This window comes from Chenopodium quinoa, unplaced genomic scaffold (genome assembly GCF_001683475.1).
Source record: "Chenopodium quinoa cultivar QQ74 unplaced genomic scaffold, ASM168347v1, whole genome shotgun sequence".
NCBI classification, from domain to species: domain Eukaryota; kingdom Viridiplantae; phylum Streptophyta; class Magnoliopsida; order Caryophyllales; family Amaranthaceae; genus Chenopodium; species Chenopodium quinoa.
This window is the reverse complement of record NW_018744348.1, coordinates 64,340-131,684: the sequence shown is the minus strand read 5'-3', so window position 1 is coordinate 131,684 and position 67,345 is coordinate 64,340. Positions and strand designations below refer to the sequence as shown.

Sequence of the window (67,345 nt, the reverse complement as noted above, 5' to 3'; positions counted from 1 at the left end):
ACAATGTTATGAAGAAGCTACATTCTCGTGCTCCAAAGGGTCCAACATGGAAGACACCGTTGGTAATTTACATGATATTGTGATTATCTTGAAAATCTATGGTAGTAAATATTTGCTCATTTCCTTTGCATGTTTCACTGATGTGATTTGTTTGTCATATGCTAGTGCGCACAACAAGAGAATGGACTTGATTGTGCTTTGTATGTGATGAGATTCATGCTTGACATTGTGACTCATTGTACGGACACTCAACAACTTGATGAGGTAAGTCCTAAAACTTCTTGAAAAGCTATATTGATGTGATTTCACGCCTTAGACACCTAATATTACCCAACAATGGCATGTTATGAGAAACAAAAAAGCTATTTCACAAGAAAGGTAGAAAATGGGCTGAATAGAAGTCATATGGGCCATATTAGGGCCATTTTGTGTTAATATGCTCTTTTGATGTGATTTCTTTCCTTATACACCTATAACTAGATAATATTGACATTTTATGAGATAAATAAAGTTCATTTAATAAGAAATGTAGGAAATAGGCAAAGTAAGGTCATATAGGCCATATTCGGGCCATTTTGAGTAAAAAGCTCATAAACCTTAATAAAATGCTCTCCCTATACAATTTTAGGGCTTACACACATACAACTACCCAACATTGACATGTTATGAGAAAGAAATAGTTCATTTGATAAGTAATGTAGAAAATGGGCTACATATAAGTCATATAAGCCCTATTTGGGCCATGTTGAGTAAAATGAGTTGTTAAACTTCTTGAAATGCTATATTGATGTGATTTCTAGCCTTAGACACCTAATATTATCCAACAATGACATGTTATGAGAAACAAAAAGGCTATTTCACAAGAAAGGTAGAAAATGGGTTGAATAGAAGTCATATGGGCCATTTTGTGTTAATATGCTCTTTTGATGTGATTTCTTTCCTTATACACCTATAACTAGATAATATTGACATGTTATGAGATAAATAAAGTTCATTTAATAAGAAATGTAGGAAATGGGAAAAGTAAGGTCATATAGGCCATATTCGGGCCATTTTGAGTAAAAAGCGTCATAAACCTTAACAAAATGCTCTCCTATACAATTTTAGGTCTTACACACATACAACTATCCAATATTGACATGTTATGAGAAAGAAATAGTTCATTTGATAAGTAATGTAGTAAATGGGCTATATAGAAGTCATATAGGTAATATTTGATAAAATACATATTGTTTGCCTAATTAATTATTTTTAAAATAATGTTTTTGTATTTCAAGTTTTGCAAGGTCCAAAATGATGGTCCATTGACAATCAAGGAGCTTAATGAAGTTCGTGACATGTTGTCGTCTTTTATCACCTTCAACATGTAAATGGCATTGTAATTGTAAATTATTTATGTTAACTTTTGAACTATATAACTTATTATTCATTATATATGTACTTACTATTATTTGTATATGTAAGCAACTTTTTTTTTTTTTTGCATTGCGTTTGGGAATATTTATATCTATATATATAATTGAATTCTTGTTTCTAATATTATTTTTGTATCTAGCTTATTGTAATAATTAATAATATTATTATTATTAGTTATTATAATAATAAAATTATTAATTATTATATTTAATATAATTGCTGGAATTACAGGTTATTATTATTGCAGGTTTTTTTTTAAATATTATTGCACGATGGAAAAAAACGAAAAAAAAATTGGTTAATAGGCACCGGTTATCTACCACCAAAAAAAAATAACGGGAGAGCAGTTTTAGGCACCGGTTAACCGGTGCCTATTTCACCTTATGGCACCGGTTAATCGGTGCCTATTACACCCTATGGCACCGGTTTTGAACCGGTGCCAAAAACCATGTTTTTGGCACCCCTCACATAGGCAGCGGTTCAAACCGGTGTCTTAGACCGGGTTTGAACCGCTGCCAATTGCCTTTTTTCACCTAGTATTTATATATTAAATTAAACTAACATATTTCTAAAAAAACTAAACTACAATAAGATACTTTATATTAAAATAAATTAAACTAAAACACATTATATTAACATAAACTTAACTAAACTACATTATGTTAAACTAAACAAAACCAAACTAACATTATATTGCTTTTTTAAAGAGAAGGGAGCAATTAATTACTTATAAGAGATGACCAATGTCACTAAATTAACCAAACTAAAAGTTATTGAATACATTCTAATTATAATCCAACACACTATCTAACAAACAAAGTAAGATAAACACATACATTATATTAGGGTTTGTAATGTAACTAACCTTTAGATCTGCACTTCTTTTTAACAATTAAACCAACAAAATTGTACAAATCCTACAACAAAATTAAAAAAATAATAATAATAATTAAGGGTTTATAAGTAAACAAAATTAAATTGAAAAAAAAGGGGGAAAGCAAAGGCAACTTACTGAATTTTCAGGGGACGGAGGTGTGGCGTCGCCGGAAACAACCACGGCCAGGTGGTTCAGTCACGGCTAGGGGACGGAGGTGCGGCGCATAGGCTGCGTTGTGGTGGTTAAATGTTAGCCGGTGGTGGTTTTTTTGCAAAATTAAAAAAAAATGACCAATTGCACACACTTACCTAGACGCGGCGACGTCGCCGAAAACCACCAGGGCGGTTGTTTCTTCCTTGACAGCTCTCCCTTCCTCCTTAGCTTTCTCTTTCTCCTCTCTCTTTCTTTCACCCTTTTTCTCTCTTTCGTTCTCCGGTGGCTGGTGTGCGTCGATTACAGGCGTCGCCGGCGTAATTTTCTATGCCGCCGCGACTTTCTTCTCTCTCCTTTTATCTCTCCTTCTCTTTCTCTCTCTCCTCCCGCTGCTTCTCTTTCTCTCTCTGCGTTTCTTTCCCCCTTTTTTTAGGTCAAGGAAACAATTTTAATTTTCAAAAATAACAGTAAATTTTACGACGGAAATAAATTCCGTCGTAATAATAAACTTCCGACGGAATATTCCGTCGCAAATCACTTTACGACGGAATATTCCGTCGGAAGTTTATTATTACGACGGAATTTATTTCCGTCGTAAAATTTACGAGGGAAAATGAATCGTAATTAAATTGCGACGAAATGTTTTCCGTCGAAAATATCCACCTTAACGACGGAAAAACATGTCTGTCATAAGTATTCCGTCGCAATTTAGCCTATTTCTAGTAGTGATTAGTTCTAGTTTAACAAGTATTGTGATTAGAATTTTATATTTATTGCATATTGTATTTCTTCTATGCACTAGTCAATGAGGATCTAGGCTAGGAATTTGAGATTGCTCTTGAGTGTAATTAATTCCATTTTTTCTTTCTTTGCATGATTGATTTTCAATGGATTCTCATTAACTTGTTAATTGTTCAAAGTGATCTTTACTAGTGACTTTATATATTTTTTTTATATGTGTGTTAGTGTAGTTGTAGTGTCCACTATCCATAAACGACTTCGGTGTAGCTTAAGCATTAGATCGAGAACAATCTAACATTACGTTCCTTGTGTTCGACTCCGAACTTACACTAGACTTGTTTAGGGTTAGTTTAGGATTATAATAATTTTGTTTGGCCGTGAGGAGGTTAGTCCACGACCTAATTTTCCCGCGCTCAAAATGGCGCCGTTGCCGGGGAACGGTGTCAATGCTTGATTGTTTTTGATTGCTTGAGTCTATATCTTTGTGTATACTTTTGCTTGATTTGTTTTATTTTATTTTGTTTTGTTTTTGCTAGTTTTTGTAAAATTAAAAAAATGGTGTGTTTTTCATTTCCTCAATATAACAATGAGCCTTTTTGTTAATACTTTAATATACTTGAGGGATTTCTTGATCATAATTGTTGTAGTCTTTGGGAGGCATGTGAGATTTTTTATTTTGGTTTAAATGAGAAAACTAGGGATATTGTTGAATGCATGCATAATGGTGAATTTAGAGCATTATCAATTGATGATGCTTGGGATTTTTATGTTTGGTTTGCTTGGGATGTCTATAATAAGGGTAATCATGATTCTATTATTGATATGCAATGTGTTGATACTTCTTATATTAGCATGAATTCCCATGATTTGTTTCATGATCCCTTAAGTGAACCTAGAACACATGATTTCAACTCTATTTCCTCTTTTGTTTATGATGATGAGGTACATGCTCAAGTTGATGCTAATGGTGTGTTTCAATATTCTTCATTATTTACCATGCCTTCTTGTGATGTACCTTTTTCTCCCAATAATGAATCTTATATGCTTGATTATGCCCCATCTTCCCATGGTGATGATTATACTTATCCTTCTAATAATGTTGACGCTTACAATTTTGGTTGTGATCCTTCTCCCCTTGTTAACCCTAAATTTTCTTCATCTTGTGAGTCTCCTATTGATTATTTAGAATCCCTTATTAGGCGTGTTGAGCTTGATTCTAATTTTGGGCCAAGTAAGGAGTTGTTTTTAAAATCTATGAGAAGTCAATTGGAGATGATGAAAAGGAGTGAGGAGCGCATTGAGGAGGTAATAAGGAGAAAGAAAGATCTAGAAAGTCAATTGTCATCTTATTTTTAGTGATCTTGAATCTTTCAATTCCCATGTGTGTGTCGAGGATGATGATGATGATGATATTTTTGTGCAATCAAAAGAGTGTGGGGAAGACATTAGTGAGCTTTTGAGTGAAGGAAAGAGAGTTGAGAATGAATTGAATGATGATTTTTTATTCATAACCCCCCCTTCTTATTTTGATGAATCTCAAGTGCATGTTTGTGATTCTTCTATCCATGAGAATTTGGACTTATTTGAGGTTATGTCCCATATATTTTGTGAATTTCAAATGAAAAACCATAGTCTTTTGAGTGAGTTCATTGAGAATGCTTCATGGGAAAGAGATGAGTTTGAAATGAATTTGCATCCATTCATGCATGGTTTTGAGAGTTTGGGCTTTGGGATTTCTAAGGGGAATGTTGTTCATTGTTGTGATGGGGAGGATGATATAGTTTCTCTTGGGGATTGGATTTTTGAGGGATATGAAGTTCATGAGTGTCTATCTTTTGAAGATTCAGTGATTGATTTCCATGCTCTTATTGGTGATGTCGGGAATGGTGGTGAAGAAGAGTTCATATGTGAGAACGTTGCTCCTATCCCCTCTTCTCATGTCCCTTTTTCAAGGAAATTTAACCATATTCCCTACTATCCTATGTCTCTCCCTTCTTTTGTCAACAAGCCTATTAGGGATCCTCCTTCTATTTGTGATATTCAAGCTCCCCACTCATTGATTATTGAGGAAAAGGGTGATTTTACCACCCAAAAACATTTTGAGGAGAGTTTGCTTTATTTTTCTTTTTCTTCTTCTTTTTATTTTGTTGAATTTTCTTCTTTTTCTTGGCATCTCTCTCCTCATTTGCGTGCACTATCCTTGTTGCACGTCCTTTTCCACTAATTTGGCTACTTGTTATCTTACGAAATGTGTAGTAGTGCATTTGACAAGCTCTTGCGCTCGTTGCAATATTATTTATTAGAGCGGTCAAGCTTGGACCTTAAGCAAGCCTTTATCGGGAAGTAACCCGTGTTTTATAGCTTTCATTCTCTTTTCTTTTTAGAATAGTTTTTTTTTTTTTTTTTTTTACTCATGGAAATTGTTCGTGTGATTTGTGCTAGGTACATAATTTGATATACTCATATGCATTGGTTTGGATCAATAATGAAGGAAGTTTGACTCCAGTTTTGCTAGCACATGGAAAACAAGATTCAATTTAGAGGTAGTCGACTTCAAGAAGGTTTAATTGGATTATTTGCGGGTATTTACACCTATCTAATATCCGGTAATATCTTTCCTTTCTCTTCCTCTAATGATTTGTGGGTTGTTGGACATATGTTGGTTGGTTGGATGACTTTCTTTCTTTTCTCCTCCCATGGATTCTTTGGTTTTAAGTTTGAGCATGTTGTCTCATTCAATCTTGGGGGAGGGTATTCTATCACATTTGGTAGAATTTTGATTCATATATATTCCATGCACATTTGTATATGCTTTTCCATTTTCTATATCTTGAAAATCACAAAAAGATTTTTGTTTCTATCAAGGCAAATTTGCAATGTGTTTTATTTTATTCTTGCTTTGGACATAATACTTTTGGACTTGTATTCTTGAATGTCTTTCTTCCTAAATTTTAGAGGTGTGCACGGTTTGAGAATGTGTTAGGTTGACTCTAGGATATGGTATGCTAAGGTAGTTGGTTAAGAACTTTGGGACCATGAAGCTCTAGTTCACTTGCTTGTTGTAAGATGGAGTTTCTCTCTATAGTTGATATGAAATCAAGAGTTAGTTATTGCTATCCCTAGTGAGGTATAATTGTTCAAGCCTTCATCATATTTTGTTGAGCGGCATTTTTGGATCCTTGGCTATTGCATTCTCATATCTAGAACTTGACTTTTAGCTCCCAAGATCACGACCGAGCCACTTTAGGGGATGACAAAGGCATTCCTCTTTTTATAGGATAAATTTTCAATCTTTGAATTTGGTTTGCATTTTCCCCTCTTGCTAGCCCCTTTGACCCATATACTTTCTTTTCTCTAGCCACAATACAAGCCTTCAAGCCTTGGTTTCACTTTAATTTCTACCTTTAGTTTTGTGAAGCAATTTTGTTTTGGAGCTTGTTTTATTGTTTATGGTGCAAGTTTAGAATTATGAGTTCATTTGCAAAGCAAGTATGTGTTCTATATAACTTTGTGCATAAAACCAAATGCACTTTGAGAAAAAGCCATCCAAAGTTAAAAGAGGCAAGGACATAAAAAAAAAAGAAAAAAAAAAGCAAAAGCTTGGAAAAAAAAATATCGAAAAAAAAAGTAAAGAAGAATGTAAAGCACAAAAAAGGTTTTGTTATTGTTGTTTCCCCTATTTTTGTTATTTTGTGTTAAATAAGCTTGGGGGAAAGTTATTTAATAAGCATACTTGGTACTTTTGTTTTGGAATAGTTTGGATCTTGTAGAAGAAGTTCTACCCGGGCTTCACATAGGTTTACCACCAATTTCAAAAGTTCTCCACACCTTTACTCTCCTAGCCTATATGTTACAACCTTGAAAGTCCTTTTGATCCTAGAAGGTTAAGTCATTCAATGATGGCGGGAAATAGGAATCAAGCCTATAGAGAGAGTTTGCATAGCCAAGATGTCAGGTAACCTTCTCAATGTTTTTAATTTCTTATTTATTTTCCGGTTCCTTCGAGGAATCATGAGAAGCTAACTTGAAAATGGATTTGAAACTAGTAGAGAGAACGTGATGGTTTGATTGGTTGGAACAAAAGGTGGAATGTGTTTCCTTTAGTTCTCTATGCTTAGCATATGTTATGTTTCAATCAACCTTGGACATCTTAGAACGTGCATATCTTTATTATTTTAGAAAGATTGACATTCATTAGTGTTTGTTCCATCATAAAAGTCCACTCTAGAACGCTTGTAACTTTTCTCTTACTTTGATTTATTTTATTTTATTTATTTATTGCTTTGCCTTGATTTTTGTCAAGAGTTATGGGTTAAACTCTTAGGACACCCTTACGAGAGCTTACTCGTCCTCTAGAGCAATCTAAGGGGTTTAAAGTGCTTGATACATACGCTAAATGTATTCGTGATTCCTACGAAAGTGAGTTAGTGTATATTCTTTCCCTTTTAGTTTTCTTTGTTTGTTAAAATGCATCACATTCCCTTGTGTTTCTTTTGTTTTGGTCGAGGGCGAGCAAAAGTTAAGCTTGGGGGAATTTGATAAGTGTCATTTATGTCGCTATTTTTAAGAGTTTTCTAGTTAGCTTTTCATAGTTTTAATATCTTTTTACTTGGTTTTAATAACGTTTTACTACATTTATCACGATTGCGTGTGAAATGTCGTTATTGCTCAATTTTGGCTTTTCTTGCATATTTTGGTTGCTTATGGCATTAGATTAAACTTTATTGGTTTATTATTATGTTTAGGAACACTTGGATAAGTTCATTGCTCAAGATTGAAGAAATATAAAACATAAAAGAACAAGTAATGAAGAAATGTGCACTTGATTTGCAATGATCAAACTTCAACGCCTATATCTTTTGATCTACAAAACATTTTGGGGCGATTCTAATTGGAGATGAAAGATTATCTCGAGAGCTTTCCAACGACAGGTCATATGCCTAATTCCGTTGTAAAACGTGGGAGATATACTCATTTGAAGCTGAGCGGTTTGCCCAGTCCGATAAGAGCGAGCGCGCATCCTATGAGGAGCGCCCGCTCCAAACTTTCTGGAACGATTCTGCCATATTTTTCTGCAGCTAGGAGCGCCCGTGCACGAAATTGGAGCGCCCGCTCCTCTGCGCGTTGCTCGACTTTTTGCGGAGCTTCCTAGGCAATTTAGTAAGGGGTATAAATAGATTTTTTGCTCATTTTAGAGGGAGGAATTCATTTCTTCAGTAGATTTTAGATTAGTTTTAGGTTTTTAGAGAGAGAAAATCTCAAATTTAAGAGAGAGAAAGTGAGAAACACAATGGTTTTCATGGATTTTGGATAAACAAAGGAGGAATTTGATGATTTGAAGATCTTCAGGCCATCTTATATCAATGAGCATTCTTACTCTCTTTTCTCTTTATGCTTTCTTTAATTGTTTTGTTAATCATGTTTGAGTAGGTTTCCTTCTACTAGGTGTTGAGTGAAGCTTTGTAATGGTTAATTGAGTTATTTGAGATAAATTTGATGATAATTGTGTGATTAAATTGATTGAATTGATGATGGCATGTTGTTTGTTTTAGATTGGATTGATCTCCCATGATAGCAAACTTAATTGCATATTAGTTCTAGTTTAACAAGGGATTGTGAATTAGAATTGTTATATTTGATTGCATATTGGGTAAATTTCTTCTATGCACCTAGTCAATGAGGGATCTAGGCTAGGAATTTGAGAGATTGCTCTTGAGTGTAATTAATGCCCATTTTAATTCTTTCTTTGCATGATTGATTTTCAAATGGATTCTCATTAACTTTTTAATTGTTCAAAGTGGATCTTTACCCCTAGTAGACTTTATAATATTTGTTCTTTATATGTGTGTTAGTGTAGTTGTAGTGTCCACTATCCATAAACCGACTTCGGTGTAGCTTAAGAATTAGATCGAGAACAATCGATCTAACATTATCGTTCCTTGTGGTTCGACTCCGAACTTACCACTAGACTTGTTTAGGGGTTAGTTTAGGATTATAATAAATTTTGTTTGGCCGTGAGGAGGTTAGTCTTGTGTGCGGCCGACCACACCGTGTGACCACTTAAAGTAACCCCTATAACATTGATTAAGTAACCCCTGTAATACCAATTAAGTAATCCCTATAACACTGACCGAGTAACTCTATAACAATGATGAAGTAACCCCTTTAACACTATCAAGTAACCCCCATTACACTAGCAAAGTAACCCCTATAGTGACTGGCCACACGGTGTGACCAGCCACATATAAGACTTTGTGAAAATTAAAACAAAGTGTCCATTATATGTTTTATTATACAAGTACGTACATTTATCTCCAACAATCAAGAAACTTGATGATTGTATTTTTTTTTTTTTTTTTGAAACAAATCTTTTTTTGGTGGAACTTGATGATTATATACGAGTAGATAATAAGAAATTAAGAGTATATGTGTAGGGAATAGTTTCAAGCCTTTAAAATCCCACTAGCTTGAACCCCACTGTGATTATACACTAAATTACGGTGGCGTCCAAAAGGGAAGAAGATAGAGAAAAAAAGTCGCCAACAAGTTTTTAAGGAACTTGTAAACCGTTCATAGGATGAAGGTTACACCCCTTAACGATCCAAGAGATCGTCAACTCCATAAGGCCATGAACCAAATAAGGGTTCGGGGATGATGGTACAAATCCAACCTAAAAGAGATTGAACCTGCCTTAATAATAGGCCTCTACTTTATTCTGATCGTATTCATGTGCGCTTTCTGACTAACATACAATCAATAGGATTAACCTTAAACCTGTTTAAACTATGTTGGTTGAATTTAATGCACAAACAAGTCTATTATTGGCGATCACTTGAATTTATAATCACAATTAACCTAACAAGATTATTAATATCTTATTAAGCGTGGTTGCAAATACCAATTCCCTTTAACCATACATAAAAGGTGATCAAGAAATAAATAATATAAAATAATATGCATATCAAGCAACATAATAAATAATCAATAATCATTCATAATCATAATAATAATAATCATAAATATTAGGAAGAACATAGGAAGCATCATACTTTTAATCATACTTAATATTAAAGATACCCTAGACATGATACTAGGAATCATAAATAACAATCTAAGCATGATATCTACATCATGAAATCAATTAAACCATTAAAATACTTACTTGGATGCCTCGTACCTCTTTCTAATTACAAAATACACGCGTTAGTAACTTCAAGGAAAAATAATAATCAAAACAATTAAATTAAATTAATTGAAAGAGAGATTTGGGACCAAACCATCAGAAATTAAAACCTTTCACGTCTAGGGCGAAGGCAACTTCGAATATGGCTAGGTGTTTCAAGATCTTGTGAATGCGGAATTTTGTGTGAAAAAGTAAAGTATAGAAAAGAATGCTAAAAGATTAATGTTATTGAAAATTGATGATTGAATGATGTAGATGAAGAGAGAGTTAATGAAGAACTTAAGAATAAAGAGAATTGGTGAATCATAAAGTGATTGTTGATGAATGATAATTGGAGATGAATGAAAACGGAGTTCTTGATACGATATTTATAGAGAAAAAAATCCAAAAAAGATAATTTATCAAAACAGAGTCTGAAGATCGAAAAACTAACTTGGCGCCAGGACCAGTGGCTAGCGCCAGGCGCCAATGGCTGGAGTCTGGCGCCAACCTGATTCCATGCGCCAAGGCCTGGGGTTGGACGCCAAATTGGATTTCAACGCGTTTTCGAAAATCTGATAATTTTACTGTACTGGAAGATAAAATAATATAATTTCAGTCGAAAATGCTATTTGATCTAATTAAAACTCTGAAGAATCCTAATTGAATTAAGAATGATAAGACCTTCTAGAAGATTCTAGAAGACTAAAACCATTCCTAATTACATTAGGAATGATAAATCATATCAGGCCCTCCCCTAGATCATTGGGCCGTACTTAAAACTCAAACCGGGCCCAGTTTAGTAAATTGGCCATAACTTCCTCAATATTCATCGGAATTGGGCTTATAATATGTCGTTGGAAAGGTCTTTGCAAGCCCCATCCAACTACACCACTATTGGACCCATATCATGGACCAACCAAACTGGATTGGCTGTTTTCTTAAAATAAAGTTTTCAAAAACAGAGAGAAGAGAAAAGAAAAGAAATAAAACTTTCCGCAACGCTAGACCTTTCCACACTTTCGTTTCATTCGATTATGATTCGACGTGAAAGGCACTCATCACTGGGTTTGGTTTTGGGGAGACACAAATGGGTGTCTACAATATGTTATTTCCGTAACACTTCTTTTAGGAATGCTTGTAATTTGCCTTTGCAAGTTTATCATGTTGTTTTGGCTAATTTCTCGATCTAAGGCTGAATTTAGTTTTTATCTTTGTTAAATAATTGTATGTACATCTATCTTTATTCCTTGTACGTCTATTACTTTTGTTGTATACCTCTATCCGTTATGCACTTGTGCGTCTATTACTTTTGCTATACTAGTTGTGGGAGCGCGCATAACCAAACTTTATGGCAATTGATTACAAAGGGGGAAGCAGCGGGTTTAGGGTTTGTGAAGGGGCTAGGAAGTCATGCCAACCGGAGAAGGAAGGGTGGGGAAGGAGGGGCTGGGGTCACCGGTGGGAAGGGGAGGGGTCAGTAGTCAGGGGAAGGGGGACAGGTCGGTGGTTGTATGGTTAATAATTTAATTTATCTGTTTTTGTAAACAAAAATAATTAATATATTTGATATACACCAACAAATCAACAATATAGTAGTTGGACAATATAAAGTTGTTTTCAAACTACAGTTATATATTTCCTAAAAAAAAAAAATTGCAACCATATATTGTTTATTCTACAAATGTATCACGGGGGAAGCACTGTCCCAATGATATTTCAATTTATACTTTAAACTTGATGCAACTCATTAGGTCTAGGGATTGAATCATAGCAAGCACAAAATGCCCCCAATTGATAATAGTGATGAGCAGTGGCGGATCTTGAAACCTTTTCTTTCAGGGGCCAATAATTTTTAATGTAAGCATATGAAAATTATTTACAAATTCAGTGCGATTTTTTATTATAAATGCTAAGGTGTTAAAAACAACTTGTTAATTGATAAATACTCATATAAATAGAAAAATATATAACGACATATTGAAGGTATGAAAGCAAAAACTTACTTTATACTTTTAACAGAGTAATTTATCGACCTTAATAACGTCTTCTCGCTTAAAATTATTAATTATTTTCTAGTGCTCAAACAAACCAATATAACGTACGAAGTAGAAATTTATTTTAACAATAACGAATTGTCAGTACTTTTGGAAATTGGATTGTAGGTTGCTTATACTCTATAGTTAGTTACCTTTTCTACGCTACTAGGCAAATAGGAAACACAATGGTTTTTTTTAAATGGGCCTTCAAACAAAGTACAGTACTCCGTATAATTTTTTTTTTTTCCATAAGTTATTAGGTGCCAAGCCCTCTTCAACCCTAACAATAATCCGCCCATGGCTATGAGCATTTACAATGGATAACAAAGGAGGAAAATAAACTATTAACTATAATTATTTAAAAATTGCAATTAAAAATGGACAACTGGGGTTCGAAACTCTGAGTCACAGTTTTATGGGATTAATCTTTGACCGATTGAATTAAAGTTTTATTTTTACATCATTGTTGATGCCCTAATGGATCCCACACCTCAAAGTTGAAATGGCCCCGTTCTTTAGAACTGCTCTGATTAAAAATAATACTAATCAATTACATACTACTAAAAGCGAATCTAAAGACACACGTGTCAATGTATTATTAAAAAATTTCCCGCCAAAAATACCTTCTAAAAAAATTATTGTTACTTAAGGAAAATAAAAATTATATCTAAATTATGACATAATTTGTTTTATATAAAATATAAATCTTTTCCTAAAAAATTAAACTATCCATTATAAGTTTATAACTATTACATGTTTTTTTTAAATATTTTCTCTTGCATGCTTTTATTTAAAATTATTTAACAACCCAGGGCCTTAAGTGTTTAGAGAGCCACAAGGGTGGGGGTGAGAATCGATCCCAGGATCTCCTGAAATCGGGAGGGAAACTCTAACCACTTGAGCTATCCATCACTCTCTATCCAATTTTAATTTGAATGTACTAGTGCCTAACATAGTAACATACTACGGAGAACGTACAGGAAATGTGCCCAAGTGGCCGGGTCACGCACTAGTTTCAAAATTAAAAGGTGTCCGCTAAACTTAATTTAAATGTTGTGCCTAACATACGGAGTACAATACTCCGTAACACAACACTCCGAAACACAACACTCCGTATTTACATACGGAGTACTCCGTATTTGGTAGTATCTCAGTTCCGAAATCAAAGAAAACAAGTGATCTACGATTCCCGCGATCTAACCTGCCCTTTTCTACCTTTTTCTTACACTATTTCAAATAAAAATTCCTCATTTCTTACAATTAATTTCCATGGATTCCGACAAACCCACTCCTTTCTCCGGTAATCGGCGGGAACATCAACCCTAATTTTTATCTCCAAATTCGTCTGTATTCATGTAATTCAACTTCAATTCCAGGTAAAAAGCGAATCCTAATTTCTATTTTCCTCTGTAATTTCTTCTAAAATTCCTCGTTTTTTTCAGCTTTACTGTTCTTCATTTTCAATTTTTATTCTATTAATTGTTAATTGTTCAATCTATGCTGTGCTATAATTTGATTGTTCTTCTTGTTTGTTGCGGGTTTGTGATTTTATTTGCTGATATTTTTTGCAAATTATTTTTTATTTTTTATATTTTTTTTTATTTTTTTATTTTTTATTTTTTTATTTTTTTTGTGGATAAGCTGTTTTTCTTTTGAATTATGGGGAGTCTGAAATTCTTAATAACTTATTCAATTTGGTTTTGTCTTTTTCAATTTTTAGTGGTTGCTTACTTGGTGAGGATTTAGTTGCCGCGTTACTAGTTTAAATTACAATTACACTATTGATGTGCCTGTTAGTTTCGAATGGAGGGAGTGGTCAGGAGTAGAAATAAAATAACTGATGCGATTAAGCAGAACCAGCAGTTACTATCGTGGTTCGAGGAATGGGATATCATTGAGAGAAAGAGGTTAAGGGTGATGAATGGTGATATAAGAATTGGAGATCCTAGTGGATGCACAAAATGGGTAATGCTTGGACGAAGCTTTCGAAGGCAAAGTTAAGCTAGGAAAGTTTGTGGTGTTATATTGTTATGGGGAGGTTTAACTAAAAGTTGACTAATCTAGTAGGAAAGTTTGTGGAGCTTCACAAAGGCAGTGTATCTATTATGGGTTTAATGGTTAAGGGTGAAAACTTAGAAGAATGTTAAGCTAATCGCTATTTGCAAAGTGGTGATATTTGTTGGTGAGAGTTAATGTGCAGAAGTTATACTATGTAGTATGTACTAGTTGTAAGATTTTAAATAATCTAATGCATTCAGAGAAGTGGAGCTTGTTGTTCTATGGTTTGATTTATAAAGACTACTGTGAACTGTGAAGGAGTAATAAATTAAGGGGCTCTTTCTTTAGTATGCTAAGAATTTGTTGTTGGTATTCTACGAGAGTGTCTAGTTTGATTAAAAAATCATCATGCGGGTTTCTTGTTATCCTATCAGCTTAAAAATGTGCAGTCAGTGCATTTAATTGTTTAAAGATAAGGAATGATAGATCACAAAACCATATTTTAGGGGTTATTATTTGGTTATAAATTGGCAATATGTTGTAAGACATACATGCTCTCACATTTGTAATCCTGCTCATATATGGAGTTTGTGACTCTTATTAGTATCAACTGATACTTTAAGAGTTTGAGTACTAGTGTAAACTATTCTAGGTACTCTATCTCTGCTGTGAAGAGTATAACTCAATTATTACTGTATTTATTTTTAATTTTACTTTGTCAGAGTAATGATATATTATTAAGGACAATGCTGCTCATCATATGATGATTTAAAATTAAGGAAGAAAGTATATGTATATGCTGCTGCTTAGTAGATATGTGGTTCACTTGGGATTGGAAAGTGGAGCTCATAATCTAAAGTCGATCAAGAAGGTAGCTTTATGTTACTTAGCACTTCAGGCTGTGTTAAGATTTTGCTTTGTTTGGATTTGGATCTTTGGAAAGATAAATTTGACTATGTTGTGAACTGCTTTGGGAAGAAGAATGAGTGTGGGAAGTTGCGGACTTGGGGTTGTTAGGCTATAGTGTGGCTTTTTGTGCTTATTTTATTTTATTTTATTTATTTATTTATTTTTTGTTGTGATGATCATGAAATGAGTTTTGCTGTAGAATTTTGTGAGTGAAATTAATTGGAATAGAAAGTTTGGAGTTTTTTTAACTATCAGGGAACTTAAGTTTTATTGTCAAATAATAATATGATTACTGACTAATCTACAATCCTTTATTATGTCTTATTGAGGCCTTATATGATGTATAAGGAGATTATGGATGAAATGGCATGTGGTATTAGTGCTTAGTGCGTTGGCACTTGGCAGAGAATTGGAGTTTTGCATCTATCTGGAGGTATACATGCAGTCACTGTCTGTTCCAATACTAGTCCAGTAGTCCGCCTTTCTTTTGACATTCTTCGGATAAGCTAAGAGCCTAAGAGTGGACTTTATACCTATTGGTAAGGATTATAAAGGTTAGGAAGGATTGCATGTGGGTTTAGCTAAGTAACCTGCATCCAAATTAGAAAGCAAGGGCAATTCATTGTCTCACAGTAATGGTGATCTTATGGCTACTTTCTTTGGACTCTTCAATAATATACTAATCTTGCTTATCAGATTGTTGGACCTGACATGGCACCAAGAGATGTTTACAATTGGACCTCCTCTCCCCCCTCTCCAAGGAATATTCCGTAGAAGCAATTATTTCCATTCCCTGGATAGCTCAGTAGTATATATGTTGAAATCCTACTAGAGTGTGAAATTGTGAATAGTCTATTGTAGCAACTTGTTCTCACTTGAGGACGGAGCATCGGTTTATTTCAGAGAATTATTATATAGGCGCAGGGGGTCTTTTGGGAAGGGGTTAGCCTTGAGGAGCTTCATTTCATGTTCTTATTATAGATTTCATTTGAACTTATCTGAATGGAGAATGAAATAGTGATTTCATTGATGGAAGGCTTATTGTATAGTATTAGAATTTGAATCAAGGATCACAATTGAAGTAAAGCAAATATGGAATAAATTCCAAATTTGCAATAGTGGCATGTATTGCGCTGTATTTGATTAGCTGTAGAGTGTGGCCTGCAATCAGTGCCTTTTGCTACATGCTGGTCCTTATGTTATCTGTTATTTTCTTATCAGACTAACCAGAGATTTGGAACTTCAATTTGTCAGTCAGTTTGATTGGACATGTTGTTGCATGTGAGTAGAGGACTAGAGGTGATAAAAATATGAGCTTGCTCACAAGTTACATGAGCCAGTCAAACCCTGACTAGTGATGTTGATTTGGACTTGGTTCGACTTGAGATCATAATGGGCTGAGTTGTGGCGTAGAATGTGACATTATAATTTGATGAAATTCACTAAAAGTTTGATTTAGGATGTCCAATTCAATGGTCATTACTCGTTACAAGGGTTTTTACATTTACATTATAGGAGAAATTGCCCTAGTTGTCAGGGTGAATAGTAACCGATACAATTGGTGTTCATCATGTTTAATTGTATTATTCCTTCCAATCCCATAATAGTTTGAACACTCTCCTTTACTCTGTCGAGAAAGACCCCACTATTATTTTGATAGATCTCTCTTTCGGTCTTTCCACTACCAAATAGTTTGGGCCCCACTTTCACATTCAATAATCAACCTCAGTATTTTCTATCGCATCTACTTCTACAATAAAGTAATACCCACTATCTCCAATCACATACACTTTTTTATCAGATATTACTACCTCCGTTCCAAATTAGTTGCCACGTTTTGACTTTTGACGCTATTCATAATCTTCACTTTGAATGACATTTGTGAATTATAGATATGAATACGCTTTTTTTTTTACCAAAGATATGAATACATATAGTCATGTTGGATCTTGTCAGTTAGATCCATTCCAATGTGTACTTAATAAAAATTCACTTTCTAGTATTTTTTTTCCAATAGTATAATTAAATATATTTTTGATTGATTGATGCATTGACAAACGTGATAAAAGAAACATGTCAACTAATTTGATACGGCGGAAGTAATTGATAACATCTCAACAACTTATCTCCTAAAATTATGTGCTAAGATAAGTGTTCGAACTATTATGGGATGGCGAGAGTACTAAAAGTTGCAAATAATAATACATAATTGATTCTAAATAGTAAATATTCAGACATGGTTGATTGGGTATGGACACTTGATACTTCATTGTGGACTAAATATAGGAACTTTAAGTGCCCATAGGTTGTATTTCTTAAATAAGACCTTTAGTTTTTTGTGGAGCACAAGGTAGTGCATGAAGAGGATAGCCTACTTTTGTGGTAGATGGATCTAGTTTGACTTGTCTTTAGTCTTTTTGGGTTGGGTATGAAGTAAGCATCTAAGCAAGCATGAGATATATGAGAACTAGTAATATAACTTAAGAATATGCATTAGCTATCTCTTCTTCCTAATACCACCTCCCAAGTTGTAATGGATGGTAATGGAAAAGCATGAAGAAAACACAAGATTGGGGGATGAGATTGTGCATGGAGATAGTAGGGTTGTTTTCCATACTAAATTACACTTTATATTCATTCCTATTATTGCATGGCTACCAGATGTGTGTAGGTGGTATATTGTATATATCTTAAAGCCAGGAGAGGCAAAACTCAAAACGGTAGCATTAGAGTCAGGCTGTTAGCTCATCTTCTTACTATCCCTAACCATGGAAGATTGACTTCTCATCAGAGTAACCAGGGGTTTCATGAGTGACATGTAACATATGATATCTAAGTTGAAAATATCATCTTGTAAAATATGCATGCTAATGTAGCTAACCAACTAATCTTCTCTTTTTTGACTTGTAGCTGTGTCACGTGCTTTAATTAACTTAATAAAGAACGAGAAGGTGCTGCTTGAGCTTCCTGAAACAGATAGTAGAGACAATGAGGGAAGCAGATGTGGGTCAACTTGCAGAATCAATTTCTGGTTCTCGATGCACCAGATCACATTTACAAGCAGCAGCAGTATGGACTGTACAAGATATGCTTATTCTTGTGAATGAAATTGCTGCTGTTGAAGGGGACTGGCAAAATTCTCTGTCAACTCATCAAAAATGGACCATTATATCAGAAACTTGTACTGCACTGGGAGTAGGAAGGAATGCAAACCAGTGCCGCAGAAAGTGGCAGTCCTTGCTTGCTGATTACAATCTTGTCAAGGAATGGAAATTGAACTCTGGGAGTGATTCTTACTGGTCTCTTGGGTGTGATAGGAGAAAAGAAGCTGGTCTTCCTTTGGAATTTGACAAAGACCTGTATAAAGCTATGGAGGATTTCATGAAGGCATCAGATAGAGCAGATACAGACCCAGAATGTGATCCGGATGCGGGAGAGGTTGATGTTCTTGATGCTGAGGAATCCGGTAATATGTTTTTCTATACAAATCACGAATGTAGTTCCTTTGCATAGTGAAAATATTGACATGTGATGCTTTTGCCATTTTAATCTAAGTCGGTTTCCCTTTTGATTTAAATTTGTTTAGTAGTACTCCCTTCTTCCCAGCACTTGCAATAGTTTGACGTTTTGCATTATTCATATAACCTATTTTGACCATTTTTTCCCTTGATATTTAAAAACAAATTATAGTATGATATTCTGTTTATTTTAATGTATATTCCAACATTTTATGATTTTTACTAATAGATAATTAAAGACATTGATGGGTAAAGTTGTGCAAATGTAAGCATGTCAATTAGTGTTGCAAGTAATACGGGACAAAGGGGGTGCCTTTTTTAGATAAGGATATAGCGATTCTGTCCATCTACTTTCCCCTAGCAGCTGACTAATTCAGGTCCTGAACCAACCCTATCTATTGAGATTTGAACTATTATATGACTAGAAATTGAATTTGACCTTATCTGAGTAAAACAATCTAAAACCAGTTAAAATTTTGTCAAGAAAGGCTGTTAGCCACCAGTAAATACCCCAAAATAATGGTCTTGAACATGAGTACTAATTATTTGGAATAAAACTTAGTAATACAAAAGCTGCTTGATTGAATTAGTGTTCTGCTTCCACTTCCCTGCTGAGGAGTGGTCCACATATCTCTGTTCAACCACTCAGGGGCAATTTAGATAGCTTTGGAGGAGGGGGGGGGGGGGGATGGAGTGAAGGGTTATTTTGGTACAACCATGGTAAAGTAGTCATTGCTTTTGATGAGAAGAATGGGTGAGAGGGGACTGAGTTCTAAACACTCTGAGGAGTATACAGCTGACTATACTTCTCGCCTTACTGTCTCCTTGTGTATTGCACCTTGCATAGTATACATACCCAATTGTGAGTGGGACATTTGTGTTGCATTTTGTTGTAGTATACCTAGACTTTGACTTGTGAGGAGATTCTAAGCAGTTAAGGTTTATGCTCACCCAAAGGGGTACTATTGGTTAGAGTCCATCTCTCCAGCCCTTGATTTTATTTGACCCGATCCAAAAGAGTCATATTGTTTGAAACTCTTCCATCAGTTTTCCATGAAAACCTTAGAAGAGTATGTCCTTTCTAGATAACTGCCATTCATCTCTATGTAAGAGTTATGTCACCTGTCAGGCCTCTCAACTATCATGCTCTATTATATCTTGATTCAAAAATTGAGCTTTCTCCGTTTACTATTGTTTGCTTTAGGTCCAAAACCCAAAAAGCGAAGGCGTCGGTCAATCCCTAAAAAACGGTTATCTGAAGGGAGGAAACAGCCTGTAACAGAGGTAGAGCATGTGATTCCAGAGCCTCCTGTTGCTGAAGACATGGAGCAAATCCTGGCTGCGAAACTCATGGAGAACACAGAGCTGATCCATGCCATACTTGCAGGAAATGTTACTGAAAATGTTGACGAGGACTTGACCAGTGTAAGAAATGAGGAGTCCCTGAAGACTGAAAATGTTAGACGTAAAGCTGACAAGCTTGTTGAGTGCCTCGGAGATCTTGCCAAAAATCTGGAACACCTTTGTGGTGCAGTGGAGAAAGGTTAACAAGGTACCTCTGACCTCTATAGCAGTTTAGCGCTAACTGACTAATTTTATAGGTATAGACTTAAGTGACCATGTCAATTTTTGTTGATGATGGTAAATCAATTTTGTTGCTGAGAGTTACTATAGTTAGTATTCAATGCTGTATGGATTTTTGTCTATTTATGGAAATGCAGGGCTGCCCAATTCATCTCGGAGATGGTCGGTAATTTTTTATTTTTATTTAGGTACATGTATAGACTATATAGAGTACATTGAGGATGAAAAGTTTAAAATATGAGATGTTTTGGGAAGTTTGGGAAAGAAGGGGGTATTTCGAGGAACAACCTCTTAGATTAGGGTTTTTGTCAAGCCATGGAATTTCTTATCACAATGAAAAGAAAGGCATTTATTTTTTGGCTTTGGAAATTCATCAGCCATCCACAACATGGGAATGGCTGATGGCTTGATAGCTGATAGATTTCAACTATCATCAAACTTGGATAACAACATAGAAGTAATAATATGTGTGGATTATCATTTTACCAATGGTTTGTAAGCTATTTGATGGTAAAACCTCACAATTTTTACTATTGGCATGGTAATATCTCGCCTTATGGTGCCATGGCGGGTAATTAGAAAGGGCAATCTAAAAGATTTATGTATCTTGTACAAACGAACAATGTATAACTAATTAAGATTTTTGTCTATTTATGGAAATGCAGGGCTGCCCAATTCATCTCGGAGATGGTCGGTAATTTTTTATTTTTATTTAGGTACATGTATAGACTATATAGAGTACATTGAGGATGAAAAGTTTAAAATATGAGATGTTTTGGGAAGTTTGGGAAAGAAGGGGGTATTTCGAGGAACAGCCTCTTAGATTAGGGTTTTTGTCAAGCCATGGAATTTCTTATCACAATGAAAAGAAAGGCATTTATTTTTTGGCTTTGGAAATTCATCAGCCATCCACAACATGGGAATGGCTGATGGCTTGATAGCTGATAGATTTCAACTATCATCAAACTTGGATAACAACATAGAAGTAATAATATGTGTGGATTATCATTTTACCAATGGTTTGTAAGCTATTTGATGGTAAAACCTCGCAATTTTTACTATTGGCATGGTAATATCTCGCCTTATGGTGCCATGGCGGGTAATTAGAAAGGGCAATCTAAAAGATTTATGTATCTTGTACAAACGAACAATGTATAACTAATTAAGATAGTATACAAATGAACAATGTCAACTATTTTAATTGAATTGGTTTAAAGTTTTGAGAATGAGACTTAATACCTGATTTATTTAAACTAAAAGGGATACATAAATACAATATGTTTTGATTAGTAATCTGCCAAATCAATCAAGGAATGATAAAAATTAAAAATCAAGAAAAGAAATTAAGCAAAAATATAAATAAAGTCGACTCTGCTGGGGATCGAACCCAGAATCTCTGGTTTCGTAGACCAGCGCCTTATCCATTGGGCCACAGAGTCACGTTGTTGGTTGTATATTCATATTAGCTATTTTAAAGTAATTTTTTGTGGCTTTATTGGACCCAATTTGTGATTTAGTCTTTCTTCTTGTTATGGGAACTTGTATTGCCTAAAAAAGGTAGGATGAGGATTGTAAGATGATTAACTCTCAATAAGCATCCACGTAATTGATCGTAATTGAGAAAAAAAAAATGGGTTAATTGATAAATATATTAAGATAATTAAAGTTAATTTCGCTGAATATAAGACGTAGTGGATAGAGTTTTTAGTTAAAACCTATTTGAAAGCCGTAATTGATTGAATGAACCAAACCATGTGCAGTTATTATCAAATAAAAATGCCAAGGATAGAATTTACATGAATAGGATAATTGTTGAAAAATTACATACAATAAGTTTTTGTTGCCTTAACAATATTACATTTCACAAAAACAGAACTCATTTGATATGTATATTATCCACACAAAAAAAAAATATTGCAAACTAGGGTGAAACATGAATTTGTTGTGAACACTCAGGAGATTATCATTCAAGATAGTACAATTGCCTTGCTTAATATCCAGAGAACTAGTGACATTTCAAATGCAAATAAAGTGTGAAGCATTCCACGATCAAGCGCGAATCCGAATAATGTAATCCCACCATTGTTATGCTGCAAGTATGTCACTACACAAAAGAAAATCAACATTAACCCGTATTAGACCCAAAAAAAATCCTACAGTCACATAAGCTTAAAATAACGGAACACATTTATTTTTTAAACGCATAGTGAAACTTCTAAATGCTAATGGCATTAGCGGCTCTATATTTAAACTAGCTACTAAAGCCAATAGTGGTTCTTCTTGCAAAATATTAAGATTTCCTCATTTAATTACCTAAAGCTTGTCTAGTTTGGAAGGCATGTTGATCATTTGAGTCTTTGACAACAGCTTCGTCTAACGAGGACTGATCGAAATCATCCGAGCTTCGACTCGAGGAGTTCTTACCTTTGTTATGGTTTGTACTATCAAAGCAACTAGTCATAAGCATGTGCCATCTTGTAGCAACCGAAACAATGCCTTGAGCTCTATGTGTTATTCTTGCTGCTCCCATCAAACATAAGAAAAATCCACTCAATTGCTTTGCTGAACATACCTACAATTCAAGCACAAAATTTTTTATACACATGAATTAGACACTAGTCCATTTGTACATTTGTAGTTATAAAAATAAATGGACATAACCCTTCGCTTAGATTTCTGCTTATATTTCGATGTTTTGGTAACGAATGTGTATGTAACAACTAGTTATTCTCACGACCTTACTTGAACAGGATCTGTTCTATAGGTTCGTACCTCTGTATCCTTGAGTTCTAAGGTAACAACTAGTTATTCTCTACCATATAAGTATGTTACATTAATTTCAGTCGTGTTCTGTTTTTACCTACATTTTTCTTAGGCATTTTCATGGCTAAATCGATTATTAAACACGCCTACATACACGAGTTTTAAACTTTTTGTAACGAATTAATGTGTTCATTGTAGAGGCTGATGTAAGGAGTACGAGTACTTACCACAAGATCACCCGAATTCAAGAAATTCTTGTCGGACTTGGAGGCTAAAACCAGCAAAAGTGCACCCAATTGACTAACTGTGATGGTAACCATGCACCCAACAATGAAGAACCAAAATCTGTGGCTTGTAACATAGAATTGATCTCTAATTCTACGATGTTCTAAGTATATAGCACATGGCTCGGACCCTGAACCCTCGAACATATGTCTTAGGCCTTCGAGCCTAAGTATTTGGAGCTCACAGATTAGCCGAAACAGGACACATACAAGCAAGAAAACACCGGTCCTATACACCCATGACATGAAACTTGATATAAACATGATTGTGTTGATTGGTAAAACATCAATAACAGGAAATGAAACAACAACAGCTGAGAAGAAGAGAATTTTATGCACAAATTCGACGATAAAAGAAGGGAGTAGGATGAAAGCAAGGCTTTTGAAGGCTTTATCTACTTGATACTTATAACCAAGTTGAACATCTAAGGAATCATCATTTAGACCATCAAGAAATAAGAGTTGCTTAAGGCCATATTCCTTGAAAAATCGATATAATGTTAAGAACCCGATAAAGGCTAGGCCGGATTCAGGGAGTTGTACTAGTTTGTTGAATGAAAGAGGCTTATCAGGAGAGGAAGAAGATGGAATTTTAATGGATATAGTGGTTAAGATTGGAATGATTATCGCGAGGATAACAAAGGTGAGGTATGATATGTTTTTGCCTAGGGAGGAAGAGAGATCAAGTGCACACCATTTCAAGCATCTTCGAAAGTGGCGAAGCTCATCATGCATAGATGAATCGGATCTTTCATTAGACTTTTGCAAGAGTAGGGGAATATGGGGTTGCTCTTCAATGGTTACTCCTTCAAATTCATTGGTCGTAGACTGATCATTTGATCTGTGGTTTTGGAGGGAAACAACGACACTATTAAAACTGCTCGATAATTGACCATAGAAGATATTTTTCATCATTGGATTTATCATAAGTTTGTGAGTTTTGAGAATTCGAAAGTTGTAGTTCCTATAAGAATATGAATCTCTTACGACTACATGTAACACGATCTTGTAAAAGTCAAAAAGAACATAGTCTTATTCAGTTTCATATAGTAATTGTGATTTGTAAACAACTTTCAATAGTACTAGGATAGTAGGGATGCCTTTATAATTTTTACACATTAAAGATGAACTTAAGTGTGACAATAATTATGGGAATCAGATGAAAGTTGAGTCAGTTGACCCAATGGATCGACATGAAAATGAAAGCAACAAGACTATTATATAAAGAAGTTTTTAAAATTAATTATCTACACGAGAAAATTAATTAAGGGTTCACATGTGAGTTTTTATTTTATTTATTTTATTTTTTATTTGTTTATTTTCCTACCACAAAACATGGATTTCATTTCTTGTGACTTGTGGTCACTACATCGGGCCTAGTTGAGAGAAGGTGGAGGGTATTTAAGGGCAAGGGCTACATCAAACTAACTAAATTAAACATTAGCCCATATAGAGTAGGCCAATGTTACAAAATCGGGCTAGGATATCAAATGTGGCTTTTATTTTATTTTATTTTATTTTGATGATAGGTAAGATAAGAATTGTGAAATCCGATCTAATCAGTTTAGATCATATCAGATAGTAGTTTACACTAAGTCATTGTGTCTAGGGTTGTACACCGGTCCAAAACCGGACTGGACCTGACCCGGACCTGAATGGACCGAGACCTGAATTCTTGATTTTAAGGACCGGAGACCGGACCTGAATCAACAGGTCCGGTTCCGGTCAAGACCTGAAAAATCAGGTCCGGTCCGGGTTTGGACCTGAATAGACCTGATTAGGTTTTTTTTTTGAATTTTTTAAATAATATGAAAGTGCTGACTTGTTTAGACCTATTATTAAACATGGGCACGGGTCGTGCCGGCACGCGGGCGGGCCCGGCACGACTCCGGCACGGCACGGCACGGCGGCCCACCTGTGGGCCGTGGGCCGTGCCGTGAACAAATGTGTGGGATTTGGCACGGGCACGGCACGTGGCACGCCGGGCGGCACGGTGGCCGGCACGTGGGCCGGCACGCTGGCACGACCCGGCGGCACGGCACGTGGCACGGCCGGGCACGGCACGGCACGAGCCCGCAAGGCACGACCCGGCACGGCACGGCCCGTGCCATTTACCGTTGGAAAACTAGCCGTTTATGGCCGTTTTCCAACAGCTATAAACGGCTAGTTTTCCACCCCTTTTCCCACCCAAATTCCCTATAAATACCTCATATTTTCCTCCAAAATTTTCACAATTCATCAACTCATCTCTTCTCTCTTATTCTCTAATTTTCTTACTCCCAAATTCTCAATTCTCAAATTCCTACAAATCCTACAATCTTGCTCTCTTTTGTGAAAAAAAAAAAAAAAAAATTCCTACTCTCTTATAAATTTTACATTTTTACTATTATTACCTTTATTAGTCTACTACCAAAAAAAAATTGTTATATTTACATTCGGGAAATTATAAATTCGGGAAATTATAAGTTCGGGAAATTATAAATTTGGGAAAGCATTGAAGCGTCATTGTAAGATCTAACTCAACTTTATTTTAATTTTTTATTGTTAGTTGTTAATCTTGTTATTATTATTATTATTATTATTATTACTATTATTATTATTATTATTATTATTATTATTATTATATTCTTGGAAGTTGGAACTACTTAATTATATAAAAACTACTTTCTATTTTAATTGTGGGTTATTTGGATTGTTGAAATCTGTCTAAGGCGGGACTTGGGCTCTGGACAACGTCGCTCCTAACCTCTCCTACCTGGGATCGCATTGATCCAAGTAATCTACTATTATTATAATTATTTTTAAAAATTTAATTTATATAAAAACTACTTACTAATTCTTATTGTTATTGTTATTATTATTGTTGTGAATTGTTATTATTATTGTTGTGAATTGTTATTATTATTGTTATTGTTACTTTGTTATTGTTATTGTTATTTGTATTATTATTATTATTGTTACTTTTATTGTTATTATTATTGTTATTTGTATTATTATTATTATTGTTATTGTTACTTTTATTGTTATTATTATTAATTAATCATGGCATCAAACCCGAACGCTTCCTCCTCCTCTAGAAAAGCCAAGTCAAAACGTAGGGAATCACCAAATCCAAACACTTCAATGCCTATGCCCCCCCTAACATGCCCTTTCCCTCCCCTAACATGCCCTTTCCAAACACTTTCACCCCTTTCTTTCATCCCCAAAACACGGGAGGGCAAGAAAAAATGGATGATATGGCTCCTTGGACCCAATTTCAACAAAGCCAATTTCAACAACATGAATTTCCTTTTCCTCCTCCTTCCCAAGGTAGCCAAACACAAGCCTCCGGGTCGAGTGAACCATCCACCCAAATGCCCAACACCCAAAATCCTAACATATTAGAGTGGTGTACCGAAGAGGATTTTGCTCAAACCAAAAGAAAGAGTGAAGTTTGGTCACATTATCAATTAAGTAAAAATGGACAAAAGGCCAAGTGTCGGACTTGTGGTAAATTTTTCTCGGCCGATACCAAGGGAGGGACGGGAAACCTTAATAGACATACAAAAAAATGTGGTGGACCATCTAGTGATCCAACCCAACCCAAAATTTCTCAATTCCATCCACAAGGCTTCATTTACGATTACGAGAGAGATAAGGATGAACTTGGGAGAATGATTGTACATGCGGAACAACCTTTTCTTTTCGCCGAAAATGATGCCTTCAACAACTATGTTAACCGAGCACTACAACCAAAACACAAAAAAATCTCCCGAAAAACCGTTCGATCTGCTGCCATGAAGAGTTATCTAGAGTACAAATTGAAATTAGTAAATGAATTAGCTAATCTTCCTATTAGAGTTTCTTTAACCGCCGATGCATGGGATGGTGGTTACGGACTCCACTATTTATGTGTTACTTGTCATTGGTTAGATAATGAGTGGATGTTACAAAAACGCATCATTCATTTCAAAATGCTTGAATACCCTCATACCGGTCTTAACATTTCACATCATTTAATGGAAGCCATTGATGCATATAGTCTTAGGGATAAAATCATGTCAATGACTTTCGATAATGCAACTTCTATGACATATAGTGCGAATTTGGTCAAAAACCAATTGACCGATGTTATATTAGATGGAGATGCACTTCATGTTAGATGCATTTGTCATGTTCTTAACTTGTGTGTGAAGGATGGAACACAAGCAATTGGTCCATTTTATCACAAAATAAGGAATGTTATTATGTCTATTAATAGCTCTAACATGAGATATCAAGAATGGAAAGGTTTTTGCAGGCAACAACGGATAAAAACCATAAAAATAGCACCAGATTGTCCAACTAGGTGGAACTCCACCTATGAAATGTTGAGTCGGGCAATCGAGTACAAGGTTCATTTAACACTTTTTTATAATATGAAATTTCCACAAAATGCTTTGCTAGAAGATGATTGGGTTAATTGTGAAAAATATATGCAGTTTTTACAATTACTATATGGTATGACACATTGTTTTTCTTCTGTATATAATCCTTGTTCTCATTCTTTTCTTAGTAATGCATGTTTACTTGCACAACTTTTTGCGGAACACCGATCTCAACATGTTTATCGTGGATATCTTCCATCCATGGAGGAAAAATGGCGTAAATATTACACCGACATTCCTATGATTTATATTTTTGCTTCTATTTTAGATCCTAGGCAAAAATATGATGGCACCTTTTTATTAATTGATATTTATTATAGTAACATGAATTTTGAAGATGATGTTGAAGCTTTTAAAAGGAAGGTGACAAATGATTTTTTTTCTTTATATAGAGTTTATGAAAGTAAATATGGAACCGTGTCTCGATTTTCCCCTTCTCAAACATCCAAAAATGTAAGTAAACGGGCCAAAGGTTTATTTGCACAAGCTGCTAACATGATGTCCAAGTTTTCAGGTACGGAATCATCATCAAGTAAGAGAACACAAAGCGATGTTTCGGAGTTGCAAATGTACTTAAGTTACGACTTCATGAAAGGCATGGACGATGAAGAGAAGTTTGGCCTCGACATCCTCGATTGGTGGAAATCACAAACCGTGAAACATCCAATTTTGTCGGCAATGGCTCGTGATATTTTTGCAATCCAAGTCTCCTCCATTGCCTCCGAAAGAGCTTTTAGTGCGCCGGGACGAGTTTTAGACAATAGAAGAACAAGAATAAAACCCGAAACACTTGAAATGTGTGTTTGCTTCAAGGATTGGTTGGATGCCGAAACTCGTTCTCAAGATCGTACTTATGCACAAAACGACGACGATGAAGGAACGTCGACTTCTTTTAGTTCTCATACTTCTCAATCAACTCAATTGGCGGATGAACTTGAACCTCTAGAAGACGAAGGCGAAGACGAAGACGACCAATAATAATTACATGATTACATATTTACATTATACACTATTGTATTCTTTTTGTATTATCGAACTTCGTATTCCGTATAATAAATGAAGTTATTCATTATTCATACACTATTGTACGATTTTTAATTATCATTACTTATTTTCTATTATTGAATTATCGTACATTCGTACCGGCTACCGTCATATAATAAAATAAGTTATTCTTCAATTTTTTGTGTTTTCGGATTATCGCACTGGTATTTTTTTTTATTATATGCATTGTTGTTTTTTTGCTAAATTAATAAAATTGTTTTTATTTGTTTAAATAAACTTAAACATAATTATTAATTAGATAAATAATTTATATAACCTAAATTAAAATAAAGTTGTTCAAAAAATGAAAACAAAATATATTAACATTAACATTTAACATAAACATAAATTAATCACATATATTAAGTTGTACTAAAAAAAATATATATTGTTTAATTCGTTTTTTTTTCATTTATTAAAAAAAAATAAAAAAATAAAAGACTGGCACGGTTTGGCCCCCGGCCGGGCACGACACGGCCCGAAAGGCACGTGGGCTGTGCCGTGCCGTGGGCTGGGGTGTGCCAAATTCAGGCACGGCCCGCCGCAGAGCCGGCACGGCACGGCCCCCACCCCGGCACGGCCAGGCACGACCCGTGCCCATGTTTACCTATTATGGACCTGATTGGACCTGTTATGGACCTGTTTGAACCTGTTTATGGACCTATTTAATCTTATTAAATATAAAAAAGTAGTTTTACCGGTTTCAGGTCCGCACCTGAAATTTCCGGGTTTTACCCGGACCGGACCTGAAACCCGGAATCCTTGAATTTCAAGGACCGGGACCGGACCTGAATCCACAGGTCCGGATCAGGTCCAGTCCCAACAGGTCCGGTTCAGGTCGGTTTTCAGGTCCGGACCAGTTTTTGTACACCCCTAATTGTATCCATACAAATCAAATGTGCAAACCTATTTTTTCAAGTCATTTTGATTTTTGTCGGATTGTATTTAAACGGACAATTTTTAGACAATTCTAGGTAAAGAGAATTGCCTGGTCGGACTAGAACCTCGCATGGGTTGACATGACTAAATTATCACGCTAAATCTTTTAGGAGTTGAGGAAGAGGGGAGGGGGGGATAAGGGACCTCCACTCTCAAAGTGGAGATTTACATGCACCCTAAAGTAGGTGCACCTAAAAATAATTTTTTTTGCTCATTTGGAGAAAATGAAATAAGAAAAATGAAAATAAAATATTTAAATGAGAATGTTTCACACAAGGAACTTCTAAAAAAGCAAAATAAAACTAAAAAAATTATGGAAACACATACACCTTTAAGTGTTCGTGGAGAAAGACTATAAATGATTACCTCACTATAATCTTCTATATAATACATGATTATTAAAATGATCAATGCTAATTAATCAAGACTAAGATGAAAAACTTACCAACCAACAAGATCATAACAGCAACAACTATCATATAATCTAAACTATTAATTATAAAGCCGGCCTAAACAGCTAATAATATGCTAAATAGCAAGAACAACATACAACGAACAACATATCCAAGTTCAATAACCAATTCTAAATTCCAAGGTCAATTCTTAGCACTATTTCATCTATACCTTTAAACCCATTTCTAGTTTCTTTTTCTCTTCTTCATCCAAATGTTCAAAACTCCACAAAATTATAGTACATAGTTGTAACAAGCTCGAAAAACAATAATGTTAGCCTACCATAAGACCATTTGGCTAAACAATGTTGTTTTTCTTCTTTGGGTGATGGTAATCTTACAAGTTGAGGCAGCTAATGATGCCGAAATCCTCCTCAAGTTCAAGCAATCCCTCTTGAACACCGATGCCCTAAGCACTTGGGAGACGTCGAATGTCCAACCTTGTACAAACAACACAAGGAATTGGGTAGGCGTTATATGTAATAGAGGTTCGTTATTTGGTTTACAACTTGAGAATATGAAATTAAAGGGGACTATTGATATTGACACACTAGCTCAATTGTCAACTTTAAGGACTATTAGTGTTATGAATAATAGTTTGGACGGTCCATTTCCGGCGATAAACAAGCTAGGAAGGCTTAGATCGGTGTTTTTCTCGTACAATAATTTCTCAGGCGAAATTCATGATGATGCATTTGAACATATGGCCGTGTTGAAGAAGGTGCATTTGGCTAATAACTCGTTTACAGGAAATGTGCCTAAGTCTTTGGCTAATTTGGCTATGTTATTAGAGGTGACTTTAGAGAATAATCAATTTTATGGGCATGTTCCAAATTTTAAGTCCTCTGAATTGAAGGTGTTTAATATATCAAACAACTATTTTGATGGTCAAGTTCCTCCTTTTTTGGCTCACATGAATACTTCTACATATTTGGGTTAGTAATCTTCTCTTTTTACTTTTGGTTATGTTTTAGTTCTTGCAATATATTAAAGCTTATAATAATAAGCAACGTAATTTAAGGGTTCATCTCTTTAACTTACTTTAATGACTTATTTATGGGTTCAATATGCTCTCTAATTTTGATGATTTGTTTAGTATACTAGTGATAAAAAAATGATGAGTTTTATGTGAGATTGGGGAGAGGGATTTATGATAATGCCCATGATACAAATTTTCATATCAAAAACATAAATTTTTGGGGAAAAAAAAAAGAATTGGGGATAAAGGTATTATTTTTTCCAAATTTTAAAAGGATGATACATGACTTTTTTTTACACAAGTTTATTGTCTTATGATCATTTAGCGATGGGTGGTTAGCGATCTAGCTATGAAATTATCAATGTTGAACTTTTCATTACGTCTCTCAATATAGTTCCATACTTGAGAGAGTAAGGAATAACTCAAGTGGTTAGAGTTTTCCTCCTAATTTCAGGTTATCTTAGGATCGATTCTCACCCCACCCTTGTGGCTCTCTAAACACCTAAAAATATATAGTTCCATACTTTCATATTTAGTGGTGAGAGCAAATAAAATCTTGAAGTTTATATATTTTTGCCAAAAATAACTATTATAACAAACATTTCTAAGGTCGTGTGCTAGCTAGACTAAGTAGTCCGTAGGTAGTGTTTTTAATAAGCAGCCTTTTAAATTAAGACATATAAAAAAAATAAAAAAAATAAAAAAAACCACACACACACACAAATTTTATTACCCTTATTTATTTACTGTCCTATGTCCTTAGCAACAATTTTACTTCTGATACTTTCACATACAAATTTTCACGGTGTTTCCCTTGAAAAAAAACACGGCGTTTCTACTAATATAAAAATGTCATTATACGGAGTATTATATTGTTCAAATAGTAACCCGGCGTATTTTTTTTTTTTTAGATAGAATTGAATGTCGATTTTAAAAGGGTATCTAATAATCATCTTAAACAACTGATTATGATACATATCACTAATGGTATATGATGCAAAATAAATTAGTAGTTGTGGGCACGTTTAGACATCAAATAATGTATTGCCCATGTCAAACACTTGACCAACTTATTTGCGCACCTCAACGTTCATATGCTTATGACAACAAATTAAGGGACACGTACCAAAAATTAATTTGATTTTATTTAAGTTGCTTTCAAATTGGTTCATTTTCATTTCACGTAGGCCGTCTCCTTATTAATGCAAACTTATTCTTTCATTTATTCATTTTTAATTATAATTTCATTTAAGTATTTTGCTTTCAATAATTGAAAGATCTTGACTAAGATATATTCTAGGAATCTAGCTATATGGTCAATAATTAAAAAAAAAAAAAAACTGCCAATTTTCATGCACTCCATCAAGTTTTTGACTTTGTCTAAATGAATTAGAATGGGAGATCTTTAACTCTTTTTAACTTGGTAATTTACTACATCAAATAATATAATTGTATTGTTTAGAGTTAAAAGAATTAATTATCTAAAAAAAAATGACCATAAAAATTAGGAAAATTTGTGAGAAACAACCTTTTAAGTTTAACATTTTGCGAGAAACTACCTTTTAAATTATTTTTTTGTCGGAAACTACCAATTATAAATTTTTTTTTGTGAAAGACTACCACTCAATATTTTCCGGCATTGACTATCTATTTTTGTGAAAGACTACCACTCAATATTTTCCGGCCATTGACTATCTATTCCAGCGTTGACTTGCACACGTGACTAATAAATTCCCTATTTTCCCCAATTTTATTATCGAATTCCCTCCCTTTTGTCACCCTTCATCAGCTCCAATTCCCCAATTTTATTTTCCCCAACCGATTCAATTCAAGTAGATCGGGTTTTTTTTCCCCCAAATTCTGAAATTTTACAGTTTTTTACCAAATATTCAGCTATCATGTCTCATGGGAACAAAATTAGATGCGGATGTGGAATTCCCGTTGCGAATAGGACACCATGTAGAAGATTTTTATCATGTAAATTTGGTGCCAAGATAAATGGACAAAACAATCTGAACTTGGAATGGTTTTTTGTTAGTGTTGTTATATTCGTTGTTATTAGTGCTACTGTTATTAAAATCATAGCTTAGTGTGATGCTATCTTAGCTTAGCTATTGTAGTTGGTAAGAAAACAATTACCATGTGCGGTGATGGATTGGTATGTAATATCTATCAATTATTTGGGATAAATATATAAGTTAAGTTTATGTTTATGCTATGATTTTGGATGGTGTTCCTAATTTTTGGCTTGGGAAATGCAAGATGGTTGAGAGGAATTATCAAAAGGGGGCAAATTCGTTAATAGAATTGGGGAAAATAGGGATTTTATTAGTCACGTGACTTGCACGTGCAAGTCAACGTCGGAATAGATAGTCAATGGCCGGAAAATATTGAGTGGTAGTCTTTCACAAAAAAAAATTATAATTGGTAGTTTCTAACAAAAAATAATTTAAAAGATAGTTTCTCGCAAAATGTTAAACTTAAAAGGTTGTTTCTCGCAAATTTTCCTAAAAATTAATGAGAAACAAAGGTAAAAATTTTCTCATCCTAGTGTTCGGACAATTGTTACATGTATTAATACCATTCTTAGTCCTTACTGATAGACCAGGGCACATATTCTTCCATATTATATGTGGATTTCTGACACGTTATTACGAAATGTCTTTGTATAAGTAAATAATTATGTTTTAATTCATTATTATGAGGATTGAGACGATGTGACAATTGACAACTAATCCTAACAAATTGAGGTAGAAGTTTGTATTTAATTTCCTTGTATTTGATATGACAAAACAGGAAATCCAGGCTTGTGTGGGAGTCCATTACCAGCATGTAAACCTTCAATACACAAGAACTCTTTATCCATGGTGTTAATCATTGTGATAACCGTTGCACTATTGTTGTTCATGACCGGGGTATTCATAGTACTAACCAAGTACCGGGGCACAAACACCGGCAAGCAAATCACTGCAAGGGATGTAGAGATGCTACCACATGAGAAAGCCAAGCTAAAGCAAGGCGGGAACGATTTGTACCCAAACAACCAAGCAAGGGCTCTAGAGAGGCCAACAAGTTACAAGAAAAGTGACAATGGAAAGCTTTGTTTCTTAAGAAATGATAGGCAAAAGTTTGAGATGCAAGACTTACTTAAGGCCTCAGCTGAAGTTTTAGGGAGTGGAAGTTTTGGATCATCTTATAAGGCAGCAATTATAGGTGGACCAACTTTTGTGGTTAAGAGGTTTAGGCAAATGAATAATGTTGGAAAAGAAGAGTTTCAAGAGTTGATTAAGAAGCTTGGAAGATTAAGACACCCTAATTTGCTTCCTTTAGTTGCTTTCTTTCATAAAAGGGATGAGAAGCTTATTATTTCTGATTTTGTGGAGAATGGTAGCTTGGCTAGTCATCTTCATGGTAAGTTCTCCTAATTAATGTTGCTTTAATTTCTTTCATGTTCTTTTTACACATCCTAGTTGAATCTTTTTGGTTATATAATTTGTGTTTAGCTTAAAACGGCATATTTATGTGTCATGACATGCCAGTATGTATAGCTTAATTATGAATTGTGACGTGCATATATAATGGGCCCTAATTGCATTATTGCATTTAAAGGCCGATTCATTAATCTATACATATAAGACAACTCTTGTCAAAATTATATCATAAATCGATCAAGTCACCGCGTAGATTATCCCAAATTTCATAAAATGTTACACTTGGACCATTCATAAATCTTATACAAGACTTATTGATTTAATTCAAGAATCATGAGCATATCTAGTGCAAGTTATATAGATTGGAATAATGCCTAAGAAAGGTTCTTAAATTGTTATTCATATTTTACAATGTACATTAAATACACATGTATTCATATATTACCATCTATTATGTAGGAAAGCGTACTCCGGATCAACCAGGACTAAGGTGGTCTACAAGGTTAAAGATTATCAAGGGAGTAGCAAGAGGCTTAGCATACCTCTACAGGGAGCTAGCCGAACTCGCCTTACCACACGGACACCTTAAATCATCCAATGTACTCCTCGATGACAAATTCGAACCCTTGTTATCGGACTATGCATTCACACCATTGATCAACAAAGAACACGGTGAACAAGTCATGGCCGCGTACAAGTCACCAGAGTTCACCCAAAACAACACCATAACCAAAAAAACCGACGTTTGGTGTCTTGGAATACTTATACTAGAAATCTTAACAGGGAAGTTCCCAGCAAATTATCTTAAGCACGGAAAAGGTGGGAACGACGAATTAGCCACTTGGGTTGATTCCGTTATTAAGGAAGAATGGTCCAGTGAAATGTTCGATATGGAAATGAGAGCATCAAGAAGTTGTAAGGGTGAAATGTTGAAGTTGTTGAAGATTGGAATGTGGTGTTGTGAATGGAATGAAGAGAAAAGATGGAGTTTAAGAGATGCAGTCGAAAAAATCGAGGAATTAAAAGATATGGATAATGATGATTTAGCTGATTTTCCTAGTGGAAGATCATTCTCTTCTGAAAGTTCATATTCAAGAATAGCTTCAATAACAACTGAAGAAGTTGTTTGATTTAGGGACTAACAATAATCATGGAATACGTACGTGTAGTAGTAATCCCGTGGTTTGGATTTAACACTCACGTGACAACTGAATCCGGACAAAGGGATCGAGTATACTTGAAATTTGAGGTAGCAGTTTTATATTCAAAAATTCATGTTAGTTTTGCAGCATACTTGAATAGTTGGATGTAAAACAAAAGGTGAGAAATTTATTGTACCTTATTTTTTATTTTTGCTGTTTCTAATTATCCATTTAATTGTTAATTTTACTTTAAAGCTTTAAATTCCTTTCTTCTAATTAGGCTGAGGTTTGAAATAGAGGTATCAATTACAGAGTATTTGTACTAGAACATGATACATACAGCTAGTTTTATTAAAAATATATATATACTGTAGGGAATTTTTATTTGTTACTTCTGTAAATCATTATGGCTTTTTAATGAGTTTATATTTACATAAAGCAGTATATTTTATTTAGATTAATTCCATCTCTTATGTTTTATTTCCCTAAATTCTGTTTTCACCAATTCTGAAGAAAAATGATTGTCAGACCATAAATAATTTGTTTAACGGGATTAATATAAGTTAAAAAAAACAACAATAATTTATTACTAGAAGTTATAGAGTTTACAATTAAAAAATAATAATAATAATAAAAAAACCCAAAAGTCAAGAAATGAAGATTGATTTTAACTCATTTTACTAACAACATTGGGTCAGACCATTTGACAAAAGAACTACAGAGTAGGATAATATTATTTCATTACCTTTTTCTAAATTTAAAAAATCGATGATATAATCATTGGTGAACTCCTTAGACCCAAAATATGACCATTAGTGAAGTTGACCAATAACGGAAAAAATTACCGGACTAATGTTTGCTAATTGGAAAAAAAAAACTAAACATAAACAAACTCAAATATAATCAGTATTACTCATCACTCGAATATGACCCAAAACGAATCCCGATTGCCCTTGTAATATCTTCTCAGTCCTTTTCATGCTCAATTCTCTCACTAAAAAACACACTCTAAATTGGAAAAGAACAATAAAGACGCGCAATAGGATTGAAACAAAGCCATAAATTCGGATATTCCAAACAATACCAACTTCCCAAGTCAGTTTATCACATAAATAAATAAAGCTCAAGCTTTAACTTGCCTTACTTACTTTGGTCACTTTGTCCCAAAATAAATAATACTCCGTATCCATTATCTTCTCTGTTTCCTATATACTGGGACCAAGCTTTTCTTTGCTGATATTCATCAAAGGAGTAGTTCTTCACCACCCCATTTAATTTGAGGTATACCCTTCAATCTCTAATTTCTTTTTATGGTAAATATTGATTCTTTTTGCATAAAAATCTCATCTTTTCTATCATTTTGTCTAAATTTTCTGTTTATTGAGTTAAATTGTGATTTCTGTATATATATGTTTTTTTTTTCTCTTTTTTTTCTTCATCTTTGTCTCTGAGTCTTGTGGAGTGGGTTTAGTTTCAGATAAGCTGTATTTCTATTTGAACTCCTAAAAGAATAATGAATAATTGTGTTTCAGATAAGCTGGAAAGGTTTCAATTTGCTGACAAAGTTTAAGAGGATTTATAAGACAGTACTCCCTTAATCTCTAGATAAATTTCCTGTTCAATCATATTGACCATTAATATGTTCAAACTTCAAATAATATTGATGGTTAGAAATCAGAATTCAATCTTACGGAGTATAATAAATTATAAAAAAGTGTGGTTTATTTTGAGATGAAGGGAATAATGTACAGTACTGCGCTGCATAAAACAAAGAAATAAAGTATACCTGGTAGGGTATCTAATTCTGAATTATCCAAATCTATCTGACAGCTTGTGCCTCATAAAACTTGATATTGATGTTTGGAAAATATATACTGTACTGTAAGCCCCAAAAGTGCTAAACTTCTTGTGCTTGTCTCAACCAAAAAAATAATCTTACTTTGACTTTTAACCAACCAAATTTGAGATTTTCTCTCAACCAAAATAACCACAACAATAATCACCCCCTTAAATCAAATTTGAATGTCCTGGCAGACTTTTTCAAACATTTTTTTCACCACATTTTGACTACTTTGCATATTTAGAATCAACATATTTTTTGAATAATTACGGTTGAAGTTTATAAAATCCTATGAGGTTAATGTAATCTGTAAATTTTGCTTCTTTCTGTTGATGATTAAGTGCCTAACAGACACGAGAACAGTATCAAGAACAGAATTAGTTCCTATTGCCATGGCTGGACCTGATCATCATGCCGTGCCTGTTGGCCAAAATGGGTTTAAAAAGATATTAGCTTCTGAAGGTATTGAGTTCCTCACATCTGCTAGTGGAAAGGTATTACTTCTGTAGACTAGTTACTATATGCTAGTCTTAGTTATTTTGTTCTTGTTATGTCTTCTTAACATGATTTCTAAAGCTTAATTTATATTTCCCATCAACTTTCCCTCAAAAGGTTAGCAAAGGCAATATTTTGTAAGTTGCTAAGGAGTATAACTTGCTGGTTAGGTACTATGGAGCGCTATAGACGGGAAAACAGTCTGTCTATTCTTCTCAGCCAACTGGTGCAGGCCTTGCAAAGCCTTTACCCCCAGTCTGATACAAATGTACAACTCTCTGAAGAAGACTGGAGAAAATCTAGAGATAGTATTTGTATCCTCTGACCGAGATGAAGAAGCATACACTAAGCATCTTGAAACAATGCCCTGGCTGGCTGTTCCATTCAATTTAAACCTCTGTACACGACTAACTCGTCTATTCAACATTAATCTTATCCCAGCACTGATTCCTCTCAATGTCAATGGAAATATTGTTGAAGATAATGTTGTTAGTTTGGTTGAGGATTATGGTGCTGATGCCTTTCCATTTACAAGAGAAAGAAAAGATGAATTAAGAGCAATGGATGAAAGAAAGCGTCGAGGTGGTAGAATCGAAGAGCTTTTGGCACATGCTGGAAGGGACTATCTCATTTCGAGAAATGGGAGAAAGGTATATATGTAGCAAGTCTTTTTAGGAGCTCTTAACTAATTGATAGGAGCTCAAGTCATTCCTCTTCCCCTAAATTTATTTTTTGTACATACATTTCTTCCTCGTCTAATAAGGACATGTTTGGTTAATTACGCAGATACTGGTGTCAGAGCTGGTTGGTAAGACAATAGGCTTGTATTTTGGAGCTCATTGGTGCCCTCCTGCTCGAAATTTCACCTCACAACTTATTCAGTCTTACAAGGAGCTTGTAACTATCCTAAACCAACCATTCGAAGTAATCTTCATATCAACTGATAGGGATCACGATGAATTCAACTGCAGCTTATCTTCCATGCCATGGCCTGCTATTCCATACGAAGATAAAACCAGGCAAGACCTTAAAAGGATTTTCGACATAAAAGGTATACCAACCCTTGTACTAATTGGACCAGATGGAAAAACCATCAGCTCCAATGGTAGGGCTATGATCTCCATGTATGGAGCCATGGCATTCCCATTCACAGAACCACGAATTGCAGGAATCGAGGCCTCTCTAAGGAAAGAAGGAGATAAAATTCCCTATAAAGTTCAAGACCCGAAGCACGTACATGAGCTTAAATTAGACATGGAAAAGGCTTACGTTTGTGATGCTTGCAAAAAGCAAGGAAGGTTTTGGTCTTTCTCCTGTGATGTGTGCGACTATGACCTTCATCCAAAGTGTGTGGAATAGGATGAATAAAAGATAGCCTCTATAGCCAAGATACAACATTAGACTATTCGTACATAAATAATTGTCACAATCATATATTCATATACGCACAGAGATTCTCTGTGCATAAACCTTCTATACTATTCTTTATGGCAAAACTTTTGTAATTCACATATTGACAAAAGAATTTAGTATTGACACTTAGAACTATAGAGCAAGATAAATGGGGCTTGCTACCTACCTTTAGAGGAAGAACGAAGATTACACAATATTGAAATAGTCGTGCAGCATAGCAATAGCTGCGGAGCCTAGACAACCAAGAGGATCGAACCACATCCAAACTGTGGGCCAAGAGAAGCCAAATTAACCGTGATAGTCGAGATGGACCAACATCGCAGGACATAAACATCGAAGAAAACCGAAATTGGCACTGACACCTAAGCAAACTCAAGACGGAAGTTGTTGAGAGACGTAAGAACCGGAAGCTGAATGTACCCTTTTGCTGACGAACGAACCTTTGAGCTTTGACACAATTCCACTCCTAGGGGTTGAAAACCATAGCTGCATCCTAGGAGTTTGGGAATAAAACCAATGGAGTCATATGCTTTAATGACTCGAGAAGACATGCACCCAAATGCAGGTTCTCTTCTTGCACCTCTATCAAGAGATGATGCAAGAAATTGGAGGACTTTGCTTAACCCAAACATTAAAGATGGGTAGCCTCCTACAAGACATCGATTAACAACGATGGCTGATTTTGCCATCACCAAAACTAACAAAGGGATGACTGCAATTGCATGAATGCCTATATCATCCCGTAACCAAGCAACAAGAGCAACAAACAAAACTCTTCCCTCAAGATGACTCTCCTCCTGCAAACTCCATATGCAGGGAAAAACATCTACCTGCGCAACTAACTCCAACCCTGGAAAATTGTGTTAACTACCAGGGGAACATATTCACATCCCGACAAGGCCTCTAGATGGACCCTCAACCCAACTAATAAGGGATTGCTTAAACTAACAACCCTTAAAGCCGACCAACAAGGCTCCAAAGACAACGGGAACACTTCGTAAACTTCCAAAACGATAACTAAACCATGTAACTCTAACTCATAACTAAGCAGAGGTAGAGAATTATTTAAAAACAACAACCAAAACAACTGAACAACATAACTAAACTAAGGCAAATTAAATACAACAAGAACACAAGCACCCAAACCTACGGGAGGTAACAGGAAGGCTAGAGAACCCGAATAAGCTTCACCGGTAGAACCAAACCTTACCACCAAGAACAATTCAAGAGCACCGCAATAAGAACCCCTCACGAATCCTAATTAACCTTGGAAACGCGAGGAAACCCTAGCCTTAACTTCACCTTTACCGTCGGGAAATTAATTAATCAAATCCTTTCGACGGCGGCGTTAAGAATAGCCTTTGGTTCTTGATTCGTTAAGCCAACAACGAAGCTGACGAAACCACCGAAGAAGGCAAAGGAAAACCAACTCTGCAATTCCACTGTTTTCTTCACCAAAAGACCAACAAAACAAAAATTAAACAGGAAAAAAGAAAACTAACGATAGGGATGGGCTCGCCGGCGACGGCTACGCGCCATTCGCCGGCGAGCAGGGGATGAGAAAGAGGGAGGCGGTGGAGGCGGTTAAAGGATAGAGATGGCTTAGACTTAGAGAGAGAAAGTGCGGTATTGTTCTTGACTTGTCTAGTCAAGCAAGTTTAATTTGAGCCACCCTCTCATTGATCCCCCTTCCACGGCAGCAAGTCAGCAACCCTTTCTCCCATCCCCGGCCTCTGCCTAGAACCCCCAACCCCATTGACTTACCTCCACCGGCGAACCGACCCCCTCCCTTTCCCCTTTACCCTCGCTGCGACTACCCTCTTAAACGCTAGCCCAAAAATTCCACCCAATAGAGTGGCCACCATCATCGCCGCAATCAACAACCCATTTCAGGAAAGGTGATTCGTCATCTAGGATTTTGGGCATTCATTAGAATTGCTTAAAGCTCTTCCAAAATTGAGATTCAAAGGGTCCGAAGTTTGAGCGATTTGTTTTGATAACTTGCCGGCGAAATTTGCGATTTGTTCGTGCGATTTCTATTGGAAGGTGAAACTTCCCGACGAACCAGGGTAAGGGCGGCATCGGCGTCGGCGCGGGGTAAGGGGGAGGCAGACGACAGGTAGTAGGGGCGGGGCCGATTCTGGCCGCTGCGGCTGCTGCAGGGGAAGGGGGGGAAGGGGTGGCTAAGCTAGGGGTAGGGTGTTTTATGTTTTTTTATTTAGTATAATTAATTAATTCAGAGTTAAAGGCTAATTAGGTAAAATTAAAGGATAAATAGGGTAATTAGAGTTTTTGTTGTCTTCAACAAAAATATTTTACAATCTGGTTGCCAAAAAATTTTTTATAAGGTTTTTTCCAACAAAAAAGTTGTCATAAATGATTTTTTTCTGACAAAATTTCCAAAAACTTAATACCTACTCTACTATGATTTTGATAGGATGTCTCTGAGATTTGAAGCTATGGGAAGTTTAAGTTTGTGAAGACTTGCTAAAGGAATCACTCAAAATCATACTTGTTCAAATACAAACTGATATATTGAAATTCATCAAAATTTTGTGCATAAAAAGTTACAGAAAATGAACAAGGGAACTCCCAGCTATGGTTATGAGATACATTTATCTCCTACTTGTTTCCAAGTCAAAAAATAGAGAAAATATAAACCTATAACTGATGTATTGACTTGAAAAAATGAAATACATAACACTTCAGTAATGCTTGATATATATACAACAAAAAGTATAAGAGCCTCCAGAATCCATGCTATTTTACTCTAACCTGCAGGATGAGATGGACATTTCTCTTAAAAATCGACCTTAGCTGCTCATTTGCTTCCATACCGATCCTCCTAATGACAAATCACATGAACAATACACATGTATTCAGTGCATACACAGGAATGTTCTCAGGAAAGATAACTTAGGTCAAGCAGACCCATCTAATTTGCTGAAGTAGAGTAAATCTGACTTCGATACAAAGCAATTGTTTTAAAAACTAGGACGAGTAACACTATCAGGTCAAAATTTTGAAACTGAAATCAGAACTGGGTACAAACGGTTCTTAAAACTGAAACCTGATCTGGAGCCACTGGGAGTAGTAATTCAGTAAAATTTAACAAAATTAGATTCCAAAATAAGAAAGTGAGTCATAGAACAAAACCAAGAATCCTAAAGTAAACAGGGTATAAAAGGCCAAAATATTTTGATTAGGAAAAGAATCAGTAAGAAGGGATATATTATTCTCAGGGCTTTGAATTAGCAGTTCATCACTAAGGTTTTACATCAACTCATCCTCAAAAACATTAATGAGGACTGAACTGTGGCAACAACAAAATTACTTCTTTGCAGATAACTATTTCAAACAGGTAATACTTTTGTCAGCCAGCACAAGAATATATCAAAATAGAAGCTGTTACGGAAGGTGCTTGTCATTTGTCAGTTGTCAGGATATTGAGTGAGTTTCAGGAAAGTAATACTTATTTGGATACTCGGTTACATGCAAACGAAAAAGAAATAATGAAAAGAAAAGAATGCCAAAAGACAGAATGGCGATAAAGGCTGCAGTCAGCTCCATTCATCCAACTTGAAAAGCATGGGGCATACCCAATTACCTATGTTGATTTACTACTTCCAGTCTTCCACTTAGGTTAACTAAGTCCCCTATTCCCGTATCAAAAAAGTTGACATACCCTTGTCTTTGGATCAGAGTAATATTAGAAACAGAAACTAAATTTAGAGGACATACCCAATCTTTGAGCCATTTTTCCCCACAAGTATCTTGCGTTGACTTTCTTTTTGAGTTAAAAATTGTTGCTCAATCCTCAACGATCCATCTCTCAAATCCTTCCAGTCCACCAATTGGTGATCTATCTCATATGGGATTTCCTGCCAAAAAATATAAATAAAACGAATTAATTGATAAGTTCTAAAAATCTCTGATATACAGCACTGGTCTAATGTGCTTAGCAATTCCATATTTCCAACTCAAAAATGCAACACAAGAAAAAAAATAATAATGCAAGGGAGAATCAGATAAAAAGATGTAGAGAAGTGAAATGCACTACCTGATGCACATGATCTAACAACCTCTCACGGACTACTTCCAGGGATATATTTTTCATAACTTCTTCACTCATTGTGAACGGATCTTCATCCCAAGGTCTTTCAGTTGCCTACAGGGTCAAAAAGCAGCAATAAGGCATTTTTATTTGGCAAATAAGACACTGCCACTCCAAATTGCAGATATATCCATCTAGAATACTGTCGGGAGGTAAGGAAACCTACTTTTTTTTTTTTTTTGACACAAAAGGAAACCTACTTAAAAGACGACTAAATTTCAAAAATATAGAATAACAAGCAGTGCAAGCACCACAAGAAAAAAGACAAACTCACAGTCACGAGATGTATATACAATGCACATCAAAATAGAATCAACCAGAATCAGGGAAAAAATCTTTATTGCTTAGGTAACAGAGAGCCTTGTTCTGGGAAGTTCCAAGAGTGAAACTAAGCATGCTAGTGTACCCATAATGATCCAAGCATTCAACTAACCAGAACTTATGCCACTAAACCCCCTAAGATTTGATATATAAGTTCTTAGAAATGAAAAGGTAAAAGGATGTGTGCACGAAAAAAAATTCTTATAGGCAAGATTCATTGTAGCCAATATAAAAGTGCAGCATTAACACAAAATTTATTATGAAAAAGTATAAGAGGTACCTGTTCCATCAGGTATGCAGAAAGATCTTTTACGCCAGAACCCTTCAGCCCAGATATCATGAAAACCCTAATAGAACATAGCAAATCAGAAAACCAGCTTTTCTGCTGCACAACTAAAACCTAATATATATACAAAGCAATAAAAAAAATGTAAATCTACCTTTCATATCCTTGCAAATCCTTAAATTGTTCAGAAACCTTCAGCAAATCCTTCTTCTTTTCAATCAAATCAACTTTATTCATACAGAGAATACGCTTCTGTTTTGTATTAGGTTCAGACCCTATGCGCTCTATTAGTCTAATAACCCTTGAATCAGGCCTGAGAATCAAGGACAGATTAAAATGATCAATTAAGGATAAGTTATGACTTACTTTGTGAACTCAGATAAAAGAATTATGAACAGGCATGCATGAAGAATCATACATATGGAACACCATGAAGAACACAAATGTAGTTATCATCACACATCATTGCAATAAATGTCACATATTGGACAAGTTTAATCAATTAAATTTTGCAGCTGTGATCAAATATCAATAGACAGATATAAGCTGAAAACCATCAGATGCCAGAAAAACCTCAACAAATCTCTACCTCAGTAGCAATATTATATGAAGTATAAAGTTTTATGAGTTAACTGCACCAGATTTATCATACTTAGATAATTACCAAAAGAAAACATATGCAAGAAAAGAATTACTGGCATCCACCATCTCAGTAGGTTCGAAAAACCTTACTGATATAATATAATTTGCTTCAAACATTCTAGCAAGACTAAGAAGAATTAAGGACTGACATTTAGGCACATTAGAGATTATTGAGAGTTACATATTACCAAGAACAAAGGAAGCAATATACAAGTGGAGCAAAAGATTTTAGAAGAATCCAATACTGAAGTAGAATTATCCCCTGGTGATACTTTCACATTTCAAGATTTAAAAAAAAAAATGAGAACAAACCCATAACTAGTCACAGAAGTCATATATGCATTAGACTAAATCAGTGTATCAGTTACATAAACCCTATGCCCAAACTGAATGGAAGTTCAGAAAAAACGAGTTAAAACATTACGATTAATCCAACTTGGAGTAGCTCAGCAAAATTGGCAGAGAGCAACGTACACATTATAACAAAGAATTTGGATGGCAGTCAAAAGAACGGGAAAAATTCTCTATAAACTATAACCAAAAACTAACCTAGTAAGATGTCTATGAACATCAAAGATGATTATGAGCACATCATATAGATTAACTGAATTCCAGGCAGATTCAATACGAGCTTTGATATCCCTTGCTGGATATCCACTCTTCTTAAGCATCAGTCCTGGGGTATCAAAGAAACACTGTACAGGAAATTAGCATATAATACTGACACATGCCTTAAAAAATCTGGCTTGATGCCCCTTCAAAAATATTGCAGAAGAAATAACATGCAACATTATATCATTATATGTATTGATACAATAAAGCCAAGATCTAAAGATACAGGAAAGAGTAATCAATAGAGCCCTCAATCATAAGAGTTAAAAAAAAATTCCACCAAAGACAGTCCCTAGTCCCCACTTCATAAAAGAGCAAGAACTGCATGCTCAAGATACAAATATGCCATCTAAAGCATCATTTTCAAAAATACTAATTTCAATTGACCCACACAGAAGTTACAAAGGTGCCCCTTTGGCCTTTATCCTATAAAGCAAAATAAGCAAAATAAGCAAAATTTATGAAAGGGAATCAGTAGACCACCTTCATATTTTAATCATGGGGAATGCTACATGGTAATCTTCAAGATTAGAAAATTCTATTTGGTGGAAACTTTTTTTGGCCATAATTTCTAGTGACCCTTTACATTTGATTAACTCTATGTAGTGCGCATATCTATACTTTAGTGTTTAAAAAAACAAACCAAAAAATTTTCACATGACACATGTCATCACAAGTCACTCATTACCCCATATATCACATGTCACCTCCCTTGATATTTTTGGTTAAGTCTTTATACATTCTATCACTTGCAAATTCAAGGAAGAAAATGAAGTGTTTCATTTCCACCATAATTAGTACACATTACATAAACATGTAAATTTTAATAAAAATTGTCTTTTCATCTCCTAGACTTAAAATATAACTTAAACTAATATAACATTTCATATCCCACAATGTTCATGTATATATGGTACACCTAACCAAATTCTTTCGACTTCTTTCACAGTTCTATTCTGACTCTTTTTTTCTTTAAGTTTTAGCAATGAAACAATTTACTCGTATATTATATCAAAAGTTTCAACTTTTGAAAAGCAAACCTATACATGAAAATAATTAACCCAAGTAACAACCCGTCCATCGAACGGGTCAAAAAACTAGTTCTCATTAATATAGTTAACCCATTGGTTCATGGTTAATTTCTTAACCTAAATCAATTGCTAACACCACACCACCACCTAGCCACCACAACCATCCAGCCACTAAGTTGCCGCCACCGTTGACCCCACCACCATCCACCCACTAAGCCACTACCACCCAAAAAATTCTGCTAGCTCCACCACCCAAATCCATCCCAGCATCCCTTCACCCGAAACCAACCCCACCACCCAAAAACCCACCCACCCAGCCACAAAAGCAACCTCACCACCCGAATCCACCCATTTCACCTAAAACAAATCCCACCACCTCGAAAACCCGGCCACCTCCACCACCCGAATCCACCCCTTCACCAGATACCAAGCCCATCACCCAAAAACCCACCCCAACCACCTAAATCATCCCACCCCTTCCCCCAAAATAACCCACACCACTTTCTCCCCTCCATTGAACCGTACTATGAGCTTTTATACCCTCCATTGAAGCTTACTTTAGCAGCGATTGAGGAAGAAAAAGTGGTGGGTTGCAATTTGAGGGCAGGCGCTGTTTGTGCAGCGGTCGTGGGTTGGTGTTGGCTTGACTTTGCTGGGCAGCGACTTGTGACGGTGGTGCGTTGTTGGTGTGGGTGAATGAAGGGAGGCGAGGCAGCGAATGAAGGGGATGTTAAACTGCTATGTTTGAGGGGATGAAGGAAGGGAGCGGGCTGACAGGGAATAATGGAGGGAAAGTGCTAGTTTTGGGTGTGGGTGGACGGTGGTGGTGTGGGTTAGTAATTTAGGGAATTAGGGTTAAAAATTAACCCAAAATCAGAAGGGTTAGCCATTTAATGAAAAAGGACACTAAATAGATTTATAACATACTTCCTCCATTTCTTTTTAGTTGACACGTTTTTTTATTCACGTCAGCCAATGCACAAATTCAATCATTTATGTCTTTAATTAGCGATAAGCAAAAAAATATAAAAAGTTCATAATTGGACAATATACAATATGACGAATCTAACAAGATCTCACTTGACTATATTTTTCTTCACATGTAAATCACATCAAAGGGAGGTGTGTGAATAGTGCTAAAGTCAAAATATGACAACTAATAAAAAACAGAGGTAGTATTAGGAAACTATGGACAAAAAAAAGTTTCCATCAAACAGATTTTTTCAATCTGAAAGGCCACCATGTAGAATTTCCCTTTAATCCTCCATTTATTCACCATAATTGATTTTACCCACGGTGACACCAGGAATTGAAATATGGAGAGGCCAAGATTAATTAAGTAAAATAGTATTGTATTTCCTAGCGGTATTTGTGATATTATAAATTAGATTTGACTATATTTTATAAAGCAACATAAAATATTTCATCAAAATAATTAACATTACAACCTATGAGGTGTTGCCTCATTGATTAAGGTGAAGGATTTGTGTACGATATAAGAGTATAGGCTTGATTTCCTCCTATGTCCTTCCAGTTTATATTTTGTATTGCTCTTGTGTTTCATTTACACAAAAATCAATAAAATAATAAAGAATAATTTTACAAAAAGTTATGCGATTTACTAATTTAGTAAATTAGAATATAGGAAAAATAATTAAAGAAAGTTTGAAATCAAGACAATTGATAAACAAATAAAAAGAAAGATTGAAGGGATAAAAGAAATATAGAGTAAAAAAAAATAGTACTTGAAAAAATAATTTTTTTTTTTTTAAAAAAAAAAAAATACATGAAAGTAACACCCACAAGAATTGAACACCAGACCTGTTGTGATAAGAGTTTACATAATCCACTCTAACCAGTAACCACTAAGCTATACACTACAAAGTTAGATATGAGTCCACCTTTATTGTATATATCTATGGGGGCCAGCCTTCAAAATAAAAAGGCCACCAGTTGGGCCACGGGGAGCCAGGCCTCCACCAACCCCCCTGGCTCCGCCCTTGATTTTACATATATTGCGTAATGCAACATGTTTTGCAATTAGTAAGCAACAAAAATAGAAGTTCGATTCTCTATTGAAAGGGCTTCAGTTTTAAAGCTCGGGGCCTTCCTGGTGAACGGAGGGCTGTGTGGCCCTGTGCCTGAACCACCTTCTTTATCAGGCAAGGTATGAGTCTGGCACATGCAAGGTTAGTTGGCAAGTTAACTAGCACGTCATATGTGTGCAGCTGTGCACTTCTATGAGTTTAAATGAATCTCATTCTCAAAGATACTCTAGAATTACAATCATGTGAGGTTATCAGATCTTATAAAGATAGGGCAAAGCAGCATCTACAACTATATTTATTTGAGCAATTAGAGAACATAACATACAATCTGGGTATCTCCTTTGGTCATCACCCCTAAAACTTCATGGGTAGTCGTATTTGTCTTACGTGAAACAGCAGCAACTTGAGTCCCTACCTGCAATACACGTAAAGAAACATCCATTTGCATTAAAACCAACAGGGAGATTTAAGCCAGGATAAATACATTTTCAACAAAAATCATATGTAATTCCAATGACATTTAGACCTTCCTTCCATAAGGATACATGTACATTCCAACATTTGAATAAAATGATTGTTCTATGAACAACTACAACAGATAAAAAGTTGCTTCCTTTCTCTATTATCTATAAACTTCTTAAACCTTTACTTTCTCAAGCTCTCATACAGTCAATAACATCCATTCTCTAAGATTTTTAAATCAAAAGGCACGGACCAATTACAAGTAATGCAACTATATTGACACATAAAGTATCATTTTTTGTTAAACTCCATCATTCCCATGCATTGAATACCTTATAATAAAAGCAAACAATGACTCAACAATGCAATTCTACATATTAGAGGCACCCTAATTTACAATCTAGAAAGACATTCAATTATTCAAAGCACCGGAAACCTCATTGCTATTATAAGTTAATAACAAATATAATTACAGAAATCACACTACTATAGAAATAAAATTAACTTGAAAAAAACCTCAATAACAAACATAATTAGCAAAAGACTAACCATGAAATTAGTCAGTGCTGATTTACCAGCATTAGGAGCCCCAATAATTCCAACTGACAAAGACTTCTGATCCTCCACCTTCACCTCCAAACCCTCTTCCTCCTCATCAACCTCATCGGGCGCATCGAGCGCCGCCTCGAGTAGCGCTCGAGCTAGCACCCGCTTCCTTTCCTCCTCCTCCACCACCTCCTCGCCTTTCCCCACCTTCTCCTTCTTCTTAATCTTCAATTTCCCCTTTGTGGGTTCTTCTTCCCCAAACACCTTACTCTTGACCTTGGCCCTAAAGCTCTCATCCCAAGTGGGTTCCACCTTAATGGGGTTCAATTTTTGGGTGTTTTCTGATGGGAGAGTGAAGTGGGAACTGTCAAAAGTTGAAGCTTCATTGTCAGTTTCATTTTCAGAGGTTGTTGGTTGATCTAATTGGGATTGAGCAGAGAAAAATTGACACAAAAATGAGGGATTGAAATGGGTTTTGTTGGGGGGTTTGGAAGATAAAGATGACAAATTTCTTAGAACTCTCAAAGATTTCATCTGGGGTTTTATTGAAAAGCAGAATTAAACAACCTGCATAAATGGGTATTGCAGAAAGATTGATTATTTCAATTGATAAGAATATTGATGAAACTTCACATGGGTGTTACAGAAATATAATGGAGAAAAATTATGGCAATCTGAGAAAATGAAGAATGGAGTCCAGTGTTTTGGGGTTTCTGTAGGGTTTTAGCCTTTTAGGGGATTGATTCGCCTCCAAACGACGTTATTCAATTTTTTTGGTTTTTTTTAAAGTTCTATTAAAAAAAAAAAAACACTATTTTGCGAAGAAAAAAAAAATAATAAAAAAAAAAAAAACCTTTATAAGAATCTAATATATAATTTAACAGTCACTTTTCACCAAAATCCTCCAAATCCCCAATCTTAATCTCTCATTCACTCCCGCCTTTTGCGGGTGGTGGGCGGGCGGGGATGGGGCGGGTACAACTTAAAATCCACCCCCGCCCCATCACCCATGGCGGGTATGATTTTTATCCCCATCCCCGCCCCACCACCCGCAAAACCGAGACCCATCCCTGCCCCATTGGGGCGGGGATGGGGCGGGTAGGAGACCCGCCCCACTGACATCCCTAGGCAGTTAACTGCACACACACTACAACAGAGTAATAGAGTATGGATTATATACTACACACTTTGCAACACTCATTTCACTCACACACACAAAAAAAAAACACAAATCTGATTGTTTGGGGTTTCAATCAGGTAACCAACATTTTGCTCACACAATTCCGGCGAAGTCATACATCTACGCCGTCGTCTTCGATGTTGCCTTCTTCTTCTTCGTGGATTCACTTGAGATAGGTGCTTTTTGGTGTTACTAATTCATCTTCTTCTTCCCTAATTTCAAGGTAAAAACAAATTTTGTGTTAATTATTTGATTGGATTTATTAGTGGGAATGCATTTTAGACATTTCTGTTAATACGTTGTTGTCCTTTCTTTTTCTTTTACTCCGATTTTGCTTACACATGGATGCCACTTTACTTTCTTTAACCTACGCCGTTTTCACAACCTACTTTATTTATTTTGATGAATTTTGTGTTTGGAGTATTGATTTTTGATGATAATTTCGTAGCTCTAATAGTAACAATACAGGTTGATTTTTCCTCTTAAAACATAATTTCAATTGTGTAATTGATTATTGAATATGTGGGTTTTTTTGGGATGTGGTTGAATTTGAGTTTCTGCAAATTTGATTGCCAGTTTTTTTTAGTATGATTTGATATTTGAAATGGGCATTTTTCAATTTGAAAAGAGATAAATTCTTAAAAATAGATATGGGTTGTTTTAGCAAATTAAACGAGAGTCTTTTAGGAACAAAATTGGAGCTTAATTATAGAGAAAGTTGGGGAATTTGGGAGGTAAAACAATGGAGAAGCAATCGCGTATGATCTGAGACGGGTTAAACTTTCGACATGTTGGTGAGAAACCTGAGAGTTCCGACAAACCTATGGAGAAAAATGGGATTTTTCAACACGGTATAATGAGAAACAGGAGTTTCGTGGGTTTTGGAGAAACAGAAGAGTTTTCATGGAGATGGACACGCAATCTACCTTCAATACTGTAATTTGTTTGCTAGATAAATACTGTAATTTGGAAAGTGAATAAATTAATGTGCCATCATAATAAACTCATGTTTGTTAAGAAGAGCAAAACCTTTTTAATGTTATGTGAACTCAATGGGGTTGGATTCCCACTCAAGTCGTTGGATCCAAATTACTCCATCCATAACATTTTTTTTTTTTTTTTTTTATTGTACTTGGTATGTAATACTTCGTATATGTATAACTAATGGTGGTAGTAAAAATCAAACGATGTATATAAAAACTGATAAGATGTGTACTATAGGATTATGATAAATATAATTACGCATGTAGTGCTACTATCATGATATCGCGGCATATGCCCTGCTCGAGTGTTTGGACAGTGACTTTTGTGTCAATATCTTAATATGGACTCAAATTGGTTATAATTTGTTATGTATCAATATTAAATTCTTCATATGTAAATGTAAACGGATTGAAAGATGTTGATCAAGATAAAAACATTGATTAAAAAAAGTGAAGATTTCAAGGTTTTTGATAGTTTTCATTATCGGTTATGGATGATTAGAACACAAGCACATCATAAAGAAACTCAATTAGAACACAATCATAGAATTTTATCCCTGTTACTAATCTTATAATACATTTATTAAAAAAAAATGAATTTTCTCTTTAAAAACAAAAAGGTTCTTCATTTTTTTTTCTTTCTGTTGCCACCTAATTTTTTTTTTTTTGTAAAATAAAAAACAATACTGAATAAATATTGCATATTATTTCTTCCAAACACCTATTTTTTTTTTTGTAAAAAAAAAATACAGAATAATTATTGCATATTATTTCATCCAAAAAATCCAATTTTCTCTTTGATAATCAATAGTTTATACAGTGCACTCAATTTTGACGTAAATTGCAATTGATATCTTTTTCAAAAAAAAAAAAAAATAGTCATTTCCTCTATTTTGTCACCTAAATTTTTTTGGTAAAAAAAAAAAACACACACACACACAGAATATATATTGCAATTTTTTTTTCTTCCAAAAAAAATATCATTTCCTCTTTTATGCCACCTTAATTTTTTATCATTTTTTTTATAAATACAAAATAACTTATATGAACAACCTTTTTTATACAAGTCTATAATAACATTTATCATTAATTGAGGATTAGCAATAACAATGTTGATCCCTTGACCACGATTCTACTACTATTCACTATTTCATACCTGTAAGGTAGAATTCAATAATAGGTTTGACCATTTTTTAAATGAAATGGAATTGAAGTTAATTAGAGTTAGACATGATTCATTATTAATATTTTTTTTTAATGTAAGTAGAAATGGAGTTGGTATTGGAGATTGTTCATTAATTTAATTTATTGTTCCATTTTTTTTTACAGTATATAAAACACTCCGTTGACTGCGTTTCACCTTTAGCTTAAATTTCTACACCCTACAGGTATGAACAATTTATTTTACTTTAATTTTGTTAATATGAATGAGCATGTATATTTAGGTAAATTTAGGATTTTATCTACTCATAGAGGGACATGCTATTAATTTGCCACTACACTACATTACATACATATAATACCTCTATTAGGATTATAACATTGTAAATTGTTACAACTTACCTCTATTAATTGATGTTGTTCAAACTATAATATCGATTCTTATATATTTATCTCTTGATTATTGTATATATAATAGATAAGAATGGACATACATACAAGTAATTATCGATTTAGAGAGAATTTGCAACACAAACATGCTAGATTAGCTGTTAGGCGAAGGTTACTATTCAAACGCACTACAAACCATGAAGATCCTATTTTTAAGCAACGTCGTTACTTATTGGAGAAAGAAGCACGATCCTTGCGACTATTAATGATGCAATTACGTCAATCAACACATCAATATCACGATGTGACACGTGAAGTGGAGCAATTTCCTAATGAGATCAATATGAATGGTACTTAATTATAAGAACCATTAATATTTACTTTATAATACTAATACTTTACATAAAGTATTCTATTAAATTATTAAAACCTTTCATTCCAGAAAGCTCACCTAATGATTGGATGTTATTACGTCGATCAACACATCAATATCACGATGTGACACGTGAAGTGGAGCAATTTCCTAATGAGATCAATATAAATGGTACTTATACGAACCATTAATATTTACTTTATAATACTAATACCTTGCATTAAGGATTCTATTAAATTATTAAAAACTTTCATTCCAGAAAGCTCACCTAATGAGGGGATAGACAATGATGCTAGACCTGATGAGCATATTGTCGAAAGGAGAGGTAACCACTTTGCCAAGCTACTTAACCACACACCTAATTGATGTCGACATTGTTAATTGACATTCACTAAAATAAATCCTTTGCATGCAGAAGTGACTCATCAATGTCGTCGTAGAGATCAGTTTGATAGACGTTGGGATTTTGGACCTAGAACGGTTGTGTGTCCTAATTGCAAGGCCCTTATGTGGATTGAAGAAAGGGTAAAGAGTAGCAATAAAACACACCCAAGGTTCAATCACTGTTGTCAAAGTGGGCAAGTTATATTGCCGCTTTTACCTTTGACACCGCCATTTTTAATGTCACTTTTGCCAAATCATCAATTTCGAAACAATATTAGAGCTTTCAACTCTATGTTAGCTTTCACCTCTATGGGCGGTCAGATTGATAACACTGTTAATGATGGTAGAGGCCCCTATGTCTATCGTATAAGTGGTAGTAGTTACCATCGAATCGGAACTTTACTCCCTGAGCCGGGAACAGGTCCAAAGTTTGCACATTTGTACATCTATGATACTGACAATGAAACATCCAACCGACTACATCACATGGGGGGCGCGGAAGCTTCTTCCATAGATCCAGGAATTTTACAAGGACTAAAAATGATGCTTGATGATATAAATCCTTATGTCACAGTATTCAGAAATGCTGGCAATATGTTGCGCAATCAAGGTGAGCATCAAGATTTGAGAATTAAGCTTATTTGCGCAAGAGAAGGCAGACAATATATCCAACCAACCGCAAGTGAAGTGGCTGCATTGATGGTAGGTGATGGAACTGAAGACATAGGTAATCGAGATATCATATTGCAAAAAATAGATGGTGGGTTACAAAGGATTGATGAAACTCATCCAAGTTATATGCCTTTACAATACCCACTACTGTTTCCATATGGTACCGATGGATGGAGAGTTGGGATACCTAAGGCGTCAAGTACAAGTACCAGTCGAAGTACTGTGACAATGCGACAATTCTACGCATTTAGGATACATGATAGGGAAGAAGAGGGTGACACCTTGATAGATTCCGGGCGCTTATTGCAACAATTTGATGTTGATGCATACGCTGCAATGGAACAATATCGATTATCATGGATAAGGAGAAATCAAGGCAGGCTTCGCTCTGATTTATACAGCGGACTCCAAGATGCAATCAGGCTGAAGATGTCAATGCTACTGATGTAGGTCGATTATTCATATTACCATCATCCTTCACACGAAGCCCCCGTAATATGGCCCATCATTATCAAGATGCTATGGCAATTATTCGTGTTTTGGGTCCGCCTGATTTATTTATAACTTTCACTTGCAATCCAAACTGGCCTGAGATTGTAAATGAGATATCTACACGTGGAATTCGTCGCACTGAAGATAGACCAGACATTGTAGCACGTGTTTTCAAGATCAAATTGAAACAAATGCTTCGCGAATTGAAGGATAACAGGAAGTTTGGAAAAGTCATTGCAAGTGAGTTGTGTTGATTAATTATATAATCATACTATATTTTTTTACATATCTAATTAATTAACATGGGACATATTTCATGTTACAGATTTTTATGTCATTGAATTTCAAAAGCGCGGACTTCCACATGCGCATATTCTCATAACATTGGCTCTAGAAGATAAGCCTAAGTGTCCAGAGGATATCGATGTAATTATCTCTGCGGAAATCCCTGACAAGGATGTAGATCCTTTGGCATTTGAAACAGTTACCAAGAACATGCTCCATGGACCATGTGGGCCATGTTTAATCGATGGAAAGTGTTCAAAACATTTCCCGAAGAAATTTTGTACTGAAACCACCTTTGATGATAATGGCTTTGTGCAGTATAGACGTAGACAGCATAGAGAGCCCATCATTGTTAATGGAAGGGAAGTCGATAATCGTTGGGTGGTACCATACAACAGAGATTTATGTATTAAGTACAATGCGCACATAAATGTTGAGCGTGTTGCTGCGAGAAGTGTGGTAAAGTATCTATACAAGTATGTTACTAAAGGTCAAGATCGAGCAACAGTTGTCATTGAAAACAATTCGACCACACGACGTGGTCAAGAGGTACGACAAGGAAACATAGTGGATGAGATAAAACAATACTTAGATTGTCGATATGTATCGGCCATTGAAGCATGCTGGAGAATATTTGAGTTTGATTTGCAACATCAATATCCTTCAACAGAACTACTTCAGTTTCATCTACCTGGTGAACAATTTGTAGTTTTCAATGATAATGATGATCTGCACATAGTCCTCGAACGACCGAGATTGCAACAAACCATGTTAACTATGTGGTTTCAAGCTAACAAGGATTTTCCAGAAGCAAATCAATACACTTACCAAAATTTTCCTATGGGATTCACATGGAATCGCTCTACAAAAAGGTGGGCACAACGACAAGAAAGACCTTGCATTGGTAGGTTGCCTTTTGTTCATCCAAATTCTGGGGAACAATATTACTTACGGATGCTTTTAACTAAGGTTTGTGGAGCGGAATCTTTTGAAGATATACGAACTGTTGATGGTGTCATCCACCCTACCTTTAGATCTGCATGTCATGCCTTTGGGTTGCTTGATGACGATAATGAGTGGCATGAAACTCTGTCAGAAGCCTCTAACTGGGCATCAGGTTCACAGTTGAGAAACATGTTTTGCTCCATATTGATGTTTTCAGAAGTAAGTGATCCGAAACAGTTGTGGGAACAACATTGGGGTGAACTTACGGATGACCTAGAGAGAATGATGCAACGTCAAACTAGAAACCCTAACTTACGATTAACTCCCGAAGAGATGCAGAATCAAGGATTACAAGAGATTGAGCATATATTGAATAAACTTGGAAGGTCATTGACAGATTTCCCTGACATGCCACAACCTTCTTCAGAGTTAGCACGCAATGCCTTAAATCGGTTGATAAGAGATGAACTTGAATATGACACACATGATGAAGCTAACAGATTTGATACCTTAGTTAGAGGGTTAAACACGGATCAATATAGAGTATATGCTGCAATACTTGATGCTCATTCTCGAGATGCAGGTGGCCTATTTTTTGTCTACGATAGTGGTGGGACAGGAAAGACATACCTATGGAACACTCTGATTGCGAAATTCAGATCTGAAAGAAATATCGTGCTCTCTGTGGCTTCTTCGAGAATTGCTGCTTTATTATTGCCTGGTGGTAAAACCGCACATTCGACTTTCAAGATTCCTTTTGATCCTGATCAACATTCCGTTTGTAACTTCAAAAAAGACTCAACCCGTGCTGATTTGATCCGTGAAGCATCATTGATTATATGGGATGAGGCTCCAATGACCCATCGATTAGCATTTGAGGCAGTAGATCGACATTTTAAGGATATTTGTAGTGACAATAGAGTTTTCAGAGGTAAATTGGTTGTTCTTGGTGGAGACTTTAGACAGATACTTCCCGTGGTGCCAGATGAAGGACGAGAATCTATTGTTGCAGCTACCTTGCATCGAGCGTCCTTTTGGAGAGACTGCCAAGTTATGTGCCTAAGGATAAACATGCGTTTATGTCGAAGTGACGTTCCCTCCGATACTCTTGAACAAATTCGAGAATTTGCTGATTGGATAATAAAAGTTGGAGAAGGAGTTGTAGTAGGAGTGCCCATTACAGAGGAAGGTGAACCAAATTGGATTGAAATACCACGTGATTTTTTGATAGCCAATGATGAACATGGTTTGCAAAATCTCATTAACTTTGTCTACCCCAACTTGCCTTCAAATTACACGGATTGGGAGTACCTCAAGGATCGCGGAATTCTAGCACCAACAAACAATGATGTAGATGAGTTAAATTCGAAAATTTTATCAATGCTACCAGGAAACGTGCATAGGTACTATAGTTCGAATACTTTGGGTCATACAGGAGATGGTGGGATCCTTGATAACATGGAGCCTATGGAATTATTAAACTCATTAAATTTGTTGGGTCTTCCAAATCATTGCTTAGAGCTGAAAGTTGGTGCCCCAGTAATATTGATGCGAAATATGAACCAATCCATAGGGTTGTGCAATGGAACACGCCTTATAATCAAGAAATTGGGTTACAGAGTGATTGAGGAAAAAGTGATCACAGGTCCTAGAGCTACAGAATCTGTTCTAATTCCGCGAATTGATTTAACACCTTCCAACAAGAAGATAGATCTCCCTCTTAAAAGAAGGCAATTTCCATTAAAATTAGCCTTTGCCATGACAATAAATAAGAGCCAAGGACAGACGTTGAGCAAAGTTGGCATTTTTCTCCCTAGGCCCGTGTTTAGTCATGGCCAATTATATGTTGCAATGTCACGAGTTACATCTCCTGCCGGGCTAAAAATCTTAGTACAAAATAAGAAGGATGTTTCTCACAGTTTGACTAAAAATATTGTGTATAAGGAAGTATTAAACAGTGTCAATTAGCTATGTATGTAGTTTTTTATAACATTTATTTAGTAACTCTTAGCAATGTTTGTTTTAGTGTGATTTCAGAGCTATACTATTTTTATAATATATTAGATTTTCTTTGTCATGTTAATTCTTCTATTTTACTTTTTTTTTTTTTTTTTTTTTTTATTTTCTTTATTTAAGAATTATTTCATTATCTATACTATTTATGTAACCTTTATACATGTGCGAGGTTGGATCAATAATGAAATATTATGTAAATTATTTTTTTATGCCCACTTCAATGATGTTAAAATGCAGGAAATGTACACAAGATACACACCATGTCGTTGTATTACCCTTACGACATTGAATGTGAATATTATAGTGCGTTTATTATGGATGGTCAATGAACAATGTAGAGCTAGAAGTACAAATTACGTCCATCGTTAGTGGAGTATGGTATTCATTGACTCAGAGGTTTGAACTATATTTTTACGTAGTGCTTACTTTTTTTTTCAATATATTCATTTATTTGACACTTATGTATGTATGAAAATTTCAATTTCTAGGGGGACGAAGTTCAAATCACACTATTTAATGCTGATTGGTAAATATAAAGAGATCTTCAAACAAGGAAAGGTTTATTCAATTGCTCAGCTAGATCTTATGCCTCTAGATACATCTTACAAATATTCCAATAACCAAATGAGGTTGAAATTTGGCAACAAGACCATGATAACAGAAATTCTTGATGATTGTGATGATATCCCAAGGTACAATTTCAGGTTTATTGAATTTTGCCACATTCCACAGTACCTTCACCTGTGCAATAGTCCTCTCATCGGTATGTGTCTTTTAGTAATTAAAATAAATAATACTAATATTTATTGCATTTTTAAAATTATTTTTTTGAGTTTTGAAGGTCATATCCGATCTTTTTTCTTGATGATGAATGTACACAAATGTTATTGGATTGGTTATATATGTGTCTGAATCATATAGAGTCTCGGGTGGGAGACAACAATTCAAAAGAGATGTGTTACTCTGCAACACAAAGTAAGAGCATATTACAAAAGTTACAATATGTTTATGTAATCATAACAACTTATGCAATGTTAAGTTTTTTTTTTTCTTTTTCTTAAAAAAAAATATATTGACATATTTTGATTTACAGCATGGAAACAATGAGGCTAACTTTATGGGAAGGGTTTGCTCATGATCAAGGTCGTTTCTTATTCAATGAGCTTAATCAGGATCATGTGTTGGGTGCATCCATGGTATCAGTTGGCTCCTATTATGGTAAAATAAGTTTTTAAAAATTAGATAACCATGAAAAGACTATGGTGTCATTTTCATTATTATCATTGCTTTGAATACTTTTACTAACCTTCCAATAGGTAAATGTCTTTCGACTGTTGGACGTACCAGACTTTTTATTGATCCTGATATTGATGAAACTGACGATCTACATGGCTGGTAAGCCTAAATACATCATAATATACAATGTAAGTTTATATTGCATACTAATGTACTTATATAACTCATATAGGTATGCGGATGATGGATATGTCCAAAAACTTATCAGTTGGAGTCAGATATTAACTAATAGTATCTCTGAAATGGAAATGGTGTTTAATGCAAAAAGGATAAAGTTAAATCAGTTTTCAGCGGCTCATAATGTATGTATATCAACAATTATTGATTTCATTTTCTTATACATGAGGTATTTAATATTTGATGTGTGTTTTCAGGTAAAATACTTTCGAGTACTAGCAAAGGTGTTATCTATTGATTCTTCTATGCCTATTTGGTATGAATCATGTGCTCAACACTTAAGGAGAGCTGATATGTGCGTGGAGTGTGACCCCTCTTTTAGTAGGCCAAGGTATTTTCACTTTTTTTTATTTTATTTAAAAAAATATAATTATAATCTGCTTTACATATCACTATACCTAATTATATCATATCAATAATAACAGATATAGAATCAATATAAAAATTGGTGACGCTACAAATACAATGTCTGTTACACTCTTTGGCCAATATGCTGAGATGATTATCGGTTGTCCAATATCAAGTATTCAAGCGATGACAGATAATGTAAGTATATCCTTTAATCATATATATTAAGGAATTACTCACCGGCATAACGGATACATTTGTTATTTATGAACAGGAATTTGGAGACTACTTTCTAGAGGAGTATCTGAGTGAACGATTGATGAATACATTCACTTTCATACTACATGTTCCTGAGATAGGAAATGATGATATCATAGTTGCATCTGTTTTACAAGTAAGATGGGAGGAAGAATTCTATTATCTGACACGAGAGATGCGTGGACAATCTAATTGAAGACTTAGATTCATTTAGCATAATATTTCAAGACTTTAATTATATATATATATATTTTTATATGAATTCAACACTTGGTTTTTTTTTTTTTTTTTTTTTTTTTTTTAATTTGTAATCAATTTGTTTTTTTATTTTTTGGGTTTTTGTTGTTATTATTTTGGTTTTATTAAATACCATTTGTATCTATATACTTTTTTTTTTTTTATCCTATCCTTAATTATAACCCGTGCATTAGCACGGGCACATTCTAGTTTATGGTAAAAGAAAGGGAAATTTTGCAAATTGTAGTCATTTGTTAGTATTTTACAAATTGCAGTCATTTACAAAAAAAATTACAAATTGCAATCCAAAAGTTTTTATAAATTGTAAATTACAGCCCAATATAACTTTTTTTTATCGATTTACGTGTCGAAAAATATTCGAATAAGGTTTTAGGAGCCATTGATCCGAATTGAGCTTGGAATTAGTAAAAAAAAAAACCTAAGTGCCTCGTTTTTACAACGAAAAATAGTTAGCCCTAAATCGATATTTTTTGTTATGCAAAATGCGGCACTTGCATTATTGTTTTGCTAATTTTGAGCTCAATTCGATTCCTTAAAAACTAAAATGACCCCTACAACCTTAACTGAATATTTTTCGACACAAACACCGATGAAAAAGTTAAAACGTGTTGTAACATACAATTTATAAGAACTTTTGGGCTGCAAGTTACAATTTTTTTATTAAGTGGCTGCAATTTGAAAAATACAAACTTTAAATGAGAGCAATTTGCAAATTCATCTTTTTTTTTCCTAAAAAAAAACAGTTTTTCTTACCAATTTTTCAATTAAAAATAAATTCCCTTATTTTTCCCACTTTCCTTTGTTTAGTTTGTGAAGGGGAAGAATACAATTTTTCTTTTTCTTTATAAAACAAGGAAAGTCACATTTTCCTCCCTCCTCCTTACCTTCTTTTTAATTTCCTCTCATCTGCCCTTACATTCTCACTCTTATGTTTTACTTTTCTTGTATGCAACCAAATAAAGGATTACTAATTTGCAATTGTGTTTTTATATGAAAATATGTTTACCATGAAAACTAATTTTCATTAAAAATGTTTTACATCAAACCAGACGGGGCTTAGGGCCTGTTCTTTTCAGCTTATTTTCAGTTCAGTTCAGTTTCTAATTTTCTTCTCTCATAAAATATTCAGTTCAGTTCAGCTCAATTCAATTCAATAAATCAGAACAAGCTCTTAATCAGTAACATAGATACCTCCATTTTTTTTTTAACTACAAGGTATTATTTGTAAGATTTAAAAACTTCCTTTGTTGCAACTTAAAAAACGAACGGTCAAACTATTACACTTTTTTTTAGAGTAAAGAGTAAAAGGAGAGCTTTTAATAGTAGCTACATACAGATAGACTTTTTTTTTTTGGAAACAAATCAATTCATTAATAAAAAGCCATCCGGCATCTACAAATGAAATCTACATTAACAAATACATAAAATTGAATCAAATTAGGGTTTCCTTCATCAAAGCTACGATCGTTGAAAAAATCTTGCATTGTGGTACATCTCTCGCACACATTGCTGGAATATACAGCCTTTTTGGAGAGACGGTCTAACGATTTGTTGTAGCCGTAAGGATGGTTTTCATCTATTTCGCTTGACCAAAGAACTGACAATAGGTAAAAAGATGATTACCTTTTTTTATAAACCCTACCACACAAACTAACCCTAAACATAAACAAACAACTAAACCAACAAAAAATAAAGACTCCACCATAGGGAGACGGATGTATCTACACTTACTCGTGTAGATTTATTGAAACCTAAATTGCAAAACTAAAGAAAATTTAGGAAAAATGGTCGAAAATAGTCTAAGTTCTTAGACTATTATTTCCGGCCTAAACGCCAAGATTTTGGAGAAACCCTATAAGAGAGGAGAGGCAAGAGATATGATGGTTTTTTTTTGGGATATTATTGATCTTACTGATACACTTTAATTTATACAACAGAATCTATACAATTTTGTTTTTGTAAGTGCAACGGTGACTTTTCAGATTTTTTAAGTAAGTGACATGAAGGAAATAATAAATATTAAAAAAAATAAAAAAGAAAAGAAAACAATGGTCATGTTGTCAATTGGATTTTGGGATAATATTTTTGTCTATGTAACTTCCATGAATACTATAAAAGGGGGTGAATTGTAGTTTGGCTATTTAGCTAACTTTTTTGCAAAATTAAAAACGAAAGTTTAAAGAACTCAAAAATGTGAAGAAAATTTTTTACATGGAAAATTTCTTAACTATAAACAAGAAGAAAAATCATGTCCCCAAGGGATTTTATTAGATAAAGACACTTTATTAGAATAGAGCAACAACCTATTACAATGCTAAGACTTTCTCTAAAGTTTCGAGCACAAGTCCTTCAACTTGCAACTCTGGTCTCTTTCCTCTTCTTCTCATTCAACTTCACTCAAAGCTAATACAACTGCTCGAGAAGTGTTCAGCTCAATTCAATTCAATAAATCAGAAGCGTTTTTATTTCCTTACAAGCGTTTTTATAAAGTTTACTCAAAACCCCTTGATTCCCAAATTACAACTCAAGAAAGATAACACTATGTAAGGAAATAAAAACGCTTTAACTTATAGTGGAATGTAACTTTTGATCATTACACTAAGAAATACAAGTATATAATTGTGAGTGTATATTCTCACTTATGACATTAATGATTGTTCTATCTATTGTGTGCAATGTGCATATAGGGCTAATATCAGAGGCGGATCTATTAAGGTGCACAGTGAGTCACGTGACTCACCAGCAAAAAAAAAAAAAACAACAACTAAGAGACCGCCTATTACAGATAGGAGGTCTCTTTGTTGCTTCTATTTGAGATTAGCCCACTGTCAGTTTTTTAAATATCAAAGAGACTACCTATTAAAATATCAGATAGGTGGTCTCTTTGTTGCTGCTATTGCCACCACGTTGATAACAGGTCTAGCTTTCATATTTCATTAAAGAGACCTGTTATATTTAATAACCGGTCTCTTAAGTTATCTAACTTTTTTTTTTAATAATTCTTGTTTTAAAGTAAAAAATCATAAAGTTAGTTTAATGTAATAGTTTTATAATATGTATTTTTATATCCTATTTTTGGATTGAAATCATTTTGGTGAAATATAATTTTTTTTATATAATTTTTGGATTGAAACAAGTGATCAATTATTGATGGTGACTCATAAGTTCGAAAATCTTGGATCCGCCACTGGCTAATATCTCTATATCTAAAGCTTCATTACTCTAAGGGGTCGTTTGGTTGGGGGTATTCAACAAAGGGAATGGGAATCAACTACCATAAATCCCTTTGTTGATGTTTGATAGACAAAATCAATCATTCCCTTTACCCCTCCCATTACCCCATTTTCCTCTATCTTCATTCCCCACCCCCCCCCAAGGGAATCACTCAAACCCCCAAATTCCTCTTCACCCAACTACCTTGACCAAATTTCTAACTACCTTGACCACTCTTGAAAACACCAACCGACTACCGACACCACCGCCTAGCCACCATCTAACCACCCTGACACCACTAGAACCACCGCCTAGACACCATCCAGCCACCCTGACACCATCAGAACCACCACCTAGACACCATCCAGCCACCCTAACACCATCAGAACCACCACCTAGACACCATCCAGCTACCCTAACACCATCAGAACCACCATAACATCGTCGACACCCCTGCTGCTACCAACAAACCACCATCGAAACCACCTAAAACCACCGAAACCACCCAAATCCACCCGGAAAAAAAATTCATCTTCCCCAATTACCCAACTTCATTGGAATTAACCCTCACCCACCACGTTCACCACTCATTACCCACGAAATCATCACACCCACCATGAAAACCACTACAAAAACTACTCCAAAAACCACCCAAAAACCCTAACCATTTCAACAAAAAAAAACCCATAAACAACCCCCAAACACCCAAAAAACAACATATGACACTCTATTAACAAACAACCTACTAGATCTATAAAAAAAATCACTTAAAAAAGAGAGAGAAGAGGGACAACATCAACAATTAGAAAGAAAAGGGGCGGCGGTGCGGTGGACGAGGGAGGGCGGCGGTGTTGCAGGAAATTAGAGGGGAGTAGGTTGTCGGCAGGGAGGGGTGGGGACCGACGAAGGGGGTGGGGGAGCTCGGCGCCGCTGGGAGGAGGGTGGTTGGAGTTTCGTTGTTGGCAGTGATTTGGTACTTCCATGTGAAGTTCAATCTTCATTCTCTTTCCCCTTTGTGAAGTGTGAACAAACAACCTATAATAAATAAGGGAGTTGCTTTCCATTCTCCCTCTTTCCCTTTCTCTTAGTCATTCCCTTTCCCCTTAGTGAACCAAACGGCCCCTAATAGTCTCGTTGAACCTTTTCACTTTCACACTAGTTCTTTGACCCATCTTTTTATAATTAATTAAAGAAAAATACAGTCGTGTTGGATTTTGTTAGATTCGTTTCGATAAATAATTTCTAAATATTGAATTTCAATTATGACTAAATAGTAGATATGTATATATTGAGGATATATTTTGAAAAAAGATATTTGGGAATATTAGAGATAGCTAAGCACAGTCTAATGGGAAAGATTATACTTCCAACTTTGAGGTTAGTGATTAATACCCTATTAAAGAAGTTTTGAGGGTAGAAATCCCTTGTATTTCCTCAAAGTTGAATTTTGGTCATAATCTTTTCTTACTTTATAAATAAACATATTTTTCGTGAAAAGTGGAAACAAATATTTCCTCAATCTTTTATCTATAGATTTTTTTTTTTTTTTTGAGGGAAATCTTTTATCTATAGATAATTAAAGAGGATCAAAATTTAATATTGACAAATATACTCGTATCAATTAAATTAGGGATTTATTTCAAAATAAAGGGAGTAATCCCTATCTGAGGTTTGCCACCGTAAAACTTGTTGTAATTTCACCAAACACTCTCTTTCCCTCTTCAATAGTTCACTTTTCTCACTCTCCTACCTCTGAGTTTACACAAACACTTTTTCAGTGAACTGCCCCAAAAATATCGTCCGATCAAACCCAGATTATAATCCTTCACTTCCCCTTCCCACTTAACCTTCCTTTCCCCAGGTCATTCTCTCTCCTCCTTTATACCCATTTTGACTTTTAATTTTTTTTTTAAATTTTTAATTTTTTATAATTTCTATTGATGTTTTTGAATTGAAATTTTGTCAGAATTGAAAAAGAAGAAGAAGATACTGCCATGGACACCAATGCTACGGCTCTGCCCAAGGATACCACCAATAATTCCCAGAACGGCCTGCAGGTATGGTAAGAATTTTCAATTCTTATTTTCGTATTTTATTCAATTCTTATTTTCGTGTTTGTTTTTTTTTTTAGTTCCATTAGTTTATTTGAGTAACCCCGTTTGCCCATTACATTGCACAATTTTGTGGTATTATTTGTGAGATATAAAATATTTTAAAGTTGCGAGTAATTTGGACTAGAGGTAGTAATATCTTACATGGTTATACCAAGCGGGTAGCCACATATAAGAATTTGAATTTGTGTACGAGCAAAGCTCCGATCTATCTGCTAAACAAATGACGTTTATCAACTAGCAATTTTGATTAGCAAATTTGGATTTTCTCATATTGTTAATTTAGTTTATAAAAGTGGTGTGTGCCAAGTTGAGATCTAATTTGAATCAAAAAACAAATTCAATTAACTTAAAATAATATTTCTGGTAACAAATTAGTTAAAAAAAGTTGTTGCAGTGACACATTAGTAAAGTTACAGGTTCCGGCAACTTAAGCCAAAAACAATGGCCTGCCATATTTTTTTGGCTTGTTTTTTTCATTTGTCATTCCTTTATTGATCTGATTGAATAACAAAATATTTTCAATTGTTTCTAAGTCCTAATATGAATTAAAAATACCAAGTGTGATTTTTTCCATAAATTACTTAATACTTCCTCTGTTCTATTAATATTGCAATAATGGACTTTTTGCACTATTCATCACTCTTGTTTGACCATATAATATGAGTTATACGTTAAACAAAATATAGTCAAATAGGATCTTGTTGGATTCGTCTCATATAATACTTTCACAATATCAACTTTTTATAATTTTTACTCTTGCATAATTGTAGATATTTAGCATATAAAATGTGTTTTGGGATGCGTAATTTTCTCCTTGTTGCAATATTAACAGAACAGAGGAAGTAACTATTATTATTGTTATTTTATTTTTTCTTAAATTTAAAGCTAGTGCTATGTATTAAAATTGATGTCATTAAGGTCCCGTTCTCTTCACCTTAATTTTGTTGAATTGAAATTATTTTTACTGAATTGAAATTATTTTTGCTGAACTTAAATTATTTTTACTGAACTGAAATTAATTTCACTGAACTGAAATTATTTTTGCTGAACTGAAATTATTTTTACTGATTTTTTATTATAACTCTTCTTTAAGAAAACTGAATTTTACTGAACTGAACTTATTTTCTGATTTGACCAAACTTTGACCTTAAGT

General features: G+C 34.7%; 8 protein-coding genes and 1 non-coding gene across 13 annotated transcripts in view; 6 read left to right on the top strand and 3 right to left on the bottom strand.

Moving 5' to 3' along the window:
- Positions 1-13,534: 13,534 nt before the first annotated feature.
- LOC110696275 lies at positions 13,535-21,762 on the top strand. Of its 2 annotated transcripts, XM_021873557.1 has the most exons (4): positions 13,535-13,764; positions 18,206-18,761; positions 20,018-20,365; positions 20,535-21,762. In XM_021873557.1, the coding sequence occupies exons 2-3, from the start codon at positions 18,284-18,286 to the stop codon at positions 20,359-20,361; spliced, it is 822 nt and encodes a 273-aa protein (XP_021729249.1). In that variant the 5' UTR covers positions 13,535-13,764; positions 18,206-18,283; the 3' UTR covers positions 20,362-20,365; positions 20,535-21,762. The 2 variants fall into 2 exon arrangements, with proteins under 2 accessions (XP_021729249.1, XP_021729248.1); XM_021873556.1 differs by having other exon boundaries at positions 20,018-21,762.
- Position 21,763: 1 nt separating this feature from the next.
- Positions 21,764-21,836, bottom strand: TRNAR-ACG. Its single transcript has one exon. It is a non-coding gene; the product is annotated as a tRNA-Arg (tRNA).
- A 305-nt stretch (positions 21,837-22,141) lies between these two features.
- Positions 22,142-24,476, bottom strand: LOC110696320. Of its 2 annotated transcripts, none has more exons than XM_021873612.1 (3): positions 23,388-24,476; positions 22,711-22,969; positions 22,142-22,501 (listed from the first exon to the last, which is right to left on the bottom strand). In XM_021873612.1, the coding sequence occupies exons 1-3, from the start codon at positions 24,369-24,371 to the stop codon at positions 22,365-22,367; spliced, it is 1,380 nt and encodes a 459-aa protein (XP_021729304.1). In that variant the 5' UTR covers positions 24,372-24,476; the 3' UTR covers positions 22,142-22,364. The 2 variants fall into 2 exon arrangements, with proteins under 2 accessions (XP_021729304.1, XP_021729305.1); XM_021873613.1 differs by having other exon boundaries at positions 22,822-22,969.
- A 5,911-nt stretch (positions 24,477-30,387) lies between these two features.
- Positions 30,388-36,202, top strand: LOC110696319 (pollen receptor-like kinase 4). Its single transcript, XM_021873611.1, has 3 exons — positions 30,388-31,220; positions 34,061-34,675; positions 35,155-36,202. The coding sequence occupies exons 1-3, from the start codon at positions 30,557-30,559 to the stop codon at positions 35,823-35,825; spliced, it is 1,950 nt and encodes a 649-aa protein (XP_021729303.1). The 5' UTR covers positions 30,388-30,556; the 3' UTR covers positions 35,826-36,202.
- A 689-nt stretch (positions 36,203-36,891) lies between these two features.
- LOC110696274 (probable nucleoredoxin 3) lies at positions 36,892-39,708 on the top strand. The gene is made up of 4 exons (XM_021873555.1): positions 36,892-37,118; positions 38,019-38,171; positions 38,343-38,822; positions 38,959-39,708. The coding sequence occupies exons 2-4, from the start codon at positions 38,070-38,072 to the stop codon at positions 39,529-39,531; spliced, it is 1,155 nt and encodes a 384-aa protein (XP_021729247.1). The 5' UTR covers positions 36,892-37,118; positions 38,019-38,069; the 3' UTR covers positions 39,532-39,708.
- Positions 39,709-42,094: 2,386 nt separating this feature from the next.
- On the bottom strand, positions 42,095-50,387 carry LOC110696273 (GTP-binding protein ERG-like). The gene is made up of 8 exons (XM_021873554.1): positions 49,651-50,387; positions 48,965-49,054; positions 45,498-45,643; positions 44,461-44,619; positions 44,301-44,367; positions 43,646-43,753; positions 43,327-43,466; positions 42,095-42,430 (listed from the first exon to the last, which is right to left on the bottom strand). Exons 1-8 carry the CDS (start codon positions 50,179-50,181, stop codon positions 42,346-42,348), a joined length of 1,326 nt encoding a protein of 441 aa, XP_021729246.1. The 5' UTR covers positions 50,182-50,387; the 3' UTR covers positions 42,095-42,345.
- A 4,900-nt stretch (positions 50,388-55,287) lies between these two features.
- Positions 55,288-59,927, top strand: LOC110696333. Its single transcript, XM_021873625.1, has 5 exons — positions 55,288-55,522; positions 55,608-58,242; positions 59,017-59,220; positions 59,622-59,746; positions 59,845-59,927. The coding sequence occupies exons 1-5, from the start codon at positions 55,288-55,290 to the stop codon at positions 59,925-59,927; spliced, it is 3,282 nt and encodes a 1,093-aa protein (XP_021729317.1).
- A 75-nt stretch (positions 59,928-60,002) lies between these two features.
- On the top strand, positions 60,003-60,869 carry LOC110696318. The gene is made up of 4 exons (XM_021873610.1): positions 60,003-60,126; positions 60,199-60,332; positions 60,427-60,547; positions 60,624-60,869. The coding sequence occupies exons 1-4, from the start codon at positions 60,067-60,069 to the stop codon at positions 60,801-60,803; spliced, it is 495 nt and encodes a 164-aa protein (XP_021729302.1). The 5' UTR covers positions 60,003-60,066; the 3' UTR covers positions 60,804-60,869.
- A 4,737-nt stretch (positions 60,870-65,606) lies between these two features.
- LOC110696272 overlaps positions 65,607-67,345 on the top strand; it is a 6,715-nt gene continuing 4,976 nt past the window's right edge. For 2 of the 3 annotated variants that reach the window (XM_021873551.1, XM_021873550.1), the window contains exons 1-2: positions 65,607-65,939; positions 66,045-66,140. In XM_021873551.1, coding sequence (XP_021729243.1) covers positions 66,073-66,140 — 68 coding nt within the window. In that variant the 5' untranslated portion in view covers positions 65,607-65,939; positions 66,045-66,072. Of the gene's footprint in view, positions 65,940-66,044; positions 66,141-67,345 lie in introns of those variants that run through there. The other variant, XM_021873552.1, reaches the window with a different exon arrangement.

Excerpts from the sequence above, each read along its gene's own strand:
- LOC110696275 (XM_021873557.1), top strand. The coding sequence starts at position 18,284 with ATGAGGGAAGCAGATGTGGGTCAACTTGCAGAATCAATTTCTGGTTCT. Across the intron at positions 18,762-20,017 it reads TCTTGATGCTGAGGAATCCG|GTCCAAAACCCAAAAAGCGA; the intron begins GTAATATGTTTT and ends TGTTTGCTTTAG.
- LOC110696320 (XM_021873612.1), bottom strand. The coding sequence starts at position 24,371 with ATGATAAATCCAATGATGAAAAATATCTTCTATGGTCAATTATCGAGC. Across the intron at positions 22,970-23,387 it reads TGAATTCGGGTGATCTTGTG|GTATGTTCAGCAAAGCAATT; the intron begins GTAAGTACTCGT and ends CTTGAATTGTAG. Across the intron at positions 22,502-22,710 it reads CCAAACTAGACAAGCTTTAG|TGACATACTTGCAGCATAAC; the intron begins GTAATTAAATGA and ends TCTTTTGTGTAG.
- LOC110696319 (XM_021873611.1), top strand. The coding sequence starts at position 30,557 with ATGTTAGCCTACCATAAGACCATTTGGCTAAACAATGTTGTTTTTCTT. Across the intron at positions 31,221-34,060 it reads GAATACTTCTACATATTTGG|GAAATCCAGGCTTGTGTGGG; the intron begins GTTAGTAATCTT and ends ATGACAAAACAG. Across the intron at positions 34,676-35,154 it reads CTTGGCTAGTCATCTTCATG|GAAAGCGTACTCCGGATCAA; the intron begins GTAAGTTCTCCT and ends TCTATTATGTAG.
- LOC110696274 (XM_021873555.1), top strand. The coding sequence starts at position 38,070 with ATGGCTGGACCTGATCATCATGCCGTGCCTGTTGGCCAAAATGGGTTT. Across the intron at positions 38,172-38,342 it reads TCACATCTGCTAGTGGAAAG|GTACTATGGAGCGCTATAGA; the intron begins GTATTACTTCTG and ends CTTGCTGGTTAG. Across the intron at positions 38,823-38,958 it reads TTTCGAGAAATGGGAGAAAG|ATACTGGTGTCAGAGCTGGT; the intron begins GTATATATGTAG and ends TTAATTACGCAG.
- LOC110696273 (XM_021873554.1), bottom strand. The coding sequence starts at position 50,181 with ATGAAATCTTTGAGAGTTCTAAGAAATTTGTCATCTTTATCTTCCAAA. Across the intron at positions 43,467-43,645 it reads TGTTAGATCATGTGCATCAG|GAAATCCCATATGAGATAGA; the intron begins GTAGTGCATTTC and ends ATTTTTTGGCAG. Across the intron at positions 42,431-43,326 it reads AAAAATGGCTCAAAGATTGG|GAGGATCGGTATGGAAGCAA; the intron begins GTATGTCCTCTA and ends ATTTGTCATTAG.
- LOC110696333 (XM_021873625.1), top strand. The coding sequence starts at position 55,288 with ATGGCCCATCATTATCAAGATGCTATGGCAATTATTCGTGTTTTGGGT. Across the intron at positions 59,221-59,621 it reads GATTGTGATGATATCCCAAG|CATGGAAACAATGAGGCTAA; the intron begins GTACAATTTCAG and ends TTTGATTTACAG. Across the intron at positions 59,747-59,844 it reads ATCAGTTGGCTCCTATTATG|GTAAATGTCTTTCGACTGTT; the intron begins GTAAAATAAGTT and ends ACCTTCCAATAG.
- LOC110696318 (XM_021873610.1), top strand. The coding sequence starts at position 60,067 with ATGGAAATGGTGTTTAATGCAAAAAGGATAAAGTTAAATCAGTTTTCA. Across the intron at positions 60,333-60,426 it reads CCCTCTTTTAGTAGGCCAAG|ATATAGAATCAATATAAAAA; the intron begins GTATTTTCACTT and ends CAATAATAACAG. Across the intron at positions 60,548-60,623 it reads TTCAAGCGATGACAGATAAT|GAATTTGGAGACTACTTTCT; the intron begins GTAAGTATATCC and ends ATTTATGAACAG.